This window comes from Wolffia australiana, chromosome 7, assembly GCF_029677425.1.
Source record: "Wolffia australiana isolate 7733 chromosome 7, ASM2967742v1".
Lineage (NCBI taxonomy): Eukaryota > Viridiplantae > Streptophyta > Magnoliopsida > Alismatales > Araceae > Wolffia > Wolffia australiana.
Window position 1 is genome coordinate 17,319,706 of NC_135841.1, and position 72,089 is coordinate 17,391,794.

General features: G+C 38.0%; 4 protein-coding genes and 1 non-coding gene across 8 annotated transcripts in view; 2 read left to right on the forward strand and 3 right to left on the reverse strand.

Moving 5' to 3' along the window:
* FBP (Inositol monophosphatase family protein) overlaps nt 1-1,504 on the reverse strand; it is a 5,019-nt gene extending 3,515 nt beyond the window's left edge. Inside the window, exons 1-2 of the mRNA XM_078578141.1 lie at nt 1,183-1,504; nt 26-73 (exon numbers count right to left, since the gene is read on the reverse strand). Coding sequence (XP_078434267.1) covers nt 26-73; nt 1,183-1,341 — 207 coding nt within the window. The 5' untranslated portion in view covers nt 1,342-1,504. The remainder of the gene's footprint in view (nt 1-25; nt 74-1,182) is intronic.
* An 11,129-nt stretch (nt 1,505-12,633) lies between these two features.
* On the reverse strand, nt 12,634-14,900 carry LOC144706104 (cytochrome b-c1 complex subunit 6-1, mitochondrial-like). The gene is made up of 5 exons (XM_078579001.1): nt 14,778-14,900; nt 14,651-14,687; nt 13,478-13,562; nt 13,011-13,100; nt 12,634-12,916 (listed from the first exon to the last, which is right to left on the reverse strand). Coding segments are annotated over exons 2-5 (210 nt in total). The 5' UTR covers nt 14,653-14,687; nt 14,778-14,900; the 3' UTR covers nt 12,634-12,883.
* A 3,278-nt stretch (nt 14,901-18,178) lies between these two features.
* Nucleotides 18,179-18,368, forward strand: LOC144706224 (U2 spliceosomal RNA). Its single transcript, XR_013582197.1, has one exon. It is a non-coding gene; the product is annotated as a U2 spliceosomal RNA (small nuclear RNA).
* Nucleotides 18,369-35,301: 16,933 nt separating this feature from the next.
* LOC144705903 (uncharacterized) lies at nt 35,302-37,796 on the reverse strand. Of its 4 annotated transcripts, none has more exons than XR_013582144.1 (8): nt 37,546-37,796; nt 37,035-37,064; nt 36,725-36,817; nt 36,541-36,655; nt 36,082-36,439; nt 35,804-35,858; nt 35,588-35,736; nt 35,302-35,490 (listed from the first exon to the last, which is right to left on the reverse strand). XR_013582144.1 is itself a non-coding variant. In XM_078578765.1 (8 exons), the coding sequence occupies exons 1-8, from the start codon at nt 37,663-37,665 to the stop codon at nt 35,641-35,643; spliced, it is 819 nt and encodes a 272-aa protein (XP_078434891.1). In that variant the 5' UTR covers nt 37,666-37,796; the 3' UTR covers nt 35,302-35,640. The 4 variants fall into 4 exon arrangements, 2 of the variants coding, with proteins under 2 accessions (XP_078434891.1, XP_078434890.1); XR_013582145.1 differs by having other exon boundaries at nt 35,583-35,736; XM_078578765.1 differs by having other exon boundaries at nt 35,302-35,736; nt 36,082-36,298; nt 36,370-36,462.
* A 3,508-nt stretch (nt 37,797-41,304) lies between these two features.
* LOC144705972 (WAT1-related protein At1g25270-like) lies at nt 41,305-43,840 on the forward strand. The gene is made up of 7 exons (XM_078578852.1): nt 41,305-41,681; nt 41,866-41,928; nt 42,144-42,260; nt 42,428-42,677; nt 42,749-42,907; nt 42,984-43,135; nt 43,647-43,840. The coding sequence occupies exons 1-7, from the start codon at nt 41,485-41,487 to the stop codon at nt 43,777-43,779; spliced, it is 1,071 nt and encodes a 356-aa protein (XP_078434978.1). The 5' UTR covers nt 41,305-41,484; the 3' UTR covers nt 43,780-43,840.
* Nucleotides 43,841-72,089: the final 28,249 nt, after the last annotated feature.

Genomic DNA, 72,089 nt, shown 5'->3' on the forward strand with positions numbered 1-72,089 from the left:
TGAGTTAATATGATGAAAAACTTACTTGGACGTTGGTTTCTCCAGATAGCCCGATGAGCTTGGCCAGCCCTGCCTGTTCCAAGATGATAAAAAGAAGTTTAATATGTATACACTTCATGATGAAATATATATATATATATATATATATATATATATATATATATATATATTTCATCATTATTTATCTCAAATTCATAGAAAATGGAGATTTAGAACATTGGGATATCCGGTGAGATCAGTATATAGTCATCACTCAAGAAAACCGACAGATTTTTTAAAAAAGGGTGCGGCGAATGGATTAATCATTCTGCTAAGAGTCGATAGCAGAATCAATTTAATCACTCAATGGGTTTCATTTGACATTTTAAAGATCCAAGAAGAAAAGCTGGAGAAATCGGAGTAGAAAATAAAAAAACAAGAGGAATATTCGAACTTGTGATCAAAATGATGTATTTGATCATCATTTCTCTCCAATTCATAGAAATTGGGGATGAAGAGCAAAGTCGTATACAGTCAGCTCACAGTATAGTCATCAAATGTAAAGATAAACGACCAATTCTAACCAAAAAAAGGCCTGCGAGCGGATTAACCATCCAGCTGAGAGTCGGTAGTTAAATAATCTTGATATATCCTGAGATATAATTTGAACTCTAAAAGATTAAAAGAAACGGGAAGGTAAAAGTGAAAAACTGCTGACCGGAGGTGAAAAACAAGAGAAAATAACCAGGGTCGGGATCGAAATCTCTATTTCATCATCGTTTCCGTCAACTTAGTAGAAATTGGAGGCGAAGAACAATGCCGTGACGGCATTGAGTCTCAAGTTGAACGACGGATTATTCCCCAAAATTAGGCCTGCAACATAAATTACTCCCGGGGTTTTGCACGAACATCAAAAGACCGAATAAACGGCAACAAAAATCTACAAGAAACCATGTTGCAAGTGCGTAATTCCGACCTTCTTGATCGAAATCTGTATTTCATCATCGTTTCAGTCAAATACGCCGAAATGAGAGCTGAAGAACAATGCGGTAAACGACAGATTATTCCCCAAAAACATGTCCGCGAACAGAAATAAACAACAAAGAAACGTCAACATAAATCACTCGCCGGGTCTATCAAGAACATCAAAAGACCGAACAAGAATCTACAAAAAAAACTCGGTTAAAACAGCATAATTCCGACCTTGTTGACGGCGGAGCAGACGTACTTGCATCCCAGGACGATGTGGCTGAGAAGAATCGTGAAATCCCCCCTCGATTCCGGATGCCTGGACTGCTCATTCAGAACGTGCCTCGTCAACGTCATTAGATCAGTTCTGTGAGCATCCGCCTCGTGATCCATGGCTGCTCACAATGCACAGACCAAAGCAAAGCTCGGCCACCTCGTCCAAACCTAACCACGGCGCTTCATATACTTGCAACGAGCGGAGAAGAGACCAGGTAAGAAGAGATAGGCCGCGGACACGTGGCAGCTCCACCTTCCCCCTCAGCTCGTGGTCTGCGACGAACACGATCAGATCATCTCGCTCTTCTCCCTCGGTCCGCGGCGTAGTATCTATCTTCGTCGTCTTCTTCGTCTTCGCCATGACGTTTACGTGGATGGGCTCTTACGATAATTTCCCGCCAAAAGAAAAAAATAAGAATATCAAATTAAGAAACGATGGGACCTTTGGACAGGTGTCGTTATTTGCATTTTCCCAAGATGAGGTTGGGTGAGGCTGTTACGGTCACCTGTTCTTGCCTTGTCCACGTCCAGGGATTTGCATGATGGGTAAGTATTCCTTCCGTTACCTTGGGCCTTGGAAGGAACACGTGTGGCTCATGATTCCCTTGATTAGATCATGTTATCTTGTTTTATCCTCATCCCCGGGTAGGAATGGGGGAGGGATGACTAATGCTGGTCCGTTTTTTTGTGTTCCGTCGTCGTCATCGTTCCGTCATCAGTCCCGTTCAGTCATTCGTCAACGGAAATGAATACCCTCCCTCTCAAGCTCTCTTTCTATCAAGCACCCATCGGTAATTGCACCTCTTTAATCTGCCTGATCACCAGTTCTCTTCCTCTCACTCTCTTCCTGCCCCAATTCTCTATCCCTTTCCCCTCTTTGTCGTCTTTCCATCATTTCCGCAAGTCATTTTCCGTCATTAGCCATGTATCAACTTGGACAGATGACTGATGACTAATGACTGAAATGACTTCATCCAGTCATCCATCCATGGATTGTGATGATGGTTGATGATGGGCTAGGACAAAATGGAAGGCCGTCCTCTAATCCTGCCTCATGAACTCATCTTGTTCATAATGACAGCTAGTTGTTTTACTTGATTTGTTCTCAAACTACAAACCACGTTAGATTGTAGAGTCATAAGATTTAGTCTCATTGGGCGGTGTTTTTATGTAACCTTTCATCAGCTGCTGGAACTGTATTTTGCAAGACAGTTCATTTTTTCTTTAAAAAATAAATGTTTTTATCAATGAAACCATGTTAGTGCATACAAGCCATCTGTGGTTTGGCTGAGGAGTGTGATATGACTCAATATATAATCATGACAAGGAGGCCTTGTCAGGTTCTACAATATTGATGATCTCACTCATAATAAAATCATTATTATTCTTATCTTAATCCATTATAGTGTGTAATCACATATTATAGACAATTAAGTACATAATTTATGTTAGAGACTACATCACCGATTTCAGAAATTTATACTTTCATATTATTTGAATAGACATGCTTTATGTCTAATATTTTTATATAAGTTAATTTAGTATTTAAGGTTTATGATGGGGGACCATGGCACCAACCAGGACACGGGACGTCAACAACCACACCACGCAGCTCGAGCCGACGTTGCATCCTGGATTCACATTGTCGGCATAGTCAATGATTGTGAGCTATGCATTTATTTTTCTTGTATTTTTATTTTTCTGAACAATTCGGATTGGGCCACCGTGTTTGGGCTCGTCTGTTGTTATTTTTTCTTTCACGTTGTTTGATGTACATTTTAGGGGAAATCACGTCACGAGACAGTTTTCCCCTATTTTCGGCCCCACTTGGGCATCCTCCCTCCCCTATATAAAGGTATGTATGCCCAATGGAAGCCTTAGAGAGAGTTTATTCTGAAAATTGAAAAGTCTTCTCTGATTTTGGTTTCCATCCCTTTCCCTTTGGGAAAGTTATCATTTACCGCTTTCTAGATAGAGATCGTGGGGAGTTATCGTCAGCACGTTGCCAGATTCACTATGTGGAGATCACTTCATGGAAGAACCACTGTCCTCGACCTTCCCCCTTATCGTCGTTGTTGCCGCATCTTCTTGGAGCAAATTCAAGAAAGACGTCTTGCCTCGACCAATGGCCTGCACAAGTTGAGTCCCCGGGCGCCTATCCCTGCCCTACCATTCTATGCTGTCTACCGACAGCCCTTGGATTGCTTCCACCGCCAAGAACCCCTTTCTTGGGCGGGCGAATCCTCCAAGAACCATTACTTGGAGTAGTTCTTGAAGGATTCTTGGAGTCGCGCCGCTAGCGCCCGAGTGCCACCCCACACCACCGGCGTTGCCCGCCCCCGCGCCCTGCGCCTGCTCTCCGTGTGCCGTGCCTCGTACACCCACATCCCCGCGCGCACGCGCTTGCACCCTGCGGGCCCGCGTCTGTGCCTGGGGGCCGTGCCCTGCATGCCCATGCCCCCAGCATGCCCGCGCGCGCCCGTGCCCGTGTGCCCACACCCTGCACGCCCGAGCCCTGTGTGCCTGTGCCCCGTGCGCCTACACACCCCTGCACCTTTGCCTCACGCACCACGCACATGCCTGCACGTGCTCGTCTGCCCTGCCACACGCGTGCCCTTCCACGCGCCCCTAGCACCCGTGCATCCCGCTCTGCCGTGTGCCTGCCAATGCGCCCGCACATAGCGCCTCTGCCATCCACCTTCAGCTGCGTTGTCGCCGTCGCCACCGACCATCGATCTGCGAGCGCTTCGCACGCTCCACGCCTGCGTGCGCGCTGCCCCTGCATGCTGCTCCACGCACTACGTGCGCTCCATGTGCCCTCCCCTCCGCGCACTCCACGCGCATGGGACCACACCCACGCTTGCCGTCTGCCAACAACTCCTTCTACCTTCTGGGAAACGACTCCCTCGCCATGGACTTCTGGGTCTCGACCCATCAGGTACCATCATTCCCTTCTTTAGCAGTATTATTACTTGTTATAATGCCGACTTCTGCTACTTGCTCTGCCGCCCGGATTTTACCAATGATTCATTAGGATTAGCCACCTTGTGTCGAGAGGTAGGGTTTTCATGGGATAAAAAATTAGGAACATTAGCTGTAGAGGTTGGTGACACTTTTGGACACATTGTGTTCCCGCGGCCTCTTTGGTCGTTTAGTTAGTCAAACGGGTAATTGGGAGTCTGGCCGTGACGGGCTGCTCCCGAATCTTTAATTGATCGTCATACTACTCAGAAATTTCCATGTCTTTCTCATTGGTTTTCGCGAAAATCTGCATACTTCGTAATCATTGCATTCATTGTTTGTTAATCTGTGTTGTAACACGAGCCGTCCGATCCTTGCGATTACGTGTTACATCAGTTTAGATATTTTAAGAATATTTTTAACAAAATTCACTTACTATTTACTATAGATAATTAATTAATTAACTATTTTTTATGATGGCATTAATAATTTCAGAAGACTTTCATCTTAAATGAATCAACATGTATCAAATTGTAACAATTTATGAAAATTCATATGATATTTGTCTATGTCAGTAATTTCAGGCCCCAAAAGCTTAGAAGCATTGAATATATGAGACTAAAGAGGGCTTTAATGATATAGATATGATATTTCATAATGCCGATGGCAGCACTATGTCTTGTATTGGTTTGATTTGTAATGATATCTAATTGCTAAAATTTTTATGCGACAATATTTAATAATTAAGCTGAATCAAAATGTCAATGTGCTTCATGCTACTTACTCCAGGTACTTGTATACTTGTCCAATTATCCATCTAAAATTTGAGAGAAATAAAATGCCAGTATACATTATCTAGGGCATAATTTTTATATGAATATAGGCACATTATCCAGAATAAAGTATTTGGATTTAAAAGTACAAGCATCACACGATTTAAAGAATTATAATATGAACATTGACATTATGGTTTACTCTGTTGAATTACTATGATTTTACTTTACAGCTTCTGTGAGTTTAATTAATTTTGGGGATGATATCAGACTAACCTTTTAAAAACGTCAGTGGTTTCATTTAGATCTATCCCAAGTAGATGAAATATTAATATAAACGAGAAAAATTCCATGATTTCCAGAACCTTTCAAAGATGATTTTTTCATCTGCATATGAAAATTTGAGGACTAGAAAAATGTTGAGATATGGATCTAAATGAAACCACATTGAGTCAACCACATTTAAGTTTAAATTTACTGCCCACACTTGATTCAGAAATTCCACCCAATGTCATGAGGATCCTTATTAAATGGATCTAGGGGCTAGAGTACAAAACTATTGAGACAAAAAGACATTGCTAACTGAACAAGATAAATGCCATTGTTGGCACTATATTAGCACCTAAACAGCGCCCAAATATTCAGTCTTGAGTTCATTTTTGGATGTTAATGAGGTTAATGTGTGATTTTCATCATCTTTTGGAGTTATCTCGAAATGAAAATTCTTCACTTAATATTTTGGATGGATTAAATAAGGATTTATTTTGGTCAAATTCCAGGGTCATCATTACTATCATGATTAATGCCCTCATGAAATAAAACATAAAAAATCCCTTGAATTATTTGAGGATATCTGAATATTGAATACACAATATCCGATATCAGATACCTGAAATCTTGTACAAACATGTGCCTTTATCAAAATAGTCGAAATATCCATACCAACACCTAATGTCTACTACATTACTGATTTCCAAACAGGTAACAGATATTGTATATAATTTGGTTTGGTATTGGATATGGGACACATGCTGAAGAGAAAACATTAAGGGGGTCCCATTACTATCCCCTCACTCCCCCCAAGTACATTATGCTACTTCTAGCATGATAATATGCTTAATCTAAATTAATAAAGGAACTTATCGTGTTATTAACTGAAATGTTTGAATATTCTAAAACTTGATATGATTATCAATTTCTACATATTATGGAAATTTTATACTAACCTAGTTTGAGCTCTAGGAAGTCAAATAGTTTTATAATGGAAGATCATTTCCTAGTTCCATGTGCGTATACATTTACAAGAATTTATTGGGAGTATTTTTATGGGCTGGAGAACTCTATGGGACTTGAAGTTAATTATTGGGTTAAAAAAATCATTGTTTGTTTTGGTCTTGAAAGGATCCTTTAGAGGTTGTAGCAAATGTTTCAAAGACATGACCATCAGAATTTAGGAACTTAGACCAAAATTTTCTCCATCATCCTACAATTTTCCTCTCATTTTCCTCCTTTTCTCTCTCTATCCGCCCCTTTCTACAACTTCATCTTGCTAGAATCTTCTATTTTATCTCTTTAAAACTCAAAACCAGTCTCTAGTTTATCCCTCCAAAATTTTATAAAAATTTTCCTTTCTACTGATGTATCTCCCTTTAAAGTTTATATAAAAACCTCAACTTGCCACACAAAATCCTACTTCCATTATTAATATACTATTGACTGCGTGCATCTACTGCCTTTAGGTTTCAACCATTCAATCGATACCCCCACTTTAGAAAACTGCCTAACTTCGCAGCTCTGAACCAAAACTGAGACTTTTGGCAATGATTGGGCTAGGTCCAAAAGATCTATGATCCATTTGATTCTCTTAAACTGGCAGTCGTGAGCAAGTGCATCAACCCACGCATTTCCTGCTTACAAATAACATGCATCTTGCACATTTTTTACATCATATTCTCTACTATTAATGCTCATTTATAACTCTTAAATTGGATTTTTTTAAGGTTAATTTTATCATATATTCATGTTTGAGATTTCTCAAGGTCAAACCATTTCAAATTAAACACATTGATTGAGTTAAGTTATTTCAGGAGTTTACTTTATGGAAAATAAGGCAAAGATAAGAAGAAGACTATAGTAAAAATACAAGAGAATTTTAAAAGTCAAGCTATTTTAAATTTTCAAGTCAAAGAAGTGATTATTGTAGTCTAACACCTTTTCTACCTTATCATTTATTTCAGGTGGCATAGATTTATAAGGCCTTAGATAAAGATTTAATGCATATGATGTTTTGAAATTATGTTATTTAAAGGATTTCTAATGAAATGTAGGAATTAAGAAGGTAAAAAAAAAATTTTTTTGGCGTAGGGCTGTGTGGACAACATGCCAAATGTCATGAATCCAACAAGGACACTGGCACAACTGATGGCCATCAAGCTGTTCACACATTCCTTATGTCATTCAATATTCTTTAGTACACTGTACTGAGTTAATCCATCTGTGATGCTTATAATTAAGTCCATGCATGCATGATTGACTACATGCGAACTATTGTAGAAATGGCATGCATAATCATAAACATCTGCATCTAAATCCATATTTTCATGTTATCATGCTTTAAATTGATTAAAATTGCATTTAGTGTGAATTTATGTTTTTAAAAATATTTTATGGAATTTTTACAGATTTATTTGAATTTAGATTCATGGTGTTTATAATTACTAATGGTGTTTCCTAACTTATTTATAATTACTCATGGTGTTTCCTAACTTTTCTGGACTTTGTTCCAAATTACTATTGGAGGGATTTGTAAAATAATACCAGGAAGGGGGAAAATTACTTTGAACTTGCCCCAACCCTAGTTGACCAGGAAGGACATAGCAAGCTTTTGGAACCAAATTTTTCTGTAGTTATTGAGTTAATCTGGTGAGTTATTCTCCCCTCTTGTTCTTCTTCTTGTTTGTTGCAAAAATGCCAAGCATGGGTGAAATATTCATGCAGTAGGAGTAGTTATTGAGGGGAGATCATCACCTTAGTTCAAGAGTGCAATCTAAAATAAAAAAAAAGTTAGATAGGTCATCTACCATTTCTAGGATCTCATTTAAATTGAATCTATTAGTAACTACATCTTGTTTATCACTTATATTCAGTTTCCCTCCAAGATCTTGATTCCCTCACGGGAGAATCAATATCGAAAAGGAGTAGGATTTCTTTCCATTCATTTATTCACTTAGGTATTTATCCTTTCAAGAGGATCAAGCCCTAAACTCAACAATCATTCTCATCATTCATTCATGTGATCTGAATCTTCAGGTGAAGGTTCAAAGTGCTTGATCCCCTTATCTCATTTAGCATCATCTCTATATTTATGAGGCATTCCATTAGTTCATACAATTTCTAGCACATAGAAACATAAAATAAATTCAGATTTAAAGGACAGTTGCCTCCCTGTGAATTGGCCCCTTTCTCATTATATACTTTATATATTTTGAAAAAAGGGAATTTTATAAATTTATTGCATAAGCTTAAATCCCAACAACACAATTAAACTTGCATTAAATCACACCATTTTTAGGCTTATCAATGATCAGATTAGTGACTACTGATGCTATCATATTATGGAAATCATCAGTATTTCCACATGTAGTCTAAATTCATATTTGAAGAATACTCAAGAAGGATATTGAAATATCCCTATAAGATAACAGTATCTAATCTCCATCATATGACGAGTATGTCTGATCCCGCAGCCATTAACGTGGAGACGTTAAGGATTGATAGTGGGTTTTCTTTAGCAGAAAGAGTTCATTGAACTTATATAGATGAATCCCTGAATGATATTATACCGTATGTCAATAAGGTTGATTCATATCATGATTATGTGTGATCACAATTTAGGTCATTTACTCATCCTCTTCCCTGTCCACAATTGCTTTGACCTCACTCCTTATGCACTGTTGATCAAGAAAGAAGAGCTTGTAAATCATTCATATACTTACGAGCTTTCTCCCTTCCTCAGGGAGCTTTATGTATCATATAGCTTCATAAAAATTTAACATATCCATGTCACAAAAAATTACATGGATGAGATGATGAGGTTGAAAGTTGATTATGTATCTTGGAGAACCTTTGGAATCATCTCTCAATCTTTCATAGGCTGTTGAAGGTGCAACATCTTGTTAGTGAGTTTGAGAAAGCCTCTGGGAGAAGTTCATGACTGAACTAGCTTTGGAAATTTGTATTCCCTCAAAATCCCATCGCATAGATAATATACAGGTCTGCTTGACATGTTCTACTTTAACATGCATCTTCTAGAGTGCTCCCTGTATCTCCCTCGCCAGTTTCTTGTGATCTTGCTGCATATAAATATCCTCTTGAGTTTTGATGTAGATCATTTTGATCGCTTGCATAAGGTGAATGCAACATAAAATAATTGGGTTTTGATTCTCGCAGACCTCTTTAAATAAGCATTGTTCAGAAGGGATAAATTAAATACACATTTAATGGGGACTGCCAAAGCTTTCTACTTCCAGATAGGGTTCATCCGTCTTGATACCGGTATCGGATTATGGTATCAGGATGGATGCCGTACCGGATACCAAAAATCAAATTTTTGGTATCCGTTATTTCCGATATCTGGATATCAGATATCGATATCGGATATCGATATTGAATATCGGTTGCTACAGTACCGATATTTGATATTGTTATCCGTCTCGATGTCGTCATCTGCCTCCGTCTCTCGGGGAGGATGATGATATCAAATATTAGGCGTGGATATCAGATATTGATATCCAAGTTAGAGTGGATTAAAAGTATAATTAACCCATAATTGTTCAGTGGTTAGAATGGATCAACGTGGGCAAGAGGATAATTGGAGAGCTTTTTGATTGATTAAGTGGCACGTTTAATATATACAGCTGAATCTTTTCAATTTTTTTTCATATGGGATAACAAGATTTGGAGTTTAACATCAAACTCTGAATCCTTTTGTCCCATATGGAAAAAAATAGAAATTTTCAGCTCTACTTATTGGACTATGTGTTAATATTTTAAATAATTAACATATATAAGGGGCTTTAAATATAGCAAGTATAGATTAAAATATTATTTATTCATTTAATGTATAGTCTGTCTCATTTAATATATGCAGAGCAAAATTTGTAATTTCTTCCATGTGGGATAACAGGATTTGGATTTTACATTACACTTTGAATCCTCTTATCCCATATGGAAGAAAATAAAAAATCTTGCACTCTATATATTAACTGAGGTTGAAAATACATCAAAAGCATACGACCTTGATGTACATAAGTCATTGAATGCGATGATAAAACTTATTTTTCTGTCGATACCGGATATTGATATCCAGATACCGGTTCTGATATCTGGATATCAAAATCTGATATCCAGTATCCAATACCCGTTTTGTCCTTACCCCCCGATATCTGCCACCGATATCTGTCCAGACCTAAAGGATGGATATCGTCCGATATCCGATATTAGAGGCTGTCCCGGTTTTTTTTCGGTTGTCCGATATCGGAGATTGGATGGATATCGGTTGGACAATCACTACTTCCAGATGTTTCTATGTACCTACTCCTAGATGCTTCTATGTTCAGCAGGTACAAGCCTCAACACTCTCTTTTCCACTCTCTCTCATGTGTGCTCCCGCTCTACCTCTCTCTCACTCACATGCTCTTATTCTTTCTCTGCTACCTCTTTTCTTATTGATATTTGTTTCTATTTCTCATGGTTTCTACAATGCATTGGCAAGAAGAGAATGTGGGCATTGGGCTGTTCTGGCGTTTGAGGCAACAAATTTTTTTCCCAAGGCATAGTTGGATGTCTCTAAGGGGAGTAAGAGCATCAATGTCTTGAAACAGGTAGGCATCAATACGAGAATAGAGGTTGAAAAATGCAAACATGTCATTTTGTCCATTGGATATATATAAATATCAATGTGTGTATCACACTACCTTATTGTGGAAACAAACTTGCTTAAACTTAATATATAGGAGGGGTGGGTCAATATGAAATGACCCTTATTTAATTATGTAATTTACAGAGGAATGTGATGGAGCTAGATAGAGGGAGCTACAATGATATCATTCATCAATTAAAAGCGAGAATGAGCGCTCTTGGATGTTGTTTCATGCGGCTTGGTTGTTTATGGAGAGATTATGAGAATGAGGAGAAAAACCAATATAATATAAAAATATATAACTCTATTTTCATTGGTCGAAATTTCCAATGGCAGGCCGTGAATTTTCATGTGAAGTCATCACTTTGTTGACGCACGAGCACGAATGGAGAGAGAGGAGAAAGAGTTGGAGAAAGGAAGAACAAGAGGGATAGAGAAGAATGCTCAAGAAGACGAGAAATATCGCTGTTATTCCGCAAGATGCTACATTATCATTGGTTTGTATTAATACTTATAAAGTTATTGTTATAACGTATATAGTTGAGTCGTATGATCGTAGTAACGACTACTTCATAACAAATCATAGCGGTTGGATCTTGGCGAAAATGTGAACCTATCTATGTGATTCTATCTATGTGTTATCCTATACTAGATTTAATCCTACGACTATGTTTGAATTTATATTGAATCCTACATCTATTTCTCTAACGAGTAAAGGGGTATGTATTCGGTTATTACTAGCTACTCTTTATTAGAGTCCCTATTGGTCCACGTCAGCTCTTTGAACTTGTCTTGGCGAGTTGATGACTCTTCAAGTTGAACTCCTTCATACACTTGCCCTCTCCCTTAACAGGGTCCATTTCTGGTATTTTCCAATGGTGGATTGCAAAAAAAAAAGTGGTTCGAAAGCCATTTAAAATTTTGATGGTGGAGAGAGGCTACATCCTTCCTGCTTTTCCCCTATGTAATTAATATGATAAGCTTTTTCTGCAAAAATTAAAAAACAGACGAGGCACATTAATCTGACATCGGCGCCCATCTTTATACGATCTTCAACCCAACTGGATCATGACATTGAAAGGTGAAGATGTAACATACCACATTAATCTAACCCACTTCTTCCGTTCTTTGTGATTTTATGGAACTGACATGGCCATTGACCAACCCAAACCTGATGAGAAACACCTGACTTTTTGACTCGTCAATTTCACCCATTTTATTCCAATTTCACCCTACTGCATTGCCCTTAGTTCTATCCTTCATCTTGCATCAACAAATGAAACCCAAAATTTCATGGAAATAATCTTCTTGAATCTAATGAAGTCAAGGTTGACTTCATTGAACAACTTACTATGAATTGAAGAAAAACAAAATAGTCTTTTAATATTTTTCAAAACGTTTATGGACCTTAGCCTCAAATTTTGCAGAACTCTGGTAATGTATTCAGTTGGTAATGCTAACTGCCATTTTCTTCGCCCAAATTCGCTCCAACAAAATTTCTTTTGAAAAAGAAGTTTGCTCCAAAATTTAATGCTACAGCTAATATATTCCTTCACAAACTGAAAAGGTTAGGCAGATAAGAATTCGCAATAATAGTACCACTTGTTTGACGTTTTCCCCAGTAATATGAACGTGGGTTTTTTACAAGGTTCCACTTTCATTGGATTTATGCAATCCATTTTGCAAGCAGGTTGGGATGAAACATACTCCCAAAACTGATGAATCAACAGAAGTCTAGATTATAAACACCGAGGAAGTAAAAAAAAACTCTTTAGATTGAACTTCAAAAAACTCTTCACACAACGAATTAAAAGATCGCCCACCCAGAGTTTTGAGAGAAAATTAGAAGGTGGTTCTAATGGGCGAAAATTGTTCTCATTGTGAGAAAGTGACCCAGGTTATTTCCCTCCCTGGATGTACATTATTGATTCCCATGAAAAAGGAGCCGAAGAAGACAGACAAATACCAGTTTCAACGAAAAAACTCCACGGAAGGAGAAATCAGGCTACTTCAACTTTTCAAAGAGCTTGGGGGCAACCTGCAATTCGAAAAGACGGTTGACCTCAACTAAGAAAGATGAATCGAGAAGAACCTGAATCAATTTCACGCAAGAACAATAAAACGGTGCTCACACAAAGATCAACGCATGACCAGTAGTCAAAGTACTGTCCGGTGCAATGCTTGTGGCCTGAGTCGTCACCCTTGACACGGTCTATGCATTTCTAAATGAAAAGGGTGTCAAGTCAGGGTAAAGAATTTCCACGGATAATATGACTTTAATGAAAAATGATATAGTTTCCAGATACAGTGCCCTGTCAAGTGGCATAGCCGTTATCCAATAATTAAAATACTAAAAACTTAAATTAACGAAGATATAAATTACATATTTCTTATAGAAACCTGATTCTATTATCCTTCCAGTTCAATTTCCAAGGATTTGGCTTCTGACAGTTACAAAATCACCAAATATTAAATGAGAAGATTAAGGTTTAATCATTCACGATAATAAGTAGAAAAATATCATTTATATACGCTTTTATACAACCATGGATAAATTCATACATAGAAAAATCATCATGCTTAAGTCTCGATGCATTACCCCATAATCAACCCAGAACTTGACGCATTTTGGTTTGCAACGGTCTTCAAAATATCTTTTTGGATCAACAAGCTCCTCATCGGCCCTGTAGATAATGTAAAGCCAGTGAGGGTAAAGAACGATATAAAAACGTAAGAAGGGCGTGCATGTTACCATACTTCATTGAGAAGGTTAGATATAAAATCACTGAACCATTTCAATGGAAAAATAATCCTACAATCTACGGTGATTAAACATAACTTGCACAAGAACCTCTTTTCTTAAAGTAGGGATGACTAAAGATGTTCATTTGCACAGTTGAACGATCAAACAAAATATGTACTTGGGCCAAAAAATTCACGAGAAAAGTTCCTTTCAAAGAAAAGTTCTAAAGTAGATTCGGGCCAAAAACATGTAAGAAACTGTCATGGCCAGAAAAGTAGCGAGATAGGACATTAATGAATAGAAAATTTAAATATAACAATATGAATCACCAAAATTTGATTCCTACGACAATTTCGACAAATTTTCAAGTCTTCGCCATCGCATACTAAAAGAACTAATTTTTCAGGTGAATTTCATAACTTCAACTTGCAGATCAACCTCCATTACTAAGATACTGTACGCAGAAGGTACGAGGATACAAGAACCGAGCATGATTCAAAAGATGAGCTCTCCCCCTTCCCCCACCCAAATGATTTCAACTGTAATCGATTTTGCATCAGAATGTACAATGATGAACATTTGGAGAGATAGATAGATAGATTTATCTATGGACAAATCAATATATAGATTGATAGATGATGAATAGACAAATAGAGAATTGAGAGTAAAAAGTCGATAGATTGATAGATAGATAAGTAAAAAGGCAGACTGGTGGTGATAGAGACATGGATTGATATATGGATTGACAAAGAGATGACAGATAGATTGATGGTTGGAGATATTAAAGCAGATGCAGGTATATCTTGAATAAGAATACAGAAAACCGCTAACAAAAATCGTTGCCCTGGGTAGACTATGTCCAGCGATCACAGATAAACAGAAGTTCTCCAAACAAATATTGCTCGATCGACAAAAAAAATTTAATTATCCGGATTAGCAACTACAGATTATGAAAATGTATGATGAAATAAAACTGTCCCGAAATCAAAAGGCAATAAGGACCGGTGGGCGTGAGAAAAAATTACCCACATTGTAAATCAACTTCGCGGGATCCCTTCGCCTTTGCCTGCGAGAAAAGAGATCGACCCATTAAACGGAAAATAAGAGAATTACGCCTGATGACGAGATCAAAGTGTGGTTGTCCAAAATAATTTACCTTTTTCACGAATCGCCAGAGGCAGCGGCTCGGAATTGAACAAAAACTCGAACAAAGACCCTTCAACTGGATCGTTTCTTTTGGAATGCCGAAGTTTTCAAAGCCATCATCGCTCTCTGTGGCCGCGCGTCTCGCGATCTTGACCGTTCAAATGAGCAATCCCTCATGTTTTCCGATCTGGGCTGTCCAATCCATGAACCCCCAGTTCAATGATATGGTATATTGTTCATTTAGAGATGTTTCTTTCATGTATAAATAAGTTGTGAAATCAACTGACAAAAAATTAAATACAGCTGCGGTTTTACATTTTTTAATCTCTAAATCTAATCATTTGAAAATTCCATTTTGCTTGTTTTCTTTGTACTGGTAGATGACACCCCATATGTTCTTTTATACATTGCTCATTAAGATAAATAGGTTAATTGTTGAAATACCAATTGGAGGATATAACAGTAAATAAAGGGCTAAAATCTAGTCGATAAAATTTTGAAGTACACAGATACAAATTTTATATTTTGAGTTAATTATGAGGTTAATGAGGCCGAATATTGGCTATTGGCTAAGAGAAGTAACCCCAATTAGGAATAAAAATGTAGAAAATTGTGGTACTAATTACTTATAATTGTTTTTCAATTGTAGTGCATATATTGGAATTCATTTTTATGGGCATAAATATTGGGATATTAAAGCCTTCTGATAACATAAACATCAAAGAAATTTTCATCTCCTCCGTTTGCTCTTTTCAAGTGTTGTAACGAACACGGCCTCCACATTGTGGATTCCTGTCTTGCATGTGCGTAATGGGTTTGAAACTAATGTGTCCTGGGGACTGCAGCACATTTATAGGAACTTGAATCTCCACCAGTTTCTGATTATGCCTATCAAAGAATAAGAAATCCACAAAGTACTTAGATTCATTATGAATACTTATAAAATCATTAATCCCTTTCAAAAATCAATCACACATATGAGATATTTATTGTAATAATGGTAGGATGTAATTTCTGATTGAATAATAATCAAGTCCACATATAACAAGAAAACCTACATCTTTTCTATCAATAGACACATTTACGATGTAATGAGTTCGTATAATAGCCATCCTTTCAGAGTAAATTTCAACCAGTTTCATCCATCACATGACTAAAGATATTTATTCTTACATATATTGAAAATAAACCCAAAACAACCATAGATGAAAGTATTCTTGAGGAAATATATTAAGCACTGATGCATAGGATGATAATTGTTTTATACTTATATATGTAAAGTTATGGCTAGTTATCCTTACTCCATACTAAAATTCATGTCTCAAACAGAAGTTATTAGACAAGTAATATGCATCACTTCTGATAAAGTTCCTAAAATTCCTTCCCTTCTCGTCAAATTTATAAATACGTAATGGACATTTCTTATCTTGATATTTATACTCTTCATAATATTTTTAAATCATACCAAAAACTTATCCCATGATTTAAATATTTTAAAATTACCTCTTTAAAAAAATGTCCCAAGACTAGCGTGAAAAAACAACCAATCCATCAATTTTGTCACATATGTGACCTATCCGCTCTATTGGACAAAATATTTTTCTTTCGAGTGAATAGACTTTAAAATTCAGAGGTGAACATGTCCAATCTCTTTTATGTATGCTAGTCTTTAAAAAAGCGTAAAACAAAGTTCTATAGGAGCTTTCCATTTATTTAAAGTGGTATAACTTTGAAAATAAATATTTATATTTGAATATAATTTTCAATTAGAGAAAGAGTATTATAATTTTGTTGAAAATTTTATTAGACAATTTGAATGAATTGATTGAAAATTAGAGAATAAGTATTCTCTTTTGTTTGAGGATTTGATTAAGTTTATTGAAAAGTGTTTATTTAAAATACATATCAACAGAAAAAATAAATTAGAGTGTTCATTTAATTTGATTATCATATTTTTAGTAGTCTTTTAAGCGGTGGAACTAGTTTTTTGATATCAGACATTACCAATATCTTCACTATATATTACTAACTCTTAGTGATGAAATGTTATAAATCATACAAAAATATTTAAAATATCTAAAAAATTTGCATTTTTTAACAGCTTATACTAAACTTCACTTTTAGATATCTCCATTTATAATACATTGGCTCCACCAAGCAAACAAGTTAATTAAAAGGTACTTGTTTCTTACTAATTATAATTTATTTCTCTAGAAAATCTATAGAGTTAGAAACATAAATATCCATAGGGATTAAGATCTAGGAAAGTAAGGAATTTTTCAAGCGGTGCCTTTTAGAAATTAGGGGAATATATGAGACAATATCATTGGTAGATATTGATAGTAAAGAATATGTACTGATAAACAAATTATGGTCCAGAAATATTTTATAAAAACATTAGGCAGTAGTTTAGTCTGGAGTATACCTTTAAGAATGTCAAAAAATGAGATTATACACTGAAATGTAAAATGAAGGCACTAAAATGTCTTTATAAGCATTTATTGGGTTACTTGTTGGGTTCGAGGGCTGTGGTTGATTCTCTCAGGAAGACAGCGAACATAATCACGACACACTTTGGAAACAATAAATATCTCACCAATGCGTGGATCATATCCCTGATTTCTTGGTCCTTCAAGTGAGACATGTTGAGTTGCTCATGTGTCCATCATTTATATGTATCCACACTATGACATATATATCAAATATCCTCCATCTTGATGATTCACCTTCTCAATCAGCCGTCGTCATTATGTTATTTTGATAACATCGGGAGCGGAGGGAAGCCGAAGGAGAAACATAGGCACGTAAAGAATTCTAGTATGATTACATTTTATTTAAGGCCTTCTCATATTTAAACTAAATGAATTTTTCTTGGACTCCTAAACTCTAAGTATATGTCTTAATATCCGAAAGACTACTTGTGTGTGAGCCTCTAAGCCAATGTATTAGGCTTGTTCATGACTCTATTGACCCAATAATCTATATTGGTTAACCTATATCTTTTGCTCCTAAACATGATTAGTTATCTTTATCACCATATAGATTAGTCGACCACATATCAAATTAACCTAATCGATAGGTAAAGTTTCTAGTCCATGAGTGTGAAGCTATATATTTTGCTCTAGAAGATAAAAATGACTGCAACTCTCGCATGGAATCTTGTTATCATTGGTTACCATGTACGTATAGTCCCTCATCCATTGTATGACTTAGGTTATGGTCGACTGTAAAAGCCTATCAATAAGGTGAGTCAGAATTCATGAGTTGGAAAATCATTCAAGCTATCTTCTCTACTATTCCATTGCCTTGGCCAAAGAATTGATCCTATCATCTTTCTTAAGCTATATATTATCTTATATTGACATCATAGAATCCCATCTTGAACACAATCATATTTGAGGCACTTGAGCTATGATTGTTTGGAATTTGAAGATCAAGTGTAGTATTTGTTCTTATCCATTTAATAATTGATATGTGGGCCATCAGCCCAAATGATATTAACTTATTTTTTGTAGGGGAGGGCCCACCATAAAGGCTTGCCACTAGGGCTCTCGTACATTGCCCTCACACTGGACTACATTACGGGCATGGTGTATCCCTAAAAAAAGTCATAGAGAGAGTAGAACAACTATGCATAAGATGTCTTTGATGTCTCAAGTCTATGGACCACATGCACAACAGTGACGTGAATTAATCTGATTGACGGTTAGGCGTAATATCATTCATGGGTTCATACTTTTCAGCTAAGTGTGCTCTTTTCCCTAAAGAACACCTGTTATATGTCTTTAATGTCCCCACAAAATTGGCTGTGGGATCAACCATACTCATCATATGAGTGATACTAGATATTTGATATTCTACCAGATATTTTGGTGTCTTTATGAGGTATTTTTTGACTATGAATATTTAGAATACAAGTTAAAACAATATTAATGTTTATGTTAGGATATCTTCTTGATCTATATTATCTGTTTAAATGGCGACTTCTAGAAAGACAAGAGGAACATGTGAAGAAGTAAAATGAACACCCAAAATTTTCTGGTCACACCAAATAACATAAGGATTGTGTTATTTCTTCTTCTAAAGTTTAAAGGATTTTTACTACTTATCTCCCAATATGACACCATTAGGAACTAGAAGAACAAGGAAATAGATTCAAAAAGGTGGCCAACAATATATTGGGATAGAACGAAGAATGTGATACAAAAAAGAGGGGAAAGAAGTTTAAATAGGAGAGGAAAAATATTCTCACTTAGATGTTATTCCAATTATTCAAGAAGATGTTAAATCATTAAAACCAACCTTTATCAAGTTTTATTGTATCCTCCAATAGGAAAGCATCATCATTACTCAAATTTATGGTGTCAGTTCCATAAATAATGGTTCATGTTGACATTGTCTCTAAGAGGGTTGAGATGGGAATTTTTCATCCTTCAATATTGGGCTTCCTATTCTCATCCAGATCACTGCTTAGTGTTATCCTTATATCTCATTTGCATCTAAATTTTGATATTTTATTTAGCTAAATCCTGAATTTCAATAAAACTAAAACAAATTTTTTTAATAATCCACTTGGTTTGGGATAGTATTCTTGGTTAGTCTCTATAACCAATATATTTAATAAACTAGGATGCCATAACTAATTTATGTATTTTACATTATAATAAATATTATATAAATATATGTATAAATATATTTCATTAATTAAATAGGTATAATTATATCTAATTATTGTTGGGTTCTCATGTTATGATTTAGTTGCATAAAATATTTTCAATGTAGCGGAAGATAGGTGATCAATTAAAAATTGCTCTTTGAAGCAAGAATAATCAAGTTACCTTGTGGGGAACCTTTTCCTCTAGACTTGATCATTGAATCAGTGTCTTTAAGCTGTTCACATGCTTGACCTCATAATTGAGGCATTGTTGGATATCATCTTCTTCTTCTATAAATCTTCTTGAAGGTCTACTTGATATTCTCACAACCAAGACCACCTATTGGAATGGGCGAAGTGTAAGTGAAAGAAGAAATGGGAGGTGCCAAGGTTTGGGTTGCATGACACCTAATGTGGGTGCTCCTTAACTGAAACTTATTTAAGGCACTTTTCATAAAATCCATTACAACTTCAAGTATATCCATAAGTGTCCATTAATATTGTGTATTTTACCCTCTATCTTTATGATTTATTGACTGAATAATTAACTATATTAACCTCCATTAATGGTCCAATAACACCAATTCACTAACCTCATCAATAAACTATGTTAACATTTAGATTATTTAATCAAGTTTCTATTGTGAAGCAGATGATTCACTAGGTTCTAATGCATTTATTGGTGACGACACAGTAAATCATCTGCTTTTGCTGAAGTCCTGCTTTCAACAAAACACAACCAGAGGTTTTCTTTGACAGTATCAGCTTCACAAATGCAGAGGAAAAAACACAATGTGATGTGGCCACTTAAGCTGCGAGTACGTTTTTCCATCGATGCCATCTCTTTCCACTATATTTTTTTCCCCGTTGTCTCTCCATTTTTTGGTTTTTCCCATCGCTGTCTTTTATCTCAACTCTCATATTTAAGGTCAATTTGTGACTCAATCTTTTGTGAACAGAAAAAATCATCCAATGGATGTAATAAGTATATTTTATGAAACTTTAAGTGTAGAAAATAGAGTTAGAATGCATAGTTTAAAGGGAGAAAAATGTTGAGTCTAGAGAGAAAAAGTGTTTAAAATGGGAAAGTAAAGATAAAAGTGATGCAAAATTAATGAAAATTGGGGGAAATGGATGGGGATGATTGTAGAATTTTGATCCAGATTTCAAAATTTGTAATACTTGTTTCTTGAGCCCCTAATGCCTCTTCATGTACTCGAATCCTTATATTTCACCAATGTCATGCATTTTTATCTATAATAAAAGGACAAACACTTCAAAACACTTACACTAACCAGTCTGAACCACCAATATCATCTTGAGCACTTTCCTTCAGGAAAAAGTTGTCTCACACATCTAGAATCAGGTAAATATACAAAGGAAGATTGTGTTGATACATGAGAATGCTTACAAAAATAACATTATTTCTTTTCCATAGTTATCTCCATGCCATTTCTTCCTCTTTTCTGATCGAATGATGTTTTTGATAACTTTGATTTTTATATTCCTCTTCAGGAGGGAAGCTATGGAGATTTTTGGAGAGATCTAGGATGTGGCACACACTCCTTCAATGGATCAGTTTTGGCACAAAATTTAAATTACTCTGATATGGCCCAATGGCTCAAAGAAATAGTTTTCAAAATCCCATGGTATGCTTCAACCATTAGGTAACCATCCCACTTAGCTTACAAAAATATCTTAACACATGGGGTTTGAAAATAATCATCATTGTAAAACTTTTTGACATAGAAGTCGGTAAAGGTTTAGTTAAAATGACAAAATATGCATAAAATCATATTCATATGAAATTCAGAAATAATGAAATAACCTACTCAATAGCATGATGAATTGAGTATTTAGATGCCCATGAAAAAAGCATAGAATTATGGGCACATTTATCAAGTTATCAATGTAGAACTGAATTGATGGATCCATTTCTATTTTAGTTATGTGATCACATTTGGAAATGTGATCCAGCGATAAGGATCTACTCATGTCATGTTAATCTGATTCACTACTGAAAAACTCCTTTTCATGCAGTGGAAGCTGTAAATCAATATATATATATATATATATTGTATATAACTATTCTACAAAATGTTAGATGATGATATCACTTTGTGGGGAACTAATTCCACCCTTGACTTTCTCCACGGGCCAGACTCTTCAAGTTGTTCACATGTCCAGACTCTTGACGTATCCATGTGATTAGTCCAAAGGTGAAACTACTCTTCTTTCTCCCAAACTCTTTTTGAAGATCTAGCGGATCTTCTCACCATCAAGCCACACTAGTGGAGTGAGTAGAATGATCATAATGAAAAAATGTCTTTTAACCCGTAAGTATATGAACCAATGGAAACCATAATTTGTCATTTGGTTACTATTTATGAGTAAGGGGGATCATTGGAGAATGTCTTCGCTATGAGTCCACTACCCTGGCCAGAGATTTAATGCATCTTCTTCCTCGAAACAAATTCCTATAACAAAAGTGGATGATCCTATCTTTACCACTCAATCACTGATAATTCAGATTTTATAGGTACTTAGTGATGAGCTAACTTCACTAATTAGTGTCGTTTGTTTATCCGAATTAAAACATCAAAAAATTATAATAACCTTACTAGCGTAGGGAGAGTAAGGGTTGATCCACAGGGAGCAAGGGTTTTTCCTAATGAATTTGTGCTTTAGTTATGATTTTTTATGAATTTTAGAAGTGGGTTTACTACCTACGAAGATAAATAACTAATAAACATATAAAAAAAGATATTTAAAATATAATTAAAAAGATTTATAATAATATTAGAAAGCAGAAAATAAATTTTTGGGATTTTTTTAGGAATATTTAAAGCCAAACTAAAATAGGAAATGAATCAGCATGGCACTAACTTCACTCTAGAATGAGTTCTAGAATGAACTTTTGAGCGTGGTTGGATGTGTTGGAATCGTGTGGATATTGGCTAGCCACTCCAAGACTAACTAAAAGACAAAATAGAAATATGTAAGAGTGAAAAAAGAGAAATAAGAAGGTAACCTCTTTGTCAAACCCTCCAAGGCCCAAGGGACTTCTTCTTCTCCTTTCCACCTACTTCTTCAGCCCTGGATGCTTCCTGCTCAGCCTGGCACTCACTAAGATGAATGGATCTATGACTCAATTGCACTTAGGCCACCAAACATTACTTTGGCTTGAATCACAACATGAATATTACAATAGGGTGCAGGGGTTTATATAGGGAGAGAGAGCAAATGAGAGCCATTAGATTTTTAATACAATGGATGGCCAGATCTTCTTTTCTGGGTCATGATCCACGTCATTATGGTCCTCCAATCAGCATTGAGACCTTTTAAATACCCCAGGGATGTTCAAGACTTCTTTCCTTAATTAGCATTAAATGTGCTATCTTTAAGTCTCCACCCTTGGATGTTTTATGGATTGAATGGCTGGATCTTCTTCTCTGGGTTGGATCCACGTCCAAGGGTGTCCTCCAACCAGCATCCAAGCACCTAAATGTTCATAAATAATCATGACTGGACCTTCCCCTTGCCCTCTTTTCTTTGGCCCAAGATGCCTCTCATAGTGGGCTTAGCGGAGCTTCCTTAGTGGGCCTTTAGACTAGAGCCAACTGTCTTGATTTGGGCCTCCTTTCTTGGCCCAAGGTTGTGGCTGGGCCTGCTCCTTTGGGCCAAATAGCTTCTCCTTCATTTAATTATCCCAATTATTCATGAAAGTTTCACCTAATTCCTGCATCTTCCACATAAACTAAGAAGAGAGTGAGATTCATTCCATTAACTCAACAAGTTAAGTGGGGTTAGGCCCACAAATGACAATCATCAACTCCAAATTAGACAAATGTGATTTTATTTCATGTTGTAACACAACTTAACATAAATGTTGATAATATATCTAGATAAAGATAAAGAAGTAGATAAATTAGCTAGAATTGCACATATATATTACTATCGTTTTGGATTTATGTGTCACCTTTGTGCACTTCCTCCAATATAAGAGTAAGGCGTATTTGAATCTTACATCGTTAAAACGTAGTTTTCCAAACATAAGATTTATTTTGATATTTCAGGTTAGTGCACCACTTAAACAACCATGACATGATTCAACCTTATTGACATTGATGTATAATACCATTCATGGTGTCATATGGATAAATTCAGTGAACTAATTCCTGAAAGAGCACCCGCCATCTGTCCTTAGTGTTTCCATAGTAATGGGCACATGATCAGCCATATATATCATATACGTAGGACCCGATAGTGATATTGTTTCCATATAGTTTCCTTAGTGATCACATCACATCACAATTCCATTAGTGTCCACTAGTGTTTCAAGTCATGCATGGGTTGATGAAGTTCATTATAAACATCAAACAAGATTAATAATAATAATAATAATAATTTTATTTCAAAATTCAAAAAATGATCTAAAAGTGTGATTTGCTTGACTACCTAAAGAGTGAAACTTGCCTGTTGTTTCTTAAGGTTACCAAGCTCGCAACAACATTAGTAGAAAGAGCGTACAAAGGCCCGTAAGCATGGAGAAAGTACTCTGATCCTAGAAGACCAAACAGAAGCTCATACCTGGAAAAGAAAAATTCTCAAAATAAATAAAGAAATAGGGAGGAAACATCTGTCTCAGGAGGTAGAAACTTACCAATTCTGCCTAGAATCTCGGAACACACGACCCTTTTTCATGCATCCAATGTAACTTTGTGTATGACTTCGTTCCCTTGCCAAAGAAAGTGAGAATGAACTAGAGGATGAGAGAGGGAGAGTTAAAGATACACAGTTAGAGAGAGGGTAAATTTAGATGGGAAGACACAGATATGATGAGGAAGAGTTAGCGGAAGAGGAGACGGGGAGAGGGATAGAGTGTGTGAAGAATGAGCAGTTGAGAGAGATAGAGGGAGACAAAGCAAGAAAAGATGAGATATTGAGAGAAATAAAAAGGAAGAGAATGAGAATGGATGAGAGATTATGAGCTGAAAGTGAAAGAACAAATGCGAGATTGAAACATATAGAGCGTGAGATAATGAGAGAAAAAGAGAATGGGAGGAAGGATGAGGGATCAATATGAGTGAGAATGCAAGAATGAATGAGAGATACAGTCGGAGTGGAGGGGAGAGTGAGGGAAAGATGTGCACGACAATAGGAAGAGTTAGAGGGGAAGACAATGAGCAAAAAATAGTGAGAGAACAAAGAATGAGATATATATTGAGAAAGATCAAGGAAGGATGAGATATTGAGAGAGATAGAGAGAAAGAGATTGTGAAAGCCAGAGGAAACATAAGTGGTGTTCTGGTCTGCATCGGTGCGGTCTGGCCAAAATCTCAGCTCCCTTCATTTTAACCATGCAGGGGACCGATAAAGCTCTTCATTTGAGAAGATGTTGAATTTCCTTGCATCCTAGAAGGGTTTCTTGGTGGGAAACCACTTTAATTTTCTCGATTCTGCTTTCTCTGATACCAAAGGTGACTGGAGTAAGGAAGCAGTGGGAAGAGAAAGAAAGGGAACTGAAGACTGAGGAGGTTAGCGGTGGGAGATCCTTCCCTGGGAACCGGCAAATGGAAACTATCTTGATGCTTCTAAGAATGATCATGATGTCCCTTCCTATTTTTAATGCTTGTAAAAATTAAGTTATTGATGAAGGCAAATTGCGTGAATAAATTTTTATGGTCGTTGTAATTAATTGCCTTTAATCAAATAAATTTATAAAAGTTGAAACTTACTCAAGGCGTATAGATGAGAGTAAGGTAGTCTTTACAGGGACTGGTTTTTTAGGTTAAATTTGATAGTCGAGTTATCTTTACTAAAATATAATGATAATACTAAATCTATTAAGAATGAGAAGAGATAAGTGATAAGAAAGTATAGAGAATATTAGTTTAATAAGGATATGAGAGAAGAGAAAAATATTTGGTTATGTAAGGAGGTGAATATTATATTTAATAATAGGGGTAATGTAATTAGTAAAGAAATACAGAGTATTTAATAAGATTACTTAGTAATAAGAAGTTAGAAGCAAGAAGGATTTATAAAGGAGTATCTAACTATAATATGGTAAGGATTTTGGTAAATAGATAGAAGTGAAGAGAAGTATTACTAAGTTAAGAAGGTGGTAGAATATATTTGTATAGATTTTTATATGATGGATTTAATGAGATATAGAAGGATTTAGTCGAACACCAGGTAGGTGTTCGACCAAATTCCCAAAGGTGGGTCAAAGTTTGTAGGTATGTATAAGATATTCTAATTTTTATACGTTTTTTGTTTAATTTTTGTAGGTGAAATCGAAGATACCACTGTCTTCCGTTGAACGCCCTTAAGGTGTTCAGCGAATGACCCGAATGAGAAGCGGGAGATTGCTTTTTAATGTATTTCTGTCGAATGCCCACAGGGTGTTCGACAGAATGCCCGAAAGAGAATCAGAATTAAGAGAGAAGAGAGTATGGCGCGTACTTCTGTCAGACAACCGCAAGGTGTTCGACAGAATGCCCACAAGATACAGAGATATATTTTTTTAGTTTTTATAAGGTCGACTGCTTTAAAACTTACGTAAATCAAATACTGTTCATCGAACACTCTAGGTGTTCGATGAAATAACCCCAAGAAAACGGCGAATAAAAAAAATCGATAATGCAGCTATATCATGAAATGTCTGATAAATCTTTCCGCTAGGCTCAAAGCGGATGAATAAGGGAATTATCTACAAAGATTAGCTCTCACCGAACGCCCTGATTCAAAGAACAGGGATAGCGGCGCCGGTCACCGTCGCTGAGCTTCCGTCTGGTCGTTCACCTGTTCTCCTCCTCCGTACGGGTGCAACTCGATGAAGAGCTGATCTCCTAGACCTCCTCGAGAGTCCTCTGAGCTCGGAGGTGTGTCACGACACCTCGTCGACTGCTGGGTCACCTGCGAGAGCTCTCCCCCGTCCCTTTGTTCTTGCGGCTGGAGATGACGAATTGAGGGCTCTCGGCCCCTTCTTAACGGCCTGGGAATAAGCCTCGATGCCGTCAGATGGAAGGGGGCAGCTCTAGGGGTCCTCCCGGGCCGTTGGATCACCTCCGGCCGGCGGAGTCGACGGCCAGGGGCTAAATAGGATGAAAATGCCCCTGGCCGTCCGATCGAGTTTATAACGTTCCAACGGCTGCGATTAAATCGCAGCCATGGACCCTCTTTTACGGTGCACCCTGATCCTCGCCACATCAGCACCTCGTCATCGTCCACATGGGCCGTCCACGTCACCTTTGCCATCTTTGATTCATTCGCCATCGAGCCCCGCGGCTGCGTCAGCCTGAGAAAAGAAAATAAAGAACCTTGTTAAATAGACGGACTGGATCTCTACCGTCCGATCTTTTTATAAAGATCGGACGGTTGTGATCTTATCCGTCTTTAAATAAGCCCGAAAAGAGTCGGGCTTCGGGCCTGATTGGCTCGAAGCCCGGTTCAAATTTTTTACTCCATATTTTTGTCTAATCGCGGCCCGTTGAGCCGCGATTATGGTCGCTCAAGGTGGCCCGACCCGATGCGAATTTGATTGCAAGTTCGCTATCCCATATTGAATTATTTCAAAATATGCTACAATATATAAATGTCAGTATGTTTCTACTGGTGAATTAAAACGACAAAAATACATACCTCCCATGCGATCCGCTCAGGGACCTTGACGGGCTCGGTTATGGGCCCAGTTGTGCTGCCGTGTTTGGGCTCCGTAGTGCGATCGGCGTCGCCTGCGATTGGGCCGGCTTGAGCGTCCCCGCTCGCTGGCCTGGCTGTTAGCTTGACGTCCTGTACTCGAGGATACCCCATAGCCGGCGGCCCAAAACAACTTTTTATATATATATATTTTTATTTCAAAATAAAATTTCTCCATCCCTTCCTGCAAATTAAATATAGATCCTTCTCCCTGCGATTTCATAGAACAGATGCTAAGTAGAATATTAGGAAATTAAATGGATCTTAAATGTATATTTTAATGAAAATTGTAAAACATGCATAAAATGATGTTAAAATGCATCATTTTCATAATTTGTTCTATTTAGTGCATGACATGCAATATTTCATGAAATAGAGTTAAATACACATAAATTTATCCCAAAATGCCCTTAAAATATGTATAAATACATGACATATAATAGGTTCATTAGTTATCATGAGATTTGATGATAGAGTCCGACTGAAGTTGATGATGAGCCTGTTACATGTAGCGTTTGCCCTCTATCTGTCCTCATTTCTGATATTACACCAATCGATATCCAATATCCCATAAAAATAAAATGATGTCACATGATGACATCCAATAATAGAATGGATCTCGCCCCACTATGGTCAATGGTGAATGTTAGTATCCGATATTGGTTTTGGACATTTGACATAAAAAAAATAAATATATATAGGAATATATATATATATATATATAGATATAGGAATATATAAATATAGAGGAAAATGATACATATATAGAGATATAGAGAGATCTAGAGATAGATAAAGAGACAAACAAGGGTCATATTGACCCCATATTCCCATGCCCAGTTCTGTTCGGCCCTCTTCTCCCCTCTTCACCACCTCATTCCCGCTGCTATCATCATCACCTACTCTAGACCTTGAATTTTTTTCATCTCATCACCTCCAGTCACCCTTCTTGGCCCTCAGTTCATTCTCCACTTCATCTCCCCCAATTTCCCCACTGATGCTTTTCCGTCCGCTACATTCCATATTGCCTATCCTGACCACACTTCAGTTTCCCTCTTACACCCTCCTCTTCCACTGGTTGTTAGCTAGAGAAAGCTGCAGCTACAGGTCACATTTTGAAGATTTATAGTGAGATAGAGAGAAAGGGTGATGGGGAGACATTCTTTAGTGTACAAGAGGTTGTTGAGAGTGAAGTAAGTTTTTGACAGGTTAGATGGATTTCAATGGAAATGTTTTTTCATTAAAGAATACTTTAGATTTTGAAGTGACGTACACTGATTGCCTTGATGCTTTCAATGTAACCCAAAAACACAGTTTTCTTATCTTTATGAAATTCTGTTAGTATCATGGTTTAGGATACAGACAACAAAACCAAAAGAATGTTTTAAAAGATAATCAATGGGCTGTTGTCAAAACTGTTTTCTTAAAAAGTGGTTTGCAATGTAATACTGACATGGGCATTCTACTAATGAGGAAAACTCTAATATGTACTTCGAAATCCCAGAATGTTTGGGGAATAGGGGCATGATAACAGATAAACATAAATATATAAAATACCTGTAACAAGAGCAAAAATGAACACGTCTTTGCTGAATGGTTTTCGTGCTGAAGATAAATTTTCACTTAGTGACTTGATTTCTTGAATGTTCTTATTAATTAACTTCTCTCCTTTAGTGATCTATTGAAGTTTGGTATGTAGGCTCATGATCCTGCGCATATTCGTTCCTAAAAAACTTCTATATACATTGCCACAGATATTTTTAGCAGCACTGTATCTTACTATGCATGGTAGCATAAACTAAAATAAATGCGTGTTGATCTAAACAAGCCCAAGCATCATAATCATGATTAAGTTGAGTATTCCGTCTTTCAGATATGAAGCAGATAGTAAGAGGGTTTTTTAATAAATTTGCTGAGTTTGGAGGTTTGAATCAGAGGATAATTTTTTTTTCTTAGAGAACAAATATTTATGGAATAAGCTTTAAGGAGTAGACATACCAGCGTGTAGGGTATTTCAAACATTTGCATGAGTGGAAAAAAATAGTTGTGGTATTACTACAGCACTAGTTGTATGATTTGAAGAAAAAATTTCATCTTTGTGTATAAGTGCCATTAGGCTTTACACTTCTGATACCATGTAAAAACTTGAAGATTTGAAGGTAGAGAAGAGAGGGGGAAATAAAACAGAAGAAGTAAGAACTAGATTATATTCAGAATCCACAAATTGTGAATAACAAAGGATATTTATCGACTTAAATATGTGGGTTGCAGTCATAGTTTCATATCACTTGTAATACAGAAGTTGTGGATTCTTACCATTGTCATAACAAAATTATATTCTATTATTATATTGATGACATATCACTTCAATTTGTTAGTAGCAGAAAATTGTTATATGCATGTTGAGTGATGATTGATAAAATAAGTTAGTTGCCCCCAATTTTTCAAAAGAGAAGAACCATGGTGAGAGACCCAAAATGTGGCATGAAATCGTACACATTTTAAGGTCATTTTGGGATCATTTCATGTGTGTTATCTTCAACTTTACAATAATTTGCATCTCGTGAACTAAATAGAGCAAGTGATAAAACAATGAATTTCTAATGTAATTTTTACATAATTTAAATGACCAAGAATTTCTTAGTGAAAATATGTTTAAAACATTGTTAATTATTATGAAGTTAATGCTCTATCTAGTATGTCAGCCTATATTTTTGCAGTGAAGAAATCAAAGTTGAATGAGGAGATACATATAAAGGAACAAATTATATACATATAAAAAATATAATAATAAAAAATAATGCTTGTGGCCAGCTGAAGGGGGTAGAGCCGGTGACACTCAAGCCAGCCGGTGACACCGCCACACCAGCAGCCCAACAGTTGGCCCCCTTAGAATGCACATAATATGGCCCAGAGGCCCAACAGCATGTGCATAAAAGCAAAGGAGAAGTCTGCGCATACAATTGAGGGAATTCATTTATTTTCAATTTATTGTATCCGTTGAGATTTTATAGTGTTTCATCTTTTAAATCGTTTCAATATGGGATTAAGTTTGAATGTTTCTTCATCGCGCATCGGGCTGGGCCAAGAAGGAACAAAAGATTCGCGCCCCAAGGGTCCATGATGCTTGAGAAACTTAGAAGTGTGACCGGCTTTTGCGCCTACCTGACCCGAAGCCCATGTCATTTCGGCTATCTTAAATAGATGGATATGATCTCATCCGTCTGATCTTCTTTAAGAAGATTGGACAGTGAGACTACCTTGTCTTTTTTAACTTTTTTTATTTCTTTTTCAGACCTTCTGATTGGCTGTCTCAGCTGACACGGACAGGGAGCCACACGAATCGACAAATCACAAGACGGGCAGCTGTCAGGGCATGTTGACAAAGATGCTTACATGGCTGGGGGTACACCGATTTTAAAGAGGGTCCACAACTGTGATTCAATCGTAGCTGCAGATTCCTGATGAAGAGGATCGGATGGCCATGGGCAATTCTGTCCATCTCCACCCTTCTCCATCGATGCCGTTGTCATACAGTGGTTTTTGTGGGGGGGGGGGACGCCAAGGCCATCAACCCTCCAAGAGCGGTTAGAGGGTTGTCACACCCCTCCCCTAGCTCTCGTTGCCGCCGCTAGGGAATGGTAAAAAAGTGCAGAATTAGGGGCCTTCAAGCCCCGTTAATGGCATGGGAGGGACATCCAGGCCGTCCAATGCACTAGGATGGCCTGGGAGGTTGGAGCTTTGGACAGAGCCAAAGGACGCTGAATATGACTACGATTTGTGCCAGGACGGGGGAGAATAGCTAAGGGGCTGCACACCAAGGCTCGGAAGCAGTGACCGGCTTCACCATCCTTGCTCATCAACTCAGGGTGGATCAGGTCTATTTAATGCTCAATCAGGTGGAAATTCATGTGATATACACTCCTGCATTGATTGATTTCAGTTTGAATAGAAGACAATATCAATTTCATTAGATTTTTAGGAATCATTTTCATTTGGGTATTTCATCAAGCACCTGGGGTGCAATCAAAGATATAAATAAATTTATCTAAGTTTATTCCAGATTTTCCTTATAAAAGCTACATATTTCAATATAAAGATTATATACTTCCTTACTCTGACCTCTTTCGGGCATTATGTCAAAAACCTCAAGGGTGCTCGACCGAACTACCCCTTCACCCCCAATTTTCTACTATAAAAATAGAAAAATATGTAAAATAAATATATTAATTCTATAAAAAAATTATACCTATATTAATCATATTCTATTACTATTTGCGACCCTAATAATATATATACTTCTTAATTACTCTTACTAGCCCTTTGTCCTCTCTTAATTTGTCCCTCCCTATCTTGCTGGCTAGATAATTATATCATAAACTTACCAAACTCACTTAAGATTAAACTCTTAGGATGCATATAAGTATTTATCTATCCCCTTAATCTGCATCCTAATGGATATAGAATTCCTTATTTCTCCTTTCTAAGATATACATACTAATAATTTCTATTAATTAAGTAAACCCCTAACCTCTATTCATAGAACTTTAGAATTTTATATATCTTATTAAAATTCTCTACTTATTCCATTACTTATACTAACATTACTCAAAACTCTTGCTCCATCTCTCACTTCTTTATTATTTTTATTATCTATAATATATAAGTAATATCTGATTTCTCTCTCAGATCTCGTTCTCTTATATACTTTATATTTTCTCACTGATTAACTAGTTATCTTATACTATCCGCAATCTTCATTATATTATTATTATTATTATTATTATTATTATTATTATTATTATTATTGTTAGTATTACCCCATAACTACTCAACTGTCAAATACATCTCTAAAGGCCAGTCCCTTGGGATACCTTACTCTAACTATATGTCTGAGTGTGTTTCTATATTTTTAACGATATTCAAATTAATATGGAATTTGCCTCCGTCACATGGCACCCACAAACTATGACATCCTAAGTATACGCTTGAGTGAGTATCTCCTTTGTGCTAGAGACTTCTGGCCTGGTCTCTTGTCTTTGTATTGAAAAATCCCTAGATAAAGCTAATTTAAATCGTAATTATTTTGAGATTATTATTCTTTGCCAATTGGTCTCAGCACCGAGCAACCATTAGTGTAAGTGCTTTTAAAGTATAAGAGTAGTCTCTTACATTGGAAATGAGAGTATAATAAGCACACTATCCTCTTTGCATCAATTGAAATAACGTTAAGTTGAAAGCCATATATATCAGGCCAGAAGCATTAACAACCTTTGAAGAAGGAAAATGAATAATGTTATAAAAGATGAGAAAAAAAGTGCCCATCCAAAAAAGTAATGAATAGAACATACCACTGAGTGAATAGAATGCACTGTGTGGCAAGAAAGAAAAGAGCCGGTGAGAACTTATTACCTTCTCTAGTCATGCATGCACCATTATGTTTGAGGCAGGAGACAGGGAACTCATAAACCAAAATTTTGGGTTAAATAAGTCATTTAAGATTCTGATTTATGCAACAATAGGGTAGGTAAGGGTCGAATCCACAAGTAGCAGTTAATGAGAGAGTAAATTACAATTCAAAAATATTTTAAAATTATTATTATAGATGATTTTATATTTTTCTGTATTTTAAAACCATTTTCTAAATAATAAATCAAGGAAATTAAGGAAAACTAGTCAAAATTAGTTTAAAGAATGAGTTAAATATTATTTTTTTTCTATTGGGTTCTAATAATTTAGTCTGATTTTAAAGAATTTTTGGGTAGTTTTTAAGTACAAATAGAACCTTACGTTGCCCTTCCCAAGACAAAATTTGTGGGCGACGCCACACCACTGGGTGGCATAATTGAGCTGAAATGGGTAGTGGATGAATAACATTATAACTTTTTCTACGCGAGGAATTTTTTAGTGTTGTTTGATGTGCTGGAAAGCTTGAAACGCTTGGCTATATTATAGAATGTTTACCTAGAAAAAATAGTGAGAAAATTCAAATCAAACGTTCAGGAGAACGCACAATCCTTTTTGTCACTTCCACCAAGGGCCAAATGATGCTCTTAATTCCAAGGGTTTGGAGGGCTAGGATTACTTGATCAACTTTGAACTTTCTCTCCCACAATCTTGTAGAACAAGAATGGATTAAATAAATCTGATGCACTAGACCTCCAACAAGTTGGGTGCAAAAATCCAACATGAGATATAAAGAGAGGGGATAAGATATTAAATAGAAATGGACTAACTCTCCCGGACATTGGATTTAATATCAAGGGTTTGGAGGGCTAGGATTAGTTGATTTCCAGCCTTGATCCACATCCCCATTTTCCAGATTTGAAAATAGACCTTTCGAATTCAAATTATGGGTTACTTCCAGAATTCTTCCATTGGATTTAATATTATGGAGATTTGAATAGGCTTCTCGAGTGGGCTTCTCGTGTATTGGGCATCTTCTTATTTATGAGATGGCTTGGGTTTCTCTTGTTCTTCCATTTTACCCCAAACTAACCATTGTATTTACCTAAGTCATATTTTTCGAATAAAACTCCAAGAGGACGTGAAAAATCTACTTGACTCTGAGGAGTCAAGTGGGGTTAGTCTCAAAAATCAATAAAATATATTGAAAAATAGAGCTTAGGAAAATAAATCATAAATTCTCATTTTATTCTTAGATGGTGAATAACAAAAGAGCTTAGGACAATAAATCATAAATTCTCATTTTATTCTTAGATGGTGGATAATAAAAGAGCTTAGGACAATAAATCATAATTCTCATTTTATTCTTAAATGGTGAATAATAAAAGAGCAAATCTAAAAATGTGTGGAAAAAAAGAATTATAAAAGCATAATTTTATTGATCTGATTTGATGTTTTGAGGAAACTTGGGCCCAACATATCCTTGAAAGAGGTTCACTGTTATACGCTGAGTCAAAAAGACTCTTTACATGATCCTTGAGTGTCACATCATTTTGATCTGATTTGATGTTTTGTGGAAGCTTGGCCCAACGTATCCTTGAAAGAGGTTCACTTTTATACTGCTGAGTCAGAAGGACTCTTTACATGATCCTTGAGTGTCACATCGTTTTGACCCCAAACCATTGAATAGTACCAATGTAATATGTTACAGTTTGAGTGATATGGATTCATGTCTTATCTCTACTGGGTGTGAATTAAATTATTGATGGTTGGTCGATTGTGCACCACCATTAGGTGAATTAAGTTTGAGTTGGCTTATTCCTTCTAGGTGAGTTAAGTTTCAGTTGATTGGTTGGGACTGGATGAAACTTGATTGACGGTGCTGGTAGGACACGGTTGTGGGCAGGTGTCCTATGCTGCCTCTTGACCTGATTGATGGCTTGGATCCATATGGGACTTGGTTGTGATTGTTGCCTGCACCCTTCTATCATTGGTTTTCTAACATCATCCAGCCTTGTTGTTCTCAAGATAGAGACACCCATTCTTTGGAGAGGAGCTGCCTTTGCCTAGTTGTTTCAGAAGTGGGTTGTGGAGTCCACCATGTGACTATCTCTCATCTTCAAGCCATGTATGTGGGAAACCTCTCAGCAGCTAGATATCACCTGAGCCAAATCAGCATTACTACCATGCATTATCACTGTTTGTGTCATTCCATGAACATAGCTCAACGAGTTTTCATGATTTCAACATAAATGGGGAAGATGATTGCTTCTACTGTGTACTCATGAAAAAAATCCCAACAAGGACCGAAGGCTGGTAAGTTCTACCCAAGGAATCTACAAACATTCTTCCCTCACAGAAAAGTATTGCGAGTATCCCTTCTCTCTCATTATCTTCATAACCTGTTGTTTTACCTTCGGAGAACCTCTCCTTTGCACAGGGCAAAGCTCAGGCAATGAACTCAGTTCTGAAGACCACCTCACATCCTAGGGTCGCACCACTCACCACATTTCCTCTCTTGGCAACCCTTCTCCAATCACTCTTTCCTTCTCAGGCATCTGAGAAGTATATTTTGGAAACTATCGTTGCGTCTCTTGTGGATCCTGGGCCTACGTTCGGATTGTGTCAATATAGAAAAGGGTTTTTTCCCCACATCTTATAGTCACTTACATGGAGAGAGAAAACATACATGTAGTTAGAGAGATAAAAAATGTTCTTTCATGCCTCATCTTAGTGTCGCCAATACAGAGAGAAGAACCGGACAGAAAGATTTTTGAGAGAAGTAAAAAATGTTATTTTCCTCTCATAATTTTATGAAACTGCACCATCCAACTACACTTTAAAAAATGATGGAAAAGATGGAAAACTAGGACATGCCAGTGGAGCTATGAAAGCTGTGTAATACCTTCTTCAGCATCCTGTCCATTTTCACCAGAAGGCAGTGATGGGACCAGCCCACCTGCAGAATGATGTATAAAAGATGTAGGATGTCCACTATCTGTGCATACTCAAATGAAAATTGTCTCTTTACTCTGCATTCTTCTTCTGCACCTTACCCCTCGCTATCTCCTCCTCCGTCATCCTCTGCTTCAAGTTCTTCCCTCTCCCGCTACCTCTCTGCTTCTTTACCTTTTTCTGAGCTCAGAGCCTCGCATAGGGTCTCGTAGGACTCGAGGCAGCGCTTGAACTCTTCCTCTGCCGCAGGCTGCAAGATCCAAAAGTGAGTTCAATTGCAGAATTCAAATGATTGATAGATATATGGAGCAGCGAACCTGAGAGGGCCCCTGATGCCGGTCAGGGTGCCACTTCAGAGCTGCCATGCGGAATCTGCAGCCAAATATCGTGATGATTATTACCATGATGATCACGGGCAGTTGGATAAAGCAAATATAATATTCTCTTTTGCGACGACCACAAAGACCATGCCATGAATGGATGAATAATGGCGATGATGATTTGATGTTGGGTGGAGTATATGGGATAACTACATTGGTGAAGATCATGTCATGAATGGATGCATAATGATAATGGGTGGTTGGATGGAGCATACGCAATCTTCACATCAGTGATATTCAAGGGACCAGTAGCTCGGAGGCCAAGCGCAGCTCTGTCGGATCGTGTTCCAACATGATTCGATCTTTTGAGATGATCGCGATTGTTCATGTCATCATCATCATCCTGATCGAGTTCATCTTCAAAGTCACTATCTCTGTCCCATGATTTTTTCTCATTGCCATCACTGTCTGTCCCTTGTCTCCATTCAAAACCTGTAAATGGATTGCTAGGATCAACGCCCCGCCATGACCGGAAGGTCCAGGTATAGGATTTGTTCCCAAACCTTGCCTCGAAAACTTCAGTATCATCATGATCATCATCTGCGCCAAAGCTACAGGTGCCCTTTCTAGAATCTGGAAAGAAAAATATTTCAAATCTAGGTCGTCAAACACACACTACTGCAATGCAGGTAATCTGACGTGTGGAATTTTTAGGATTATTAGAAGATTAATACTGTGGCGTTTGAATCTTCTGGTTTGTCGACGCTGCCTGGATTTTGATGGGTTTTTAGCTTCACAATCTTCTAGATTGGATGGAGTTGTTTCTTCATGCCACCGATTAGCTTCGTCCTGAAAAAGAAATTCCAATAAATTTCACGACCAATACAAATTCAGGTTGAAACAAAGAAAAGGGATTACGCAGTAGGGGTTAGAAGATCTGCTGTTTAATAAATCTCTAAGGGCTCTCTTGGTGTCAGCTCGCTTCTGGCGGACGATGTATCTGATATAATTCTGCATTTTTTAAAAAAACTGTCCATAAAAAGAAGGCGAGAATAACATCGATGAATGATACAATTCATTATTTAGCCCGCAAAAAGTTTAAGAGAAATATTCATAACTTCATGCAACGAATAAAAAACGGTTTAGAGAGCAAAACTCAGATCTCTCTCTCCACAAGAGTGCGTTTACAATTGAACAGAAATATCTTGTGTGTTTCAACTGTAAATACCTTTGGCGCCCTCTGTTCTTCTGTCTCACCCTGCAAGAAGAAGGCCAGAGTTCAATAATGCTAAATTTCAGATTATGAGACTCAAATTTCAAAACACTTCGATACTTTTTACGCAGTTCATTTGCCAGAAAAAGGAATCCAATGAATAAGGACAGAAGATGAAGATTTCACTGAAAATAGAAGCCAACGCCATGAATCAAAACCGTTAACAAAGATCAAAATAAGACCAAACTTCGACACCTTCCTCAAATGAATGGCGAAATCCCAAGTAATAAGATCCCCCAGAAGAAAGTAAATGATTTCACCGGGGAGAGTACAAAATTTCGAGAAAGCTGCAATATTTATCGAAACCTCGGATACCCTTTTCGATCCTGAGCTCGACTTAAGACGTGGGATAGGAAGAAAATTCAGGGATGTCCCGTCGAGGAAAGAACCGGAGGCCGCACAGAACTCAAGAATAGAAACGCGCGAATGACACTTAGAGAGAAGAACCGTGGTAAAAAAATCGAACCTTGGGGTGGAATTTGTTCTTCCATTTCCCGCAGAAGATGGGGGTGGAGTGGAGGAGTGCAGGTCGCAGGTGGAGCGGAGGCGACTCCCGAAGAGCCTTTCTCCACATATTCCTGTGCATAAACGAACAGAGCTCGGAGCGACCATGCGACAGTGAAGGCAAAAATCCGCCCCCCACAGGTGGGCACTGGGCAGGGAAAGCTACTCTCTTCTCTCTCTCTCTCTCTCTCTCTCTCTCTCTCCCCCTCTATCTTGATAGTATTCTAGGATGAGTGAAATTGAGCTTGAAGTAATAATGATAGTATTATAGGCCTAGCGGGGAATAGATGGGTACCTATAAGAATGAGTGAAATTGGGTTAATGGTAAGGGTGAGCTAGGGAAAATGGGTGATGAGGATACACATATAGGTTTCAAAAGGTATTTCAAGGTGGCCCAAGGAAGGTGATTCTGTGCTTAAGAAATTTGAAATATGATCATTTTTAGCTCAAGAGAGATTCCCTTAGTGGAGATTTGAAACTTTGGACTTGATTCACTCATTCGTGGGTGGATGATGGTGGCTCACTCGGCATTCCCCTAAGACATTAGTACTTCAACCCTTTGATTTTCATGTCTGTTCCTCACTCTGCCAGATATCCTAACCATTTGGAAGAAAAACACATGCATCTAGACCATGGTTCGTACCATTAAGAGATATATTTGATCTGCTACACAAGCCTAACTTCTACACTCATGTTGCTAGGACACGGGATGACTGATTCTCCAAGATGGGGATGATTAAATTCATATAATTATCTACCCCCAACTTTCAAATATGTAAGGAATAAAAATATTTTGGAACCAAAGTTTTTTTTTCTTCCCCCCAATTAAAATATGCATTGTCCCTAATGCAAGAAAATAAAAACAGAAGGAAGAGGATAGTCTAACTGTGATTCTTTTGCTTCCATGTCACTATCTTGCCATGGATCCTTGTGCATGATATGGTTGCTTCCGTATTTTATTCTCATAAAAATTCAAAATTATCTTGAAAGATAGTTAAAAGAGATCAAATGAAAGATAAGTAAAAAATGAAAGCAGCAAATCTAGGTATGAAACAAAATATACTAATGCAAGACTAAACCCTTGGTTCAAGAAGGTCTATCATTGCTTCCATAGGTTGGGGTTCTAGCTCCAAGTATGGTTTTAGCCTTTGCCCATTCACCTTGAACTGTCTACCTGTCTTTGGATCTGAATCAAAACAGCTCCATAATCAAACAGTTTAATAATGATAAATGGACCATCCCATCTGCTCCTAAGCTTTCCTAGAAACAATTTCAATCGAGAATTGTAAAGCCATAATTTTTTATTTTCATAGAAATTTCTTCTGTTTAACTTGCTATCGTGAAAGGCTTTCATTTTAGATTTGTAAATTACATAATTTTTGTATGCTTCTGTTTTTAGTTCTTGCAATTCTCGGTGTTGTAGCATACGATTTTTCCCTTCATCTTCCATAGCAAAATTCAATTTTCTAATTGCCCAATAAGCATGCCTTTCCAAATATGAGCCTATAAGGGGACATCCCAGTGGGCCCCTTATAGGCTGTCCTATAAGCCCATAATGCATCGGGTAATCTTTTGCTCCAATCCTTACCATCTGGGTGTACGATCTTTTTAAGGATCTTTTTGATTTCACGATTACTAACCTCAACCTAGCCATTGGCTTGTGGATGGTACGAAGTTATCATCTAATGATGAACCCCATACTTCTTGAGGAGGGACCTGAAATGTGAGTTATTGAAGTGCGATTCACCATCACTAATGATTGCCCTACGGCATCCAAAATGGGACAATATATTTTGAGTTAAAATTTTCAGTACGACTTTATGATCACTTTTCCTCGTGGGAATTGCTTCAACCCACTTAGACACATAATCAACCGCCATCAGAATATATTCGTACCCATGTGATGGTGGAAAAGGTCCCATGAAATCTATGTCCCACAAATCAAATAGTTCTATTTCAATAATAGGTTTGCGTGGCATAGCATGATTCTTCTTAAGATTTACAATTGATTGACATTTCAAGCAATTCTTACAAAACTCAAAAGAATCTCTAAATAAAGTTGGCCAAAAGAAATCACATTGAAGCACTTTAGATGCTGTAATCTTGGAAGAAAAATGTCAACCACAAAAAGATGAATGATAAAAGTCTAAAATACTTCTATGTCTATGTCTAAGTGAAAAAGTTCAGGATCCTCCCAAAAATAAAATTGAACTTCTCTAAGGAATTTCTTTTTCTCTTGTTCGTTCCAATCATCAGGGGTTCTTCATGAAACGAGATAATTAACTATGTGTGCAAACCAAGGGATTCTTTTTGTGCTAATTAAGTATGTTTTCAGAAATAGGGATTGCAGTGTTGACGTGTAATCTAGATAAATGATTGGCAACAAAGTTTTCAGACCCACATCTATCTTTAATTTCTCTATCAAATTCTTGCATTACTAAAATCCATCTAATTGACCTAGGTTTAGCTTCCTTCTTATTTATCAAATATCTAATAGCAGCATGATCAGAAAATATAACTATTTTACTCCCTAGTAAATAAGATCTAAATTTATTTAAAGCAAAAACAATAGCTAGCAATTCCTTTTCAGTTGTAGTGTAATTTACCTGGGCATCTACTAAGCTTTTGCTAGTGTAATAGATGGCCACTGGCGTCTTTTCGATGCGTTGACCAAGGACTGCACCCACCGCAAAGTCAGAAGCACCGCACACCAGCTCAAAGGAAAAACTCCAATCTGGTGCTTGTGGAGTTGGTGCTTGCACTAGAGCCTCCTTAATCTGAATGAAAGCTTTCTTCCCTGTATCGTTAATTTCAAAAATTGCATCTTTAACTAATAAATTGGTCAGTGGTTCAGACAACTTAACAAAATCTTTGATGAATCGTCTATAGAAGCCTGCGTGGCCAAGGAATCCTCTATGTTCCTTGGTGTTGGTGAGAAGTGGAAGGTTCTAGATCACTTCCACTTTGGCCTTGTCCCAAAACTATTCCCTCTTGAACCATGAAATGGGACTTTTTCCGACTGAGCACTAGCTTTTTCTCCATGCATATATGCAATACCTTTTCCAAATTAGCCAAACATGAATCAAAATCTTGACCACAAACAGAGAAATCATCTATAAAAATCTCTAAACAGTCACTGATTAAATCTGAGAATAAGGCAATCATGCGTCATTGAAATGTGTTAGGGGCATTACATAATCCAAGTGACATTATCCTAAGTGCAAATGTTCCAAAAGGGGCATGTAAAAGTAGTTTTCCCTTGGTCCTTAAGATGAATTTCAATTTGATTATATCCTGAATATCCGTCATGAAAACAGTAATAGTTTTGACCCGCTAATTTTTCTAAGATTTGATCAAGAAAGGGCAAGATTTGATCAAGAAACAGTAATAGTTTTGACCCGCCGCCGCGCCCTACGTCAACCGTCACATCTTCGTCAAAGGCATGAAAGCTCCACGACGTTGGTCAAGACGTATCGGTTGACGCATGCAAAAGCTTAGAGGACCCTCCACAGAAATGTCCAGATGGATTTGGGATGAGATTCAGTTGTCCGGAAGTGTCTGTAAACGAGTGAAGACACGTACAAGTAACGTGTATGAAATAATCTATCTCAAAAGGTTCTCTCCTGACCTCTCGACCTTGAACGCTGGCGCCATTATTTATGGACACCTGACATCGCGTTCTGCTTGAGGAAGGCCCTGGATTTCTACCGGTCATTCTCTCCTACTCCTTCACCATACAATATAAATAGATTCCTATCCCGTCTCTTCTTCTTCTTCTTCTTCTTCTTCTTCTTCTTCTTCTCTCTTTAGGAATTTTGTCCAGGAAAAAAGAGTATTAGATATTGTTTGATATCTCTCTCGGAGAGGCTCTGAATTCTGCTGGAGGTGGCCCGAGTCGTAGATGGCTGTCGACATGAGTTCCTTGATGAAGGAATTGAAGCCGGCAGCGGGGATGGTGTTGGTGCAGACGGTCTTTGCTGGAATGAACATTCTATACAAGCTAGCGGCTAACGACGGCATGGATTTACGGATCCTTGTAGCTTATCGTCATATCTTCGGGGCTGCCTTCCTTCTCCCCCTTGCTTTCTTCTTCGAACGGTCTCTTTCTATTTAGAAACACGAGATTTACTGGAATCAACCATAATTATCATCATCGTCATCATTATTTTCTCATTAGCTTATTTTTTCATTGTTTTTAATCATCGTTATGGACATCTTCGTCATCGTCATTGCCGATATTTCTTCTGACGTCGTTGGATGTTTGCGATTCTTCTCGTCGCAGGAAAACTAACCGGGGGATCACTTGGACGGTCCTGATGCAAGCTTTCTTTTGTGGGTTATTCGGGTAAGTCCAAAAGAATAGGAATCAATGTTTTTTGGCCTAGCTCATGTTTCCCATGCGAGTTGTTTTCTAACACCGAATCCTTCCAAGAGACTCTTGTCGCTGAATTTTATGGTAGGCCGCCGGTGCTTGCTGGCAGGCTGGGCCACTCCTCGCGGCATTTTTTTCATGGCTGACGATTGTTAAGAATTTCTTCTAATCGTTTGTCGTCTACGCAGTGGGACCTTAACTCAGAACCTCTATATCGCGGCCATTAAGCTTACGACACCTACGTTCGCTTCCGCGATTACTAATCTCCTCCCGGCCACCACATTCATCTTGGCAGTTCTCTTCGGGTGAGGATATTACAAAAGGCCTACAGTTATCTTCCATCAATTCACACATTCTCTCAACGACATAGTTTAATTACTCGTTCGAAGATTATTTTCTTGCTTAAAACCGCTGAAGGAGGCTCTCTCTCTTTCTCTAACGCTAATCTCTCTCATTTTGATGATTCTAAAAGAATGGAGAAGGTGGGGATAAGGACAAATCCAGGGAAGGCGAAGGTGGCAGGAACAATTGTGGGGATAGGGGGAGCGATGATTCTTACATTCTACAAGGGCCCCGAATTAGTGATGTGGCATAGCCGTGTTGACCTTCTCCGAGGAATTCATAGCCCACCTCCTGCCCACTTAGACTTCAGCAGTAGACTAATCGGATCACTACTGGCCATCGCTAGCTGCCTCACTTACGCTATCTGGTTGATTATTCAGGTGATTTTAGCAGAGAACGGTAAATGTAGACTATCGCCAGACGCTTCACTAATCTTTTCTCTTTGTCACAGACGAAGATGAGCCAGTTCTATCCCTGTGTCTACTCCAGCACGGCTTTGATGTGCCTAATGGGAGGAGCGCAATCCACTGTCTTCGCTTTCTTCTTGCAGAAGGACTGGAACGAGTGGAAAATGGGTTTTGATATTAGGCTTCTCACCGTCATTTACGTGGTCAAAATCTTCACCCAACTTCCTATTTTCTTTACACTGGTCCGGACCATTGATCCTTGAGAAAAACTTGATACAGGGTGTGGTGGCATCAGGGATAACTTTGACTGTAATGACGTGGTGCATCCGTATGAAAGGCCCGCTTTACGCTTCGGTGTTCAACCCTTTGATGGTGGTCATTGTGGCTATTATGGGGTCCTTTTTGCTTCAGGAGAAGCTGCACCTTGGAAGGTAAGAGTTGTTTTGCGTCTCTCGTGAGTTGTTTTGCACCTTTCGTGAGGGACACTGACAAAAGTAGTACTACTTTTAGGTGTCGGCTCTCTTTTTATTTCCTTCTCCCTCCCTATCCTCCTCTGCCATAGGTAGTCACACAGATGCGTACCTACCACTTTAGAAGGGTTACATTAAGAACTAGGATATGACAAGAGGATAATCAATGTGTTAACCCAGTGTCAGTGGCCATAAGGACTAGGAAATGACTAGAGGATAATCAATGTGTTAGCTTAGTGTCCGTAGCCATAAGGACTAGGAAATGACAAGAGGATAATCAATGTGTTAATCCAGTGTCAGTGGCCATAAGGACTAGGAATGGGCAACAAGATAATTACTACGTGAACTAAGTGTCAGGTGGGGATGTTAACGCTTTATGAAGTTGAGCTTTTAAACTGATAGTAACTAAAAATAACTCGCTTATGCCTTCCAATTTTCATCCACTGATTGTTTGACGATTGCTGTTTTTCAGTGTTCTGGGTGCTACGTTCATTGTAATCGGCCTCTATGCAGTAGTGTGGGGAAAAAAAACAGAAGCCAAGGATGAAGTTGAGCTTCCGGTGCAGAAGCAATGTGATCTCGGAAATGCTGATATTAAGTCCTAGTCATAGACAAAGTGTTGCCCAACTTTCAAGAGATGTTTTTATCCAACCTACCTCCAGTTAATATTGTTTCTTATCCCCCATCCACTTCATTTCTTTTTCATGATAACAATAATTCCTTATTTATTTATAAAAATTCAAAGTAGAAAATAAACTGCCTCCCTGTAATTAGCTATTTCTTCGTGTAATCGTTTGTTCTAAAAAAAATCCAATGATGCCTTCCTAACATCGCCATTAGTCTATTGAACCAAGGATCAAAGTAAAATTACTTAAGGTAAATACAATGAAACACAGTTTTTATTGGAGGGGTGAAATTGATTCAAATGGTTGATCAGACAGTTGATGGTGAGAAGTGGAAGGTTCTAGATCACTTCCACTTTGGCCTTGTCCCAAAACTATTCCCTCTTGAACCATGAAATGGGACTTTTTCCGACTGAGCACTAGCTTTTTCTCCATGCATATATGCAATACCTTTTCCAAATTAGCCAAACATGAATCAAAATCTTGACCACAAACAGAGAAATCATCTATAAAAATCTCTAAACAGTCCCTGATTAAATCTGAGAATAAGGCAGTCATGTGTCATTGAAATGTGTCAGGGGCATTACATAATCCACATATCAGCACATGAACTCATCCACATCCACATGCACATCATCCACAAAGGCATGCCACAAAAAATTAGCACATGTATTTCAAAAATCCCAAGAAGGCATGCCACCTGAGATAAAAATTCTCTTCACTAATGCTTAGGCAATTTCATATACAATCATATGAGAGATCTACTCTTGCAGTTTTATCTTGATATTTTGGTTTCATTCTGACTTATGATATTAAAATGACTTTAGAGGATGTGTATTTAAAGATGAACAACCATCTTGTAATGATCTCAACATAAGTCACTTACCATTACCCATATCTGTATAATTCAGTTAAGTGCTACATATACAACAAAACTGCTAAGATTTGTATTAATAAATATTCTAGGAAATGTGGATTATGAGATTGGCTTGCATGTGATACATATATCTATTACCCACTGGTATCCTTTTTTAAATATAATTTTCATAAGGTGCCCCATAGTCTTTGAGTGTTGCTCCATTCTACTCTTTGCATGAAGCTATAGGTGTTCGAAATGTAGTAAAATGAAGCATACTTTAGAATAAATTCCCTATATTTGGATATTTATCTCGGTTTCAACTTTTGAATACCAGATTTCAGTATTTACATGTAAAAGTTAGTTTGGTTCTAGTGTGTCGAAGAGAAAGAAGATGACCGATCCGAAGACAAAATGATCTAGAAGAGATTCAATATTTCTTGCATTAGGAGAAATAATATAGATTTTTAATGACTAAAATAAGTTTAATCACATGTGAATTATAAAAAATATTTTGTATCAATGAACGTTGAATCAGATGTGGAATGTGTGGTCCAGATAAAAGTGAACGTGGGTGGACTTCAGAGATAGGCTCCTAAAGTCAGAACCTAGATGTCAAACTTCACCATTCAGTGTGATGGGCTTTTTTCTAGATTGGAATTAATTTCATAATGTATTTGCATCCTTGGGGTTTTGTAGTTTCCCACAGATATATTTAATACTTGATTCCAAAGACATTCAAATAATGACCTAGTGCAAATGGTTAACTTTGAAACCATAATGGGTCAATCTAGTTATGGTTGACGCATTGAGATGTTACCATAAAATACCTTTTAATATATTTTTACCAATTTGGCCAAAATTTGTTTTCTCACTATCTTAATTGATTTTGTCTCTTATTATAATCTGGGCCACAAGATCATATCTTGACACCACCATCACCTCTGTAAAGTTGTTTCTGCAGTGCCATTTGGGGTATTCGAGTGATATGATTATCAACTGAAATTTCAAAAGATAGATCTTTATTCACAAGGTATCCTGTATTTCTCACATCTAATGATCAATTACAGAATGCTGACATGAGTTAACCTCGTTGTTAGTTAAGTATAAAAAAATCAAAAAATTCTGAAGGATTTATGATTAAACTTTTCCCTAAAGACCTGGGAACTATCTTTCCTTAATGACTCAACAAAATGGTTACTATATCAAAATTTACCATCATATTAGCATGAGTAGATAGTGTATTCTATCCACATATTTTGATGGGAGAATAGCCATTGGGGGAACATTTATCTCCCTCCTTAAATTCAAAGTGTGTTATTCACACCTCGCTTGGACATCCTTTTTTAGTGGAGCAATACAATATTCTACCTCTTTCGGAGGAATCTTTTTCTTACTTCTTTGCATATTCTGTGATTAAGTGAGGACTGTAGAATATGACATAGAAGCCAAGAGAATAAAGGAGTAAAGTATGAAACAATGCTGAAATTATGGACAGGAGGGCGTGTAAAGTTAGGGCATATTGGTCTTAGGAGAAGGTGATTGGTGGCTCTTCCTTTGGACATAAACTTTATTTAGATTTCCCGTGCATCAATTAACAGTCCATTAAAATCATGTGACGAGGGAGTCATAACTTTGAGTAGGAGGTGTTTGCAGGGGCCAGTTGGTTGTTAGTGTCCAAGGTAACCCCATCCTCTTGCACCAAATCTGTTTGCTTTTCTCTGAATTGAACAGAATATATTAAAAGATTATACTCCAAATATATCTAAAACTAAACATAATATGAAATAAAAGTTTTGGATCATGTTTATTTGTCAACACCTACCTTATCTTACCCCTCCCATACATGTAATAGGATTATCATATTAATGTTTTTATGAGAACCATGTATAGTCTTTAAGGTATTACTCATGGCCCACGCCATCCGAACCCGTTGAAGGCGTCATCTGAGCCTCCGTCACCATTGTCGACAGCCCGGGTAAACTATGCTTGTCTATCGTGTTTTGATTTCTCGTCTTGTTTGTTAGTGCATTTCGTGTTTCTTCGGAATCGTCGAGTCACCCTAGTCGCATCGTGACGTGTCCATCGTTTTGTTTTGTCAGTGTCTTTGTCGTCATGTTGGGAGGAGTCCTTAGTCATTTGGACCCCCTCCCTTTCCCCCCTTTCATTTATGTTTAATTCCCCTTTATTTTTGTAATGGGGGCCCATTATATAAGGGCCCCCCTTTAATGGACCACTATTCTCCCCCCCCTCCCCTCCTACCGGAGGGACTTAGAACAGGAATTTTATCGAACAGTTTGGTTTATCATATTCTTGGTCTCACCCTTGAGAGAACGAAAGAGAGGAGCAAAGGAACTGGCGGAATCCTATCGAGGGAAGGTCAGTGGTCGAGATTCCTCTTCTCCCACCCCATCCTCCTGCCGCGCCACTGACTGCTCGGGTTCGACCCCCCCTGTCACGGGCGAGATTTAAAATTGGCACCGCGTCACCGTGAAGGTTGATCGAATCTTTATGCAGAACGGCCCTTGGTCACGTGGGAGGTCTGTGACGACACAAATCTGAAGATCAGCCGTGCATCTCACCGCACGGCCGCCGGATCCGACATCGACCGAGTCTAACCCTCTACGATCTCGCGGAGAATCGCTGAACGGGTGCCCGTTGACCCGGACGGACGCAATTCTTGTCCAACACAACCGGATTGCTGGGTTGCTGACCAATCGTGGTCCAACGTAATTTCGTGTTGCTCGGTCGCCAAGTGGGACCTTCCACGAGTGAACTCCTGCCACTGTTCAAGGCCCTTTTGCGCTCGCGATCCAGCCAGCTGACTCGTTGATCATCGCAGCTACCACCACCCTTGATTTGGCCTCGCCGACTGAGTGGTCGCCGTTACTTGCATCAATCGGCCAATTCACTCTCCAGCCCCTTGCCCCTTCTTCACCTCTAACTCCACCCCATCGCTCCAGCATCGAGCCGTGCCAGCTGTCGAGCAACCTCTCAGCGAGCCTCCGTCTCAACCTCGCGTCCCGGTTCTCTCGATTGACGAAGATTCTGCACCCACGAGCCATAGGCCGCGAGCTATGCCATCCTCATTGTTGCTCGTTATATTACCTCTTGTAGTATACTTTCGATCGATTCCACCGCGCTCGGGTTAGATAGGTGAGAGAGGATGGAAAATTGAGAGAACTACGAGAACAATTGAGCATCTTTACCGGTGCGGACAAGTCTGTCTGTTACGTGCGGGACCCTATGGATTAACTCCGTTCAGCACCGTAGTCACCTTCGTCCCCTCTGACGAGGCTCGAGAGGCCACCATCGCCGTCACCCAGCGGCCCCGTCGAAGCTTAGCGCTCGACATCACCCTCGACTTAGGGCCCGCAAGTACAACACGTAGGACACATTCATTTGCATCGTAATTACATTTACCCCATTTAGGGCTTATCCGTCGGATGACGACGTTGTCAACGTCCAACATCACTATCTCGGTAGCCAGGCATCCTCCTAGGTACTGACCGGATGACGTCCTAGGCGACGTATGACATTAATTGCTAAACTCCTATTATTTATGATTTTGTTTTCCCCTGTCAATATAAATCATAGGTAAAAGTGGTGTATTCATTTCATATTATCAAATTTATGAGTACATATATTTTATATTATCCCTACTATCATCTCATAATACAGTATGTTCTCCCTATTTCGTCAACATAATAAATATCCTATCATTACAAGCATATATTGTCGTTCTCTCTACTCCCCCGTTATATAACTTCATAATTCTATCTATCAACGATACCAATTCCTGTCTTCTAAAACATGTATGACTTTAAGTATTCATCTATTGATTTATTATTTTTGTCTTTTTCTTATTATACTTATTGTAAGCCCCTTTCTTATCCTATCTTTCAAAATAATGATAGGCTAGGGGGACCCGTGAAATTCTCTTTTATATAGAGACCTCTCTTATCCTCTTTCCCAGCCCATGTACAACACGTAATGGCACAAAGATTAGTGCAGATGAAGGGGATGTCAACTGGTGAAGCAGATCACATGAAAATAGAATGTATGACCCATGGATAAGATAGTACGTCTATCCCTATAGGATGGAAATGTTTTCCCTCATGTCCTCGCACTAAAGATTATATCCAAAGTAATTTAATCATGTACTGTGGTAATAGTTAGTTTTTCCTTTACAAATACTACAGTGTGTTTTAATTTCTTTTCACTTAAGCAATTCAGATTGCATTGACAAGGTATCAGAAGACGTGTAGCATGTCAGGACCCATGTACTGTGTGCAAAACAAATTGGTACTTAAATAACTCAAAGTTGAGTTTAAAACTGTGTCATTGTTGATATAAGTATTAATCGAAACGATATAAAAATCATGTAATAAGTCTAGCCAGTGGGTCGTCTCCACATGGAATAGATCTTACTGATTTAATTATCTCTGGATAGTGATTTGGGTGGGATAAGAAGGGAAATGTACAGGGTAAGACGTTGTGATAAGATGTAAAAAGTCAGGTGAAAGGGGAGGTACTAAGTATTTAACTAAGGTGTGTGGGTACACATGGAGAGAAATAGGTAAGATGAGGTGAATAATATGAATGGAATTTCAGGTGTAAGATGCACAATGACAAACGGGGAAAATGATGGATGTATAAGGTGAGTGAAAAGAGAGACAAAGGAAGATAGTAGTTTAAGTCTAATAATTTACATGGAGGAGAGAACAAGGGACAATATTTTCCATGTTAAAAGCGTAAATAAAATCCTATAAATGTGTTAGTAATAATTCAAAAATCACCACTCTATAAAGGCATATTTCCAATGATTGATTGACCCCAATAATTACCAAGAGTAAATGATTTGCTACTATTCTACAAATTGAACCTTGACAGCTGATGTGGAAAATTTTCCCTGAAAATATTTGAGGAAGTTCCCATAAAACTGATCATAAGTCAAACAACGGAAATAAAAAGCTTTTTGGACTAATAAATTATTTTAAAAATAATTTTTAAATCATTTTAGAGTTGATAACATTCATTAAAAAATCAATTTACTGTACATTAACTCGCAATTTACTATAGATGTGTTATCAGTGCTCTAATTTGGGGTTGCGTAGAGGGTATGATAATGTACATGTTGATGAAGACTAGTTCTATGAGGAGATGTTAAGGAGGTAGAGTGGGTGCCTTTAGGATAATATTTTACTGGATCCATTAGTATCAGTCAAAAATAATTGTGCATCTAACTGTCCGCCATGTATGTTTTTAACAAAGTTGAGTAAATAGTTGGGCCTGAAACACCAAAAACATCTTATGGATTAATGGCTACATTTTGACAAGGATGGCTATTTGTGGAAGCAAAAACGTTCGTGAAAGTAGTTGTAAAGTCAAATTTGAGTCTTTCCGGCAGTATGAGAGGACACACTTCACGGTAGACATTTCAATCAAGGCTTAGTAAGGTTAATGGACAGCTCCAAAAATGTGTTTTCCTATGATTTCCCAAATGCATTAGTATGACAAATTATTAACTAATAATTGTCGATAGCCCATCTCATTATATGAGTGCCATATGGATGATGTACGACTTATAAACCATAAATTATTGTATAATGACTGAGTTATGCGAAAATATTAGAAGTTTTCTTTAGTATGGATTAAAGAAGAGTTGAGTCCACAAGAAACAGGTGCTAAGCTACCATATTGTTACTTAACATATATTTATGATTATAGATTTTTCTAGAATTTGATATAATTAAACTGAAGCAAAATAGTACACGCTATTTTATAAAATAGTACAAGCTTTTTCATAAAATAGTGCACACTATTTTATGACAGAACAAGGGTTCATTTTAACCAGATCCTTAATCACTGATTGTGTGAACTGCTAGCTTTATAGCTTTTTGGAAACAGAAGGTGATTTATGTTGCACAAATGGTGGCCCTGATTGACTCATTTTGCATTGGCTTTAAATTTTTGGAAATGTTATGACTGTTTTGGCTGTCCACTTGAACAATGGCCTTACAAAAAAGGGTGGTAAAGTTGTATTGGAAAAGGAAATACTATACTAGTTTTGTTATCACATGCGCTCAACAGTACTTAAAACCTGTTAGAAATTAGACTAAAAAAAGCCGAACAGTAATTTTATATAGAACTCTTGATCAACTATTTAGAAATATATGTTCCTTACTCTAATAAGAAAAACATGGAATTGGGGCAAATGATAAATAAATCCTCCAACAAATGTCGGCAGAATAATTCAAGGGTGGATGTATTTACATTTTTGCGGCAATTAATTTTTTTCTGAAAATGCATTCTTGATTTTAAAATGTCATATTTTATAGTTGGATCATTCTAAGGTGATGGCATCTCTCTCTCTATATATATCTTTCTATTCATGCAATACTCTTTATGGATCAACCGTGTGTTAATGTCAGATTCATTCCTTACAATAAAAAATATTATAATTTCACATTTCTAACCAGACTTGATACCAAGTACTGATTATACAGCCTGCTAATAGGCTTCATGGCATTTACTGTCTCATATGCGTCTGACTTCATTCATCATTAGTTTAAGTTTAACCATTTTGTCACATATCCCAACACTCAAGAAAGAGAAAAGGCATGTCCCTATCAGTCTTTTTAGCATTACTAAATCACACTATCATTTGCCTAGTCCAGCTTAATCTGTTGCAACATTTAAAATAAAAGAACAAATTGGGAAAACACACATTAAACTCTTATAATGTTTCAGTGAATCTAATAATTCATATTTTAATTTATAAAATTATATTATGTACAAAAATATTGTGTGAAAATTCCTAAAAATATGGAACAAATAGGAAAAAATAGAATAAATTTTGGAAAATAAGAACTAATTTAAATTTATTTCATGAATATTATACATTTATTTACACTAAAATTAAAAGATATACATTAGTTCAATGTTGACTAAAAAAGTTCTATGTTCTTAACAAGATTCTACGTTACTAGATTTTAGTAATTTTTAATAAATTCGAATATTTATTTTCATCTTTTTCTGACAATTACTTCTTAATGAAAATATTTTTATGTGAGAGCATTTTTTCACATTTTTAAACATTAAATTCGTAAAGAAAATAAGTTATACAGTTAGATGGTTGATTTTACAGATTTAAATGAAATAAAATATATTTCATGGATCAATTTGACTAGTTTTTTTATTTTTTCTGATTTATTGAAAATCAAGTGGCACTCTGGAAAGGTACCAAATGGATCAAGAAAGACAGAGAAACTTAGATGGTTTGGAATAGAGTAGCAGTATGTCAGAATATCTAACAATCTGCAAGGAGTTTCAGGCAGAAATATTTTGGGGTAGCTTCCGCTCTCTGTTTCGTCCTTCTATTCATCCATAGGCTTTGATATTGATGTAAGCCCATCTACCAATCTTAAAATTAGCCTAGAATTTCACCTAATTAATTATTCTGAATGAGAGAATGGATTTCAAGATAAACTATGTTTTTTGGTCATTGTGGTTGATAGAATTTAAAAAGTGAGGGAAAATGGGGGTCTCCCATCGTGTCATAAATTTCCCTGATCCTAACAGAATATAAAAATTTATAGTGTATCTTATTGTCCTTACTTCATCGTCTGCTTGTAGACATCAGCCATCTATTTATCTATACCCATTCCCATCAATTTATCTAAATTTACCCATTAACATCCATCTAATCCATAGCAAACATACGCATTATCCTTTGTTATGAATATCCAAACCACTTGTTAGATTCATTTATATACATCTATTATTCCACATATATATCTTTCTCATTATTATCTTCCAAATGTCATCAAATTTACATGATATAAATATCTCATATCATCCCCTAATCATCATTTAAAACATAATCTTCCATCCTTCTGTAGACCAGCCATGCTCATCATAAACTGCAATAATTTGGTGACTCATGCTTTATAATTATTTATCGATTGAGTCAAATAACACTGATAATTATTACCCCAAATGTGAGTTATTAGTTGGAAAAGTTTATATTATACTATTGTTAATGCTTTTTTTTTTCTTTATTTGCTTATATTGTTAGAATAATAGATTCTAAGAGTTAAAGCAGGCAAGAAAGAATGTACATTTTGCTTCAAAAAAAAAATTTATCATTTTGAATCATTCATGGAGGGATTTCTATATTTTATGTAGCATGAAATGTATTCATATTTTTGAAAAAATATTATGAATTGAAATCAATCCTCAAGAAGCATTTTTATGATTCATAAGTGGCATTAAAATATAATGATTATTTTAACTGAGACTCTAGAAAATCATGAAACTTTTCATGGTTGTCATTGTTATGATCGCTGTTCTTAAAGTTAAAATGTTTAATATTTAATTTTTTTTAAAATAGTTTCTGAAGGAGTGGTATAATTATGTATTTTATCCAAATACAAATTCTACAGTCCTTATTAAATTATTTAAATATTTTAGTTATTGAAATATGATGAAAATATTATCTCATCACTTGATCTCTATGACTTCGAAATATGAAAAGGTAGAGTAGTTTAAATAAAAACATGGTTTATTATAAAATGGTAATTATTAATTGGAAAAATGCTTCAAAACATTTAGCTACATAGAAAATATATTGATGGGGGACCATCTCCTCAACGACGTCAAAGGATGCCATCAACCACCTTGAGCAGCCCGAGTTGACATCTACGACCCAATGTTCAAGTATACGACCTAACGACGGGTCAGAGGATCATTTTATTTCTTACTGTATTTTCATGTTTGTATTTTTCTTTTCGAATGGTTGATGGGCCTTTCATGTTTGGGCTTCGTCCAATGTGTTTGTCTTTCATTGACTTTTTCGTTAAGGGGAGGCTGCTCATCACGAGATGGTTCCTTCCTGTTTGGCATAATTGGGCATACCCCCTACCCTATATAAAGGAAGGCATGTCCAAGGAGCCATTTGGGAGTTGATTGAATTTGAAACGATTTTCTTCAGTTGGCTCTGGCCTCTTCCCTTTGGGATTTCTTTCTTTATCATTTTCCTAGCGTAGATCGTGGGATCGCCAGCCACGCCATCCTGCCATGTCAAGAGTGATCGTAGAAGAACCATCGTCGTTGTGTCCATAGCTGTTCTTGAAAATCTGCTTCAAGAAGGTTAGTTTATTGAACTTAGTACCTGATCAAGAAGGGCCAAGAAGCCATTTCTGGCCTGTTCTTGGAGGTGTCTTTGCTGCCTCAGTGATCTACAGCTCCACTGCCATTTCAATCGCCACTACCGTCGCCGCCCGAGTATGCACCCGGCCAGGTGCGAGCCTCGTCGCCATTGTCGTCAGATCTTGCATCCCGGCCTGGAGCGCTTCTTGCACCAGTACCGCTGCATTGACCATTGCCATCAGTTCCTCACGGCAAGCACGTGCACGTAGGTCCTTTGTGGCATGCCCGCGTGCTGCCAGTGCGCGTTGGTGCGCACATCATTGGCTGTGTCCACGTGCCGCGCTGACACCCAGCGCCAATTTTCCATGCTCGCACGCATATCGCCGACCGCCCATGTGAGAAAGCTGGTCGCCTGTGCCGCACATGCGCACCGCCAGTCAGAACCTAATGCGCAGCATCAGCCGTGCATGTTCATTCCTTCTGCATCTCAGACATCACGCACCACCGAACAGAAGCAGCCAAATTCCATGGTTAAGCTTGAAGGCCATCCCTACGTTGCCATGGATGATGGGCTTAGGCCATCAGGTCCTATCCTTTCCCTCATTCACATTAAAAGATACTTCTTTCATTGTCGTTGAATTGTGTTCCAATTACCGCAAAATTCATTACAATTGTGATAGGAATTAGACACCCTACTGTAAGACTTAGCTTAATTTCTTGTGATACGACTAGTCATTATCGATAGGGGTGTGGACGCCTTTGCGTATTAATAACAACCCTTACTACCTAATCGTCTAATTGGTTCAAAGGGACATTGAGGAGTCCGATTTTGATTAATCAAACTCCGTCAACTTAATTAATTGTTCGAATCTGTCAATACTGCTGCATACTATTTCCTTGATTTTACAAGCTCATTTCATTATCATATACACATCATTGCCTGAATCTTCAGTCCTCTGTGTTTTAACACATGCCGCTCGATCCCGGCCGTATCATGTTACATCATATATGTTATATGGAAACTGAATGAGGACCATTGTATTGAGAATGAGTTTGAATTTATTCCGTATTTTTGGATAAAATTTGTAATCTTGAAAAGAAAAATTATGTGAACCTCGATGAAACCTATGAAAAAATAAAAGTACTCCATCGAAGGAAAATAATTTTGAAAATAAAGAGTAAAATATTGTCTGTCCTTTAGATGATATTTATGACATGAAGATTGTTTTTGTGGGATGTCAAAATTCCAATTATATAGATGAATCTCTAGACATTTTCTCATGAAAATATCGTTTTTAGCATAAATGTGTCTTATGTTATTCAGATTTTTTTATGTCGTCTTAGATTATATTTGTATGACTGAACTTGGATGTAAGCGTCTGAGTAAAATTCTCCAATAAAAGGCTTTCGTAGAATTTAAGAATTATGTGAATATATGATAACTCAAGAGAACATTTTGTGAACAGAAGGATGAACCTACAACAATAAGAAAAATTATAAAGAAAATACAATTAACACATTGCCATGACCTTTTTTATGGACTTTCGAAATAGATTTATATGGTAGGTTTGATGCAGGAATATTTATTTTATTGCATTTGAAATTTTAATTATGATTTACGTCATGTCCAAAACCAATATTGTAATATAATTTTTTTCTCATGGCTATAGAAATCTCATACATTTTTGAACAATGCGGTATATGAACTCAATATTCTTGTTAGATTTGCTTTCAGTTCTTATCGTTCATTGAAATGTATTTTAAAATTGTACTTTAGTTTTTAGTTTTGAATTCTATTGTATTTTTAATGTTTTACACGTTTATAAATAGCTATTGCAAAGCTACAATGATGATACCAGTTTCTTTCTACTGACTTTATTGTAAAAAGCTTACAAGCTGAATGAGAAAAAAATGTTGAAGGATATTGTATTAGCTTTGTACAAGGTGAAGGAGTATGATGAACCACAGTTTGATATTTTTATTTCCATTTCTTCATTAAGGCCAATGCATATTTTAAGTTGGACGCAGATTTTTTAAAAAATCATCATATGATCTCTGTTTTTTGTTTAATATGTATTTCAGTTCAGCATGCGGGTAAACTAATTTGCTATAACAACTGGGTTTCAATAGAAAAAAACATGAATTTTATCGAACTCCACCTTGTAGAAATCATCTACTTTAATTTGTGGAAGCATGTGTTGAACTTAGGCTCTTCTAGCGGATCAAGTGAATCTCTTTATAATATGAACCATGGTGTAGTTTAGGACCTAATGACTGTGACTCTAGTTACCTATTAAGTTAAATAAATCAAAACTAATCACTATTTTTTGATATAGTTACTTAACTAGATTATCAATACATTGTTATTGTGACTATGAACTAATTTATTATACTAGTATATAGGCCTATACGTTCACATGCATATGTTTATTGTATGTTGAGGGATATATATAAATGTATAGGTTTATATGAAATCTATCTGTTAATTTCAAAGAACCAAATTGCCAAAAAATTTGATTCATGCAAGCCTTTCCTTAGGTGCCCCTCCTTTCTCTCACCTTGGTTGACCTAACCCAGTCATGTGACTGAAATGGGAAAGATCATCTCTAAAGTGACACCAACACTTCTCAAATTGAATATGAAGAGCTTTGACTAGAGAAGGAAAATTAGAAACTAAAACAGGTGAAAATTTATGTGTCTCATGAAGATTCACTTTTAAAACTTCCTTTCCTATTCATGGCGATGTATTAGATCGCCAACAACCTCCCTTTTATTAGCTTCATTTTGATTTTTATTTCATTCACTACACACATCATATTTGGATTGTCGATTCGAACACCTAACAATTAGATCAATGTCTTGTAATAGGTATATAATATATTGTAACTAGGGTTCCCCTTTTTTATTAGACTAAATTAATACTGCCAGGTAACGATGTGCAAACAAGGTGAATTTTTGTGCTGAATTTGATACTTTATCCTGGTTGGAAAAAAAACCATATCAATTTTTATAGGTGGACAGTTTATGCATTTTGAAACTGCTAATTCTAGAACCTGGATATCATAATGGTGCATAAGATAATTTTATGTTTATGATATATAAATATAAATAAAATTTAAAAAGTATGAAAGATCTTGAAATACGTAGTCATGTCGAGAAAAACAATTTGCATTCGTAGTGAGTTTTAACTAGAGATCAAGGAACCCTGCCCTTGTTGCTCACCCTTGCCACTTTTTCATACTGTTTTTGCCTCATGCCACTGCATATTGTTCTGATACTAAAATTGATGCTGTCACCTGCCACCATCACCACCTACTAATACCATCATTGTTGTGTCCCATACCTATGCCCTCAGTCTCCCCACTTGGAAAGTATTACCTTCTTGTTGTCCATGGACTTGAGAAGGGATAAGGTTTGATCTGATTTCGGTATAAAAAACCATTATCACATAGGTATTACCTTATTCTCGTTACTAACTTTCATCTTTCCATATCCATCCGCACTTCAGATATTCGAAAATATCATATCAAATATCTAAGAAAAGGATGACAGTACGTGATAACGGTTTTTCACACCAGTTGGATATCTCAAAGGACATCAAATAGGAAGGATGGAAGGGGATGAAGTTACTAGATATCAAAAATCCAATAAGTGGATATCAAAATTTCAAAAATGTTCTAGGAAACAATATACTGATGTAAGATGTTGACATATGGATATAATATTTAAATATTCACCAACCAGATTTTGTGTAAATAAATATTTTACCATTTGGAGAAATGTGAGAAAATGAATGTACATACAATTTTGAAAACTATATGCTTGCCGAGTTTTGTCTAGGAGCAGAAAGTCATTCCACAGATTATTTGACCTCATAAGATTAGCCTTGATTCTGAATTTGGAATGTTGAATTTTGCAGGTAGTTCCTATGATTGGTTCCTGATGATCTATAATTAACTATATTAATTTTATGCCCAACGAGCTTTTTCTCTTTTATACAGAACATCAGATTACTTATTCAATCACATATCAATTTAAAAACATAGATATTTATATTTATTATAATTATAAGATGAGATAAGATGAGATTGTAATTATCTATTGTATCTCATCATATGTTTTATTTGTATAAAAATAAAAAAATATTGAAATTTGTAAAGTAAATATATCAAATATTTTAAAATTAATGGATATTGTCATCAACATTTCTAGATAAAAGTCTAGATATCATATTTCCCACATCCAACATCTTGTTCAGCATTTTTCCCAACATTGGAATCATTTATTATCATCTAGATAGCTAAACACTACTCGGGGATAAACATAAAGTTTTTATGGAACTAAAACTGGTCTTTCACCATACGGATACTAAACATAAGTTTCTGATATATGTTAGGATTTTTGCCAGAAACTGACACTGAGCAAAAACATCATAAATATGGTATTCAAATAATATCATTTCCTTCATAATCTGACAAAATTTATTTATTGTTATAATTCATTATGGAAGTTTTACTTGATATGACTTATAACTAAATGGATCATTTTTCCATTCAAATTTCTTAATGATAAGAAATGAAATATAAGTGAGTTTATGACATGAATGTACTCAGGTATATCAGTATTTTCGTTTATAATAGACCGCCTCTAATACACAAGCTGAAGAAGCCGTGAAAAAAGTTGTGTTTTGATATGAAAGCCCAGGTAATTATTCAGTCTATACAAGGCCTACCTTGAATACGAATAGAGGAGGAAATCGCATCCTGAGTTTCCCTTGAGTCATCTCCTCCTTTTCCTCACTCGGGCATGATATCATCGCCTCGTGCTCATAGGTTTGACATCAACTCTCTACTGAGGAATAAAGGCTTTTTCTACGATCCTTCACTACCCCATCTCATTCCCCTTCACATCTTCTTCACTGATAGAATATGACCCAAGCGTTGGTTCTGTCGACGCACCGGCCCCCATAGTCGCTAGACAGAGTTGATGTCCTGTATAAAATGTCAAAACTCTACTAAGGAATAAAGGAATAAAGGCTTTCTAGAAAGATGGGGTAGTGAAGGATCATAGAAAAAGCCTTTATTCCTTAGTAGAGTTTTGACATTTTATACGGGGATCTACTATGAGGGATCTACTAAGGAATAAAGGAATAAAGGCTTTCTAGAAAGATGGGGTAGTGAAGGATCATAGAAAAAGCCTTTATTCCTTAGTAGAGTTTTGACATTTCATACGGGGATCTACTATGAGGGATCTACTGAGTAGGCTTTTTCTACAATCCTTCGGTAGACAGAGTGGATGTCCCCCATAGTCGCTAGACATTTTAGAAAGATGGGGTACTGAAGGATCATAGAAAAACCCTTTATTCCTCAGTAGTGTTGAGAGTTGTCCATGGCTGATGGATGATAGAGTGAAGGAAGAGAGGGAGAAGAAGAAGAAAAAAAAGAAAAAAAATAGAGACTTTGTTTCCCCACACCAACAGCGTTCAAATAGTACAGTTATATAGAGGATATCTCCTTCACGATGAGCAATTAGCCGTTATAACGGCTAGTTGCAGACTGATCAGGGTCGTACGTATGGCATAACGGCTAATTATCAATTTTAACCACAATCGTTTGATTCTGGGTGGGGTATGTGTTCGGTTGTGATTTACTGAATGATTAAATGGTTTCTGATTGGTCGTCGTTGGTTGGAGAGAGATGTCGTGCTGGTGTTTGAGCTTCAATACCCCCGGGCAAGCTCAGCGGCGGCGGGACGACGTTGAGCTTGGTTCTGAGCTGAGTGAAGCAAGGTTGTGGAAGAAATTTGGTGAGAGCGTCAGCGAGCTGACCATCGCTAGGAACAAACTTGACATGAAGAATCTTGGCAGCTACTTGCTTGCGGGTAAAATGAAAGTTGATTTCAATGTGCTTGGTCGTGGCATGAAAAACAGGGTTAGTGGCAAGATATGTGGCGCCCAGATTATCGCACCAGAGAATAGGTGGTGAGCTCGATGAGAGGTGCAGCTCACAAAGCAGGGACTGAATCCAGATAGCTTTGGCAATTGCATTGTCAAGGGCTTTGTATTCAGCCTCGGTGCTGGAATGAGCAGCAGTTTGCTGTTTCTTGGAACTCCAAGAAATTAAATTATGTCCTAGGAAAATCAGAAATGCACTAGTTGAACGGCGGTCGAGAGGGTCATCAGCCCAGTCGGCGTCGCTGAAAATGTTAAGAGCAAATTCAGAATGAGCGTGAATAAAGAGACCATACAGAATGGTGCCTTTCAGATAGCGCAGAAGATGTTTCAAAGCTTGCCAATCTGCAGTTGACGGGGCATGCATTTTCTGGCAAGCTTTGTTGACAACAAAAGCAATGTCAGGACGGGTTAGAGTGAGATACTAAAGCAAACCAACAATTTTACGAAAGATAGTGGAATCAGCTGGAGTGGCGGATGAGAGAGAGGTGATGGAGGTAGCGCTAGGTGTTGGGGAAGGTTTGCAGAAAGTCATGTTGGATTGGACGAGAATTTTACTGATGTATTTAGATTGACAGAGAAGGTAGCCAGTGGAGTGATAGATAAGCTCAATGCCAAGGAAGTAGTGAGCAGGGCCTAAGTTTTTGATGGCAAATTCAGACTGAAGGGCGATGACAGTAGTAGAAATAACAGAGGAATTTGGGGAAAGAATGAGAATGTCATCAACATAAATGAGGATGCATGTGGGATTGGAAGTGGAGAGACGATAAAAAAGGATGTGTCGGTTTTGGAGGCGAGAAATCCAAGTGTAAGAAGACAGTTACTTAAGCGAGTAAACCAGGCCCGGGGGGATTGCTTAAGGCCATAAATTGATTTTTTGAGAAGAAAAACATGATGGGGAAATTTGGAATCTTTAAAACCAGGCGGTTGCTCCATGTAAAGAGTTTTGATAAGATCACCATGAAGAAAGGCATTGGAGACGTCTAATTGATGAATGTGCCAGCGATGAGTGATGGAGATGGTGAGCAAGAGTCGGATCGTGGTGTGTTTGACAACGGGACTGAAGGTATCAGTGTAATCGAACCGTTCTTGTTGAGTGAATCCTATGGCGACGAGGCGAGCTTTATATTTATCGATCTCCCTGGCTGGTTTGTACTTGAGTAGATAGACCCATTTGGAACCGATAACATGAAGATTGGGATGACGAGGAACTAAGACCCAAGTATGATTATCCATAAGAGCGTCAAATTCGACTTGCATGAAATGAGCCCAATGAGAATTCTTGGAAGCACATGCAAAGGAAGTCGGTTCAGAGTTAGTGCTGACGTAGGAAAGAAGACAATGTGGTAGAGGGTGTCGAATAAAAGATGTCGTAGTAGTGAGGGAGAGTGATGCCGAACGTCATCAAGACGTCATCCGGTCGACACCGAGGGTAGCGGATCAGTATTGAATCGAGATCTCGTTCGTACAATGACGATCAACGTCGTCCGAATGATGCTAGTGGACAGGTATGAATGATGACGTGAATGTATGAGGTCCTACGTGTCGTACGTGCGTGCACCGAGGAGCAGGGTGTGCCGTTGCAGAGTTTGACGGGATCGCTATGAGTGAGGTCAAATGGACCTCCCGGACCTCGCCCGAGAGGGTCGAGGGCGAGTACGTCGACCAACGGGGATACCCCGCTAGAATGCTCACACGCGTCGGGAGAACCTGACTCGTATCGGGCAGGTAAGACTCTCGTGAAATGCATCATTTTCTCAACCTGTCTCGCTCTCACCTATCTAACCCGAGCGCGGAGGAGGCAAATCGAAAGAGCACTGAAGGACGTAAGAGACGTAAAGAGCAGGAGCAGGAGGGTACATTCGTCGCACTGGCGACAGATATCTTGTATCAAAGGGAGACCCGTAGAAACAGGAGTCCAAGGTGCTGATGAGAGAGGTATGCAGAGCAGCTAGCGGCAAACGCGTAGGCATCCGCAGGAGCCGGTGTGATTGGCCACGTGTAGGGAGGTGGTGGCGCACGGTTGACGCAGCGTGCGTGCAGTCACAGTGCACGGTGAGTGTGCGCAGGCTGATGGGCAGCGCGCCGGACGCGGCGGCCGCAACGTGCGGCACGCGCTACACGCAGCGGGCACACCGTGCAGGCAGACACGAGGGAGGCATGCGCGGCGCTCGATGGGGTGCTGCGTCGGCCAAGGCGGCGCACAGGGATGGGCGGGGCACTGTCGACGGCCGGCAGTCGGGGTGGAGGAGACCGAGGGCAGCGGCGGAGCAAGGAGAGCGGACAACTCGACGTCAGAGGGCAGTGTGGCGAGCTCCCGTCGAACTAACAGCGGCCGGCTCTACCATGGCGGCAGCACGCGCGGCCTGTAGGCACGCATGGAGCGGAGAGACGACGAGGAGACGCGGCGGGGTGATTCTCTGGCAGGATTGGCGGTGCGACGGTGTTCCGGCGCAGGAGGGACGGTGGTGCGACGGAGTTCTGGCACGGGAAGATGGCGGTGCGACGACTCTAGTGCGGGAAGATGGCGGTGTGATGGAGTTCTGGCGCGGGAAGACGGCGGTGCGCCCGCTCTGGCGCGGGAAGACGACGGTGCGACCGAATCCTGGTGGTGGACGGCGGTGCCTCGGTTTTGGCGCGGGAGGACGGTGGCGCAACCTGATCCCGGTGGGAGGATGGCAGTGCGACGGGACTCCGACCGGGGGACGGCGACATGGCGGGGCTCTGGCGGTGAGACGACGGTGCAGCAAGGATTTTCTCCTCTTCTTCTCTTCTCCTTCCTCCCTTCTTCTTCTTCCTCTTCTTCTTTCTTCTTCTTTCTTCTTCCTCTCCTCCATGAACGTGACCCTTCAACTTCTAAAGACGTTATAAATTCATGAAAATTCAAGGGTGTCTTTGGGGGGGGCGCCCCCCCTCCTTATATAGGAAGGATGACATGGGCCCCCCTTAAACAACAAAACAAAGAAAATAAACTAGGCCTGTTAAGGCCCACTAAGAGTGCTGGGAGGGGAAGGAATCCTCATATGGGTTCTTCCCCTCCTTACAAAGGCAAAATGAAAATGAAAAAATGAAAATAGAAAATAAGACACAGATAGGTCGAGTGCTCTGGCGATAGAGGTGGCGCATCGTCATGCCGAGTATCTAAACCCGGGGTCGCACGTCGATGCAGCAGCTCGTCTTCTCGGCTGGACATGTGTCGGTGGCGGGCTCGATGACGGTGCTGGCTCCTTGCGTGACGAGTCTGCGGTGTTGGGTGGTGCCGCGCCATCAAAGAGGGGAGGAGGCGAATGATCAGAGTGGGAATCCGGATAAAGATTGTGCAAGGGACGAACCTTCAGGAGAGTGACCAGATAGGGGGAGTGATCAAGGGTGGAGAGAAGAGGAATATGAGACGGGGAAGGATGATGTGGATAAAAAAATAAGCATGAGCTAGACGAAGTAGGATGTGGAGTAGAACAAGGGTCACAGAGAGAAGTAGAGCGGGTAGACGTGGGTTCTGGAAAAGGTGGAGATGGGTCAGAGGAGATAGGAGGAAAGCCGACAGCGGATGAATCAGAGAGGATGGGAGTGGGGAAGGATGACAAGAAAGTGGGGGCTGGGGAGACAACGGATGTGGTACCAGGGGAAGATGCAGTGGATGACGGAAAAGAGCCAAGAATACCATGAGAGGACACAGAAAGGATAGAGGAAAAGGGAAAAACATCTTTAAAAAACATAACATGCCGAAAGATAAAAAACTTACCTGTGTGAAGCGAGAGACAGAGATACCCAAGATGAAAAGGACTATACCCCAAGAAGATGCATATTTCTGAGCGAGCATCCAGCTTGTGCTTGGCATACGGACGTTGGAAGGGATAATAGAGGTAGCCAAAGGTCTTGAGGAAGGCATAATTGGGTGAGCGGTCAAACACAAGTTCATATGGTGACTGATGTCAAAGCACGGGAGTTGGAAGGCGATTGATTAAATAGGCAGCTGTAACAACCGCTTCGTCCCAAAATGTCTTTGGCATGTGAGCATGATGGAGCATGGCGAGGGCAGTCTCAACCAGATGTCGATGCTTGCGTTCGGCAGTGCCGTTTTGCTGGGGTGTGTGGGGGCAGGAGACACGATGAACGATTCCCTGAGTCAACAGATATGGAGCGATTGATATTCTCCACCCCATTCAGACTGTAAGTACTTAATTTTAGATGAAAATTGGTTTTCTACTTGCTTTTGGAAAGACTGGAAAACTTGAAGAAGGTCACTTTTCTTTTTAAGGAGATAGAGCCAGGTATATTGGCTAAAATCATCTATGAATATAACGTAATAAGAATACCCAGAGTGGGATGGGAGGGGAGCAGGCCCCCAAAGATCAGAATGAATTACTTCAAGGCAAGATTTGGTAGAATGATTTGTAAGGGGAAAGGGCAATTTGTGAGATTTTGAGATATTGCAAGCATCACAGGGCAAGTGTTTTCGACTATGAGAGAGAGGATTCCCAAATTTAGAAACTATGAAGTTTAAAATCTTCAGCTGGGGATGTCCGAGGCGCGAATGCCAGATCGTGGATGATGTTCATTCTCCGAGATTGGCTGATTGTTAGTGTTGGAGAATGCAGATAGTACAGCCCGTCTATAGTTGTTCCTCGGAGCAGCACTTGATGTGTTACATTGTCCTTCACAGGACAATAGGTCTCATGAAATTCAACATATACATCATTGTCAGCAGTTAGTTTTTGGATTGAAAAAAGATTTTTTGTTATTTCTGGAACATGTAAAACGCTTTTAAGAGATAGAATTCGATCACAAGTTGTGATTTGAGATGAACCAATACCAAGAATATTCAAACCTGTACCGTTACCGATTTGAAGATGATTGTTTCCTTGGTAGTTTTGCTGGTGATGAAGCATGTGACTGTCCGCAGTAACATGATGTGTGGCACCGCTGTCGGGGTACCATCCTTGAGTCTCTGATGTAGGCCTGTGGTGTGAGATTAGTCGGGTGATGAGGAGATCTTTGACATAGTTTAATAAATTCTCGGCATTTTCGAGCACGATGCCCGAATTGTGAGCAGACTTGGCAGCGAGGTTGCTAACACTGAACTCTCCCTCTACCTTGCCCTTGGACATAGTTCGCAGCATGGTTTCTTCCATATTCTCTTCTTGTGCTTGAGCTATAGAGTCTAGTGGATGGTGGCCCAAAACTTCGTGGTTGGTTGGCGTGCCATTGGACTGCATTGGCCATTAAGGGAAATCCCCCACTATTGGCCTTTTGATGATGCATTAGATGCATATCATGTGCCTTCGAATTTGCAATGATTTTTTCAAAGGTCATATGGTCCAGGTTGGCATTTATGCTGATCACAAACGGAGAGTATTCGGTGTTCAGCCCTCGTAGAAAGGTGAAAATAATGAATGTGTCATTTACTTGTTGCCCGAGAGCTTCTAAGGCCTCGACAATTGATCGGAAGTGCTTCACATACTCATCTGTAGTCATTGACCCTTGGCCAACATTATGAAACTATCGATGTAATTACATGACACAAGACTGAAGTTTGCTGGCCAAGGTACTTTCCAGCATTTCCCAGGCTTCTTTGGACGACTTTGCTTTGGTCACACATGGAAGAATAGATTCGGAGATGGAGGAGTGGAGGAAACCAAGAATTTGTTGATCAATTTGCCACTGCAGCTTAAATTCAGAGTTGTCTACGATATTTCACTGTTCATCCGTAATCGACATAGGAGGAGATTCACCTTCTACAAATTTATTCAAATCATACCCTTTGAGGAGAGGTAAAACGATGCCTTTCTAGGATTGATAGTTGTCAGCATGCAGCTTGGTCGTCACAGTCATTCCAAGTGGAATGATGAATGGAATGTGCCCTACCCCCAATGTGCTTGTTGAGCTGGCAGAGATGGCGTTGAGCTTCACTTCTGGCGTGGAGATAGCTCTGATACCATGTTAGATGGAGAAGAAGAAGAAGAAGGAGAAGGAGAAGAAGAAGAAAAGAAATAGAGACTTTGTTTTCCCACACCAAGAGCATTCAAATGGTACAGTTATATAGAGGATATCTCTTTCATGGTGAGCAATTAGCCATTATAACGGCTAGTTGCTGACTGATCAGGGTCGTACGTATGGCCTAATGGCTAGTTATCAATTTTAACTACAATCGTTTGATTCTGGGTGGGGCATGTGTTTGGTTGTGATTTACTGAAAGATTAAGTGGCTTCTGATTGGTCGTCGTTAGTTGGAGAGAGATGTCGTGTTGATGTTTGAGCTGCAATAAGTAGAGTTTTGACATTTTATACGCGGAAAAAGTAGTGTTTTGACATTTTATACGGTGATCTATTTTGAAAGACCATATGAGGACAGAACATGACAAGCCATTCAAAACTGCAACAAAAATGGAATAGAAGGCGTGTGAGAGGGACATAGAGGGAGTATTGCAGCCTACACACAACTGCCTTCCAATGACAAGGCGAGAGGGTTATATCGATGTCTGGTGGAATACATTCGGTCACAAGGTTGATGTCCTTTCTAGTGACTCCTTCCAACTGTCCCACAAAGGTCTGCCACATGATTGCTCCTTACTCCCTACCAGCAATAACAAACATGAACGCACTTGCCACCACACCAGTGAGCAACCCATCTCTTCCAAGGAGTATCAAAATCGATGGTCATGTCATGTGGAGTGATACTTTTATGTCCTCTATACTATATTCATGTTATAAAATCTCTGATCCAATAAAAAATTCATTCTTTTTTTTTGTTAATCGTCGAACGAAATGAGTTAAAACCCATTTATAATATAGTACCTTCATCAACGAGTTTGGCTTGTGATAGTCTTTTTTTGACTTTGGTATGTATACCTAATCCCTTTGTTTTTAAGTTAACTCAAATGTGGAGATCTTGAAAATTATTTCTTCATACCTGGATAAAAGACTTTTGCTTGATTCTGCTACAGCAATGATTAGAATGGATTCCATGACTAAAAAGACTTTAAGGGTCAATTAAACCTGCACTTTGGCCTTTAATCTTGGGGTGGATATTGTTTCCATTTTTTCTGACACCAGATCGGATTCGTAGGCAAGTTGGGGCTGCTTTCATGGAGCTCGTTGCTTACTAGTCAAAATTGGTGAAAAATTCAATGATGCAGGTCTTACAAGCTGCTTTCAGTTTTGCCCTCCAGCCTAAGGCCAATTCCTTCCTGCCAAATTCCACCACCAAAATAATAGATAACATTTTTCAAGCCACATTAACTCTCTCTAATCTGTAGGATGAGGTTGACTGAAGAATTGACCGGTGTTACATCTGCTTTGAGGATCACCACCTAAGCCACCTTTAGATGGGCCTGCATTGGGGTGGAACAAACCTCTTCCTATACGCCAACACCACCGCACGAAGAATGAATTTCTGTTTAACCAGATATAAAGCTTCTATTTCTAGTGCCATGGACAATTCAGAATGGAGCATCGCAACTGGAATAATTTCCAATCTACAAAATCATGTACCACAAAAATGAGTTACTGGTCAATCAGGAGGATAAGGAGTTCCATCACTATAAAAAGATCATGACATAAATGCCACTTAATTTGTGGTCATGCAAAGAGTCAATGACAGCCCTTGGTATCACATCGTCTCATGCCCTGTAGGTCCAAGGAGGTATTATGGGATCCAAGGAGATGACTAACTTCATCTGCCACTGCCTTGCACAAGATCTCCACCTTCCCTCAAGTCATTCTTCTGCACACCAAATTAAATACGGAAACAACATAGACTTGAAGGGTGGAGCACACATTCAGATGTTCCCATTTACATCCATGGGTGTAGAGTTGTGTAACAGAGCAGTGGTCACCTACTTATCCATCCATAGGCTGAACAGGTATGTATACTTCCTGAGTCTGTGTCATACGTTCTTGAGAATACATATCACTTAGACGCTTACTTATGACTTGGTCAATATCAATGGGACCTTGAGTCCCTTGCCTCTTGATACAGTATTATATTTTAGGGCATGTAGGTGATAAGCATCCAATTGGGTGTGTGATCAATGTTAATTGATCATATCATTGATGTTTAGATTTGCAATATTGTTTCTAGAATTCCCTTTTTAAACTATTGAAAGCACAATAAAAGAAGGGACTGATCCTTGAGAAGGTAAAGATCTACAAAATCCTAAATTTATATTTTTGATTAAATATGTTAAAAGAATGGGGAGATAAATAAATTCCTATTAAAGCTTTAAAAATATTTTTTTGAATTATATAGGAATTGTATGGGTTGTCATTTTGTTTATAGAAAATTATCCCTAAGGTTCAGCTCAAAGAAAAATAAAATGGCCAAAGGTAATATGAATATATTGAACCTTCAATAATATACATTCAGAATTATAAATAACATAACATCAGATTCAAATCAAAGATAAAAATAAATAATTTTGTTCTGAAATTATAGGGAAGCATAGTTATTATATTGAATATTAGAGGAAGTTTTTACTAAAGCAGTTTTTGTTTCCTTCCTCAAAAACTAGGGTTGTAGGGAGCTTCCCCCATATTTCTTTATCTCCCAGATAACACATATTTAAAGTATCTTAATCTCACCATCTTTACATATTTAGTTGCATGAAATTAGTTATATATGTGTGTTATCAAGGTTAAAATAATATTTATTTTTAGAATGATATTCTAAAATTTATGCATTTTAACATATTTTTATTGATTTTTTCTAACATGAAATTCTGAAACAATATAGTTTTGAGACAAAATATAATTATTCCAAAATGAATTTTCTATGCCAAAATAGATATCTCTTTATATTTTTTGGGCCCTTTTTGATTTAATATGTATTTTTGAATATTTTAACTCTTTTTCATTTCAGTGACGTCATATTCGTTGTTCAGTTTATCGAACGACGACCAACAATGATTAGGGGCATTGATTGGAGACATCCAGTCATTAACCTTAATTATTATGGCCCAATAAAAATGGATACTTTTTTATAGTAAATTCCGCATGGAGACAGAGAGCAAAGAATTGAAATTTACTTTTTCCTTTTTGTGGTTGGCCAACAAATTGCATCTGCGCTGACATGTGAAACAACAAATCCCACCATGTGTGCACGCGGCACGTATGTTTCAGCCCTTTATTGAATCTAAAGGAGAACATGCTGATGTGGCATTCACTAACACGAGGGCGACATGCAACACAATGAGACCATATATCACTGATGATAAGGAAGAATGTAAGCCAATCATCACATTAAATGCTACAATAAGATAAACCCTAAGTGAATGATGCTGAGGTGCTGATGTCAATTGATGGGGAACTATCTTAAGGCCCAGGCCCAAGTCTGTGAGTAGCCACGTCGTGAAGCCAACCAAAGCCGATGTGAAGAACCTAAACTTCAAGTATCAAGCCTAGCAGTAGGTCCCCATTGGTTTGTTTTTTCATTTTTATGTGTGTTTTTGTGGATTTAAGGAGGGCCGGATGTTTTGGGCTCCCCATGTTTAGGTGTTCTAAAATGGTTGGGCCATTAGGGGTGTCACCTGCACAAGCAGACACCTCGCTGTCCGTGCCCGCAATTGCCTTACCTTCCGATTGCCCATTCGGCCGCTTGCTTGGTTCGCAGCCATCCAACATTCTCACTCGTTTCCAATGTTTCATCCTGCCACCCACACTGTCCAGCCACCCGTGACCTGCCCGGCTGCCATGCTCTGTCCAACTGATGCCCTCCACCTAGTCATTCAAGATCGCTTAACCAATCGCACCCTGCCGGGCCTTCTCAACTTCACGCACAAAGAAGAACCCCCGTCGCTGATAACATGCATTTTCCGTACTTTAATATGATGATATTTACATGTTTATTTGCATTAAATCACTTATATTTGCATGCTATTAAGCTAAAAATGATGAAATCTATTTTTTACAATAAGTGCCGTGTGGACCGAGACACAAAAAGACAAAAAAACTTTTGTTTTCTTTTTTGTTTGAAATAGCACAAGTGATGTGGCACATCTATGTCCAGTGATGAATAAAACAAAAAAATTAGCAAGAGGGTGACGTGATGCGCGCTGAAGCGTCGCCATGTCAGCCTCCAGAAAGAGTCCTTTCTCATTTTTTCTTTGTTTTTCTCTTTGTCCTTTTACAGGTACACATGGACTCCAAAAAGCCCACGTGTGGAAGATGAAAAAGGACAAAATCTCAAGTGATATGACTGTTTAAGAGAAAATGAGGATGCTGACACAGAGAGAGAAGGAAATCAAGGGCTAGGATTGACTCAACTTCAAACGGCCGTAACTTTTGATCTATAACTCCGATTGAGCAGTAATTTTTAGCACTGTTTCATCTTCCATTCTTTCCATCCGTACCCTCTGATCTGTAAATAGAGACCTGGATCACTATGAAATTCATTTTGAACTTGCTACCTACTTGTGGGATGATTTAAAGATAGTAAATTTGAATATCTATAAAGTGTGTTCTTGGTGTCCTAGGTGCGAGGGGAGAAGCATTAGAGAAGTGGGGGAGCTTTCCAGCACTCCCAAATCGGCGTGATCCTGGTGGAGTGTAAGGATCTAAGGTAATTTTTTTCGCACTACGTTGTTTATTTTCCCGACATCATGGTTCGCTTAATTAGTATTTTGTTCATCGTATTTTCACTCGCATTTTTATTATTTATACTCTCTTATCTCGTCCCTCTACCCTATCTATCACACTCTTCTACATTGAACCCCTACCATCGTGCCCTTCACGTTATCTCTCTCATCCACATCCTGTAACGCAAAATTCTACATTCACTTACTCTTTACTAAGTTAAATGAAAATATAATTATTACATTTTTCTACTCGATACCTCACACATTCTACTTCGATCTTCATCTCTTCTTGCGTTAATCATCACCATAGTAAGAAATTAATTCCTTAATAATCTTTCCATGTGGAGACGATATATACTCATCGCTATCTGAATATTCTTAAATATGGTTAAATATACTTTTATTGAATAATCTCAATTACCAATGAAAAATTAAAACCCCTAAATTTGAGATTATCAGGACCCGCTGATGGGTGGCCACATTAGCTGTGAGAAGAATAAACTAAATATTTAGATAATATAAATATAATGATTTTTTTGTCTTTCCAACTGCAGGTACAGGTGAGACTCCAAAAGACATGAGCATGGAACACGAGAAGGCACAGAATTTCCAATGACATGATGATTGAACAGAAATAGAAAAAGAGGAATTATTAGAAAGCAGGATGCGGAGAGGGAAAAGTAAGGGCTAGGATTGCTCCAAGTTCAAATGGTGATATATGACAATCTACAGCTCTGATTCAGATGAATGTTTCAACACTACATCGTCTCCCCCTCTTCTTCTCATTCATAGCCTCTGATCTACAAATAGAGGCTTAGAACACGGTGAAATTCATCCTTAACATGCTTCCTACTTGTTTGAACTGATTGAAAGATAGTGAGCTTTTAGATCCATCAAGTGTGTTCTTGGTATCTTGGGTGTGTAAGAAGAAGAATTGGAGAAGAGGGGAAGTTTAGATGCACTTGCAAATCGCCATGATCCTGGTGGAACATAAGGACCTAAGGTAAGCATCTTCGCCTTACGTTGGTCTTTATCAGCATCATAGTCACCTTAATTAGGATTAATTATTCTCTTTATTATCATATCACCAACTTAATTCCTCCATAATCTCATCACTCATTCCACCATCATAACATTCACACAATCGATCATTATTGTGTCCTTCACATTCTCGATCTCATCCGCATATCGCCTTGCATAATTCTACATTCAATTTCTTTTTTTTGCTAATTTAACTTGAATTATAGAAATAAATAACACATTACTCGATATCTGTAACTCCCCTATTCTATTCTCATCTTTATCTTTTCTTGTATCATTAATCACTATAGTAAGAAAATTAAATCCTTAATCATCGTTCCCTATGGAGACAATCTGTACTCATCATTAGCTAAATACTCGTAAGTAAGTACAATAAATATATTTTCATTGAATAATCTCAAATACCAATGACGAATTAAAACCCCTAAATTTGATATTATCATTCGTACAGCAACCTCTCGTTCTCGGCCCATAGGTCAAAACTCCTTTACCTTCGAGTATTATTATGTCCACTAGTGCATTCATTGCAAGTTCCACCACGACGGATTCAGAACTTTAGAATTAAATATAGGATTGAGGGTTTGGATTTTTTTTGGGTGTTGAATTACGCTTGCTCCCGTCGAACGGATGTGGACGCTTGCAGACAATAGTCAACTTCTAGGCTCAATATGTGACGATCTAGAACTTCAATTGAGCATAAAATTTAAGGTAGCTTTGTCTTT

Bases quoted from the DNA above. Each gene is read 5' to 3' on its own strand.
- LOC144705903 (XM_078578764.1), bottom strand. From the start codon at position 37,665: ATGCACAGGAATATGTGGAGAAAGGCTCTTCGGGAGTCGCCTCCGCTC. The intron at 36,818-37,034 runs GTATTTACAGTT...TAAAAAATGCAG, and splicing joins AAGAACAGAGGGCGCCAAAG to AATTATATCAGATACATCGT. The intron at 36,656-36,724 runs GTAATCCCTTTT...TTTCTTTTTCAG, and splicing joins GATCTTCTAACCCCTACTGC to GACGAAGCTAATCGGTGGCA.
- LOC144705972 (XM_078578852.1), top strand. From the start codon at position 41,485: ATGGCTGTCGACATGAGTTCCTTGATGAAGGAATTGAAGCCGGCAGCG. The intron at 41,682-41,865 runs GTCTCTTTCTAT...TTCTCGTCGCAG, and splicing joins CTTGCTTTCTTCTTCGAACG to GAAAACTAACCGGGGGATCA. The intron at 41,929-42,143 runs GTAAGTCCAAAA...TCGTCTACGCAG, and splicing joins TTCTTTTGTGGGTTATTCGG to TGGGACCTTAACTCAGAACC.
- LOC144706104 (XM_078579001.1), bottom strand. The intron at 13,101-13,477 runs GTAATGCATCGA...CTTTTCATTTAG, and splicing joins AGTTCTGGGTTGATTATGGG to AAATGCATAGACCGTGTCAA. The intron at 12,917-13,010 runs GTGAGCACCGTT...TTCGAATTGCAG, and splicing joins GGTCATGCGTTGATCTTTGT to GTTGCCCCCAAGCTCTTTGA.